The sequence below is a fragment of the Sparus aurata genome, chromosome 3 (genome assembly GCF_900880675.1).
Source record: "Sparus aurata chromosome 3, fSpaAur1.1, whole genome shotgun sequence".
NCBI classification, from domain to species: domain Eukaryota; kingdom Metazoa; phylum Chordata; class Actinopteri; order Spariformes; family Sparidae; genus Sparus; species Sparus aurata.
Genome location: NC_044189.1, coordinates 5,319,306 through 5,390,859, shown reverse-complemented (window position 1 = coordinate 5,390,859; position 71,554 = coordinate 5,319,306). Strand labels below are relative to the sequence as shown.

At 40.9% G+C, this 71,554-nt stretch overlaps 4 protein-coding genes across 4 annotated transcripts; 1 reads left to right on the top strand and 3 right to left on the bottom strand.

Annotated features, from left to right (window-relative positions):
• Positions 1–17,528: 17,528 nt before the first annotated feature.
• LOC115578993 (chitin synthase chs-1-like) lies at positions 17,529–29,146 on the bottom strand. Its single transcript, XM_030412426.1, has 22 exons — positions 29,130–29,146; positions 27,514–27,649; positions 27,074–27,262; positions 26,115–26,994; positions 25,513–25,696; positions 25,267–25,362; positions 24,595–24,756; positions 23,939–24,113; positions 23,703–23,804; positions 23,405–23,546; positions 23,080–23,280; positions 22,489–22,604; positions 21,760–21,928; positions 21,401–21,580; positions 21,033–21,311; positions 20,775–20,955; positions 20,648–20,682; positions 20,499–20,563; positions 19,373–19,483; positions 19,069–19,283; positions 18,876–18,969; positions 17,529–18,352 (listed from the first exon to the last, which is right to left on the bottom strand). Exons 2-22 carry the CDS (start codon positions 27,586–27,588, stop codon positions 18,233–18,235), a joined length of 3,771 nt encoding a protein of 1,256 aa, XP_030268286.1. The 5' UTR covers positions 27,589–27,649; positions 29,130–29,146; the 3' UTR covers positions 17,529–18,232.
• Positions 29,147–41,642: 12,496 nt separating this feature from the next.
• slc39a7 (solute carrier family 39 member 7) lies at positions 41,643–48,454 on the bottom strand. Its single transcript, XM_030411736.1, has 8 exons — positions 48,140–48,454; positions 46,270–46,703; positions 45,459–45,627; positions 44,909–44,986; positions 44,652–44,780; positions 44,402–44,509; positions 43,117–43,313; positions 41,643–42,651 (listed from the first exon to the last, which is right to left on the bottom strand). The coding sequence occupies exons 2-8, from the start codon at positions 46,693–46,695 to the stop codon at positions 42,397–42,399; spliced, it is 1,362 nt and encodes a 453-aa protein (XP_030267596.1). The 5' UTR covers positions 46,696–46,703; positions 48,140–48,454; the 3' UTR covers positions 41,643–42,396.
• Positions 48,455–49,359: 905 nt separating this feature from the next.
• Positions 49,360–53,346, top strand: LOC115578671 (major histocompatibility complex class I-related gene protein-like). Its single transcript, XM_030411748.1, has 7 exons — positions 49,360–49,461; positions 50,003–50,269; positions 50,356–50,634; positions 51,137–51,445; positions 52,258–52,359; positions 52,479–52,493; positions 52,581–53,346. The coding sequence occupies exons 1-6, from the start codon at positions 49,413–49,415 to the stop codon at positions 52,484–52,486; spliced, it is 1,014 nt and encodes a 337-aa protein (XP_030267608.1). The 5' UTR covers positions 49,360–49,412; the 3' UTR covers positions 52,487–52,493; positions 52,581–53,346.
• Positions 53,347–54,953: 1,607 nt separating this feature from the next.
• On the bottom strand, positions 54,954–68,298 carry LOC115578672 (major histocompatibility complex class I-related gene protein-like; the record flags this gene model as incomplete). The annotated part of the gene is made up of 7 exons (XM_030411749.1): positions 67,745–68,298; positions 65,981–66,250; positions 64,752–65,030; positions 55,601–55,903; positions 55,412–55,513; positions 55,157–55,174; positions 54,954–54,991 (listed from the first exon to the last, which is right to left on the bottom strand). Coding segments are annotated over exons 1-7 (1,083 nt in total), but the record flags the coding sequence as incomplete, so codon positions are not given.
• Between the last annotated feature and the right edge of the window lie 3,256 nt (positions 68,299–71,554).

Below are 71,554 nucleotides of genomic sequence, written 5' to 3'. Positions count from 1 at the left end.
ATTCATCAAAATCGATCCACCAGGAGTTGAAATGTGGCCACTTTTGGTTTAAACTGCCTTTTTCTGAATATGAAAATGTCAGAAATGGATTCAGCATCCTTAGTAGCACCCTATACCAATCCCATATTGTCCAAGTCGGCACAGCAGTAAGCTGAAATATTGCCCAAGTAGGAGATTAATGCTAATTAATGCTAATAATGGAAATTATGCAAATTGCCCAACATATGCAAGTCAGCATCCAGCAGTTTCTTAATGCTGGGGACCCGTACTGTACATTTCTATCATAAAACTTTGGTGTACTCAACATTTCTGGGTTCACATTCCTGGCAAGTAGACTATAATGGAAAGCCAGGAAAGAGATGAAAGAGTGTCAAGCAGGGTGCTGTTGCGTAACATATCAACACAAGTAATTAAGGCTGTACGGTATTTCACTAATTGTAGACCATTAATGGGCCATTCATCAGACTTAACATAATGTGCTGTGACTCAGGACATCGAATTACCTCTGATGGAGTCAAATGTTCTGAGGAGCATGACTTTGTAACCAGGGCACAGTCACGTGGCATTACATCCTAATATTTCTTGTCCAGGAGTGGACGTTTGTCCTCATAGTGGCACTGGAAGAGAGTTAAAAAGCTCCAAAGCATGCAAGGAATCATCCTCTTGGGAGCATGAATATCCACAGCAAATATAACAAAAGTCCAGGTTAGTTCCTGTCATGCCATACGTGTTGGTCAAGAGGACATTTTGAGCTTTCAGTGGTGATGCATGATGAAAAAAGCATGAATGTCTGTCCATAAGAAATGTAATCGAAATCTGGTTTTCTTGTTGTTCATTTTCAAGGTGGAAATGATTGAAATTAGAAGAAAATGAGACGAAGAGTGTAAACGAAGCAGACTAAAAACAATGTATGATGTATATAAAGCATCTGTCTTAAACGTCCGCTGGAGAGACAGAGAATTTAGGCAGATGCAAACATTAGATTTCCAGTGCATAGTGTTTCATGTGACACAAACAAGGGATTTGACTCAAGACACAATAAATCCAGACCAGGATCCCTTTGTAGTCCACAACCAAACATATAGTTTTGACTTCCATCATGTAAAAGTTTCTAAAAAAAATCTCTTTTGCAGATTAGTCTTTGTCAAAACTGTGTTGTTGTGGCTACAGCACAAGAAGGTACAGGTCTAATGTAGCGCAGAGTCCTGCCTAACATAATTTGGACGTTAATAAATAAGACTTAATTAGAGGAGATGGAAACTGCTTTCTCAATCAAACCTGAAAGTTGTTTGGTATTTGTATCCAACATCGACCATGAGGCATGTTGTGCTCTGTACAAACACCAGGTTCTTGAAGTCGAGGGTAATTTGATGTAGATATTTGTATTAAACGGATTATTAAACGGCACTGACTTGTGATCGGAGATGAGTAATCCACTGTGATGCAGGAAACAGATGATGCTGGTCAGATAAATTCTCTGCTGCCAGGAATTAACTTCCTTTTGCCAGTTTCCTTCATCAGCAAGAGAAAAAAATTCCCCTGTAAGTGGCATACCTGTAAATCTATCTTCAGGCCCACAGAGGCTCAGAGACAGAGTTCTGTGGGCGTGATTTGGAGAATTACCAGAGAAACCATACACAGATTCTGACTCAGTGAGATGTTATCAAAATAGATCAAAGATTCTGAGCCATTACATATCTGTATTAATGGCATGTTTTGGCCAGAAGTCTTCAGACACCTGAGCTACAAAGCAGTTTCATTGATCCACTGGTTCACTGAGACCTGTTTTGACCAATGTTACATCTCAAGTTGAATCCTGCAGTAACAAGTATCGAGGGGGAATAAGAAAACAGTTACGTTTGTAGTTTCTGGGCTGTCTTCATCAAAGGTGTCGGCGTGTAGTATGTTGATAAATGAATTCTGCAGAGGCAAGGCTGGGTGTAATGATAGAGCAATCTTTATTGAAACAGATCTCAAGCCAGCGTCCGAATCAGAGGCGGCCGCTCTCTGGTGTTCTCAAATCTACGGCAAAGGAATGCCAAACGCTTTGCCTCTGCCCTATCAGAAATCTTATCGAGCCTTCGATCTTAGGAAATCTACCAATTACCACCCACCTTTCTCTGGTGTGCGGGCCTTTTTAGAGTCTATTTTCCATACCCGCCTACTTCTTCTAATTGGTCACTTTGGTGGATAAAGGTTCATCTATCCAATGGGAGAAAAGAAGGATGGTCTGCCTCACACCCCCTATGAAGTAACTCTTATGTGTGTTACTTAACTTTGCTGATGTCAGCTTAAGTGGACAGGATGGTCTCTCTATACTTAGATGACAATGTATACGTTAAGTCAGCTCCGAACCTCTGGTGTGAGCCTCTTCCTGTAGCTTATCACTAACAAACACCCCGATGAGCTGATTGGCGGTTCCTGGACATGAAGCCCTTTGCAATGTGGTGTTCCCACACTTGTCTACAGGGGAGCATCGGGTCCTGTCCCTTCCTGTCTTCTCACTATTCACTATTGTCTTAGAGCTCAGGATGTGTAAGAAACACACAGACACTACACGTTCACGATGGAGATGCTTATGTGTCTTTTTCACTTGGCTCCATACTTTGTTCGTTGAGAACTGTTCAGCAAAGGTCTTCTGCAGGAACACACTCTGACTCTGATAATGAGACTGAGTGGGCCCGATGGACTCAGGTTTTTCTACAGGGTTGGATTCTAACATCCTGTCCTCTCTGGAAATTGTAAGATGACGGGCCTTGGTGGTCGTGGTGGAGATAAAAAAGGTTCATTATTCTTTTATTAATGTCTACGCCCCAAATTCAGGACCAGACACAGTGCTTTTCTTTGAGCAGCTAAGAGATGAACTGCTCCCTCATTATGGGTTGAGACTGGAACTGCACACTACAGTTCAACATGGACAGAATGAACAAAGAACCTCATCCATAGTCTGCCATTGCATTGAGCAGTCTGGTGGGTCATCTGGATCTCTGCGACACCTGGAGATTAAAACATCAAGGTGTTGCGCATCTCACAACCAACACTCAGTGACAGCTCCATAACACAACTAAGTTTTACAGATCACCACCTCATCACAGCAATGTTCATCTCCTCTCACACAGAAAGAACCGCGTCAATTTGGCATTTTAACAATAAAATCCTGCCAACGCTTGTCTTTCTTCTGGGAGAACTGGAGAGGAAAGAAGGCTGCTTTTGAGTCTAGGCAAGTGGTGGGAGATCGATAAAGCTCAAATCAGGGTATTTTGTCAGGAATACACTTCTCATTCCACGGCCAAAGCTGAAGCAGCCATACAAAAACTAGAAAGAGAAATAAGGCAGTGGGAAGAACACATTGATGTCCCTTTAAATAGGGAAATAATAAAAGAAAAGACACTGGAGTCCATTCTTATAGGAGAGTGAAGGGGGCGCTGGTGAGATCCTGCTTAATTTCTCTGAAGGACATGGATGCTCCCACTGCCTTCTTTTTCAACCTGAAAAAGAAGGAGGTAAGAAACTCAATGCCTGTCTGCGTCTCCCAGACAGAAGGATGACATCAGATCCAGGCCAGTTGAGACAACATGCTGTGGAGTTTTATTCCTTTTCTGTTTAGGGCTGAGGACTGTGACCAGTGCTGTACTGCAGAGCTTCTGCAGGGGCTTCCTCGGCTAAGTGAAGGAGAGAGGGTGGAATAAGGCAGGGCTGTCCCCTGTCTATAGCCTGGGTATTGAACCTTTTTTGTGTCACATAAGGAACAAACTCTGGGGATTTCCTCTGGCCAACAGCTCTCTTAGCATGCCTCTGACAATAGCTGCTTATGCTGGTGATGTGAACATTTTTATCTGTGAACAAGCTGATGTGAGTGTTTTACAGTTTTTCTCAATTGTTTACACACATTTTCTGAAAGCATGCCTCATGCTCTCAGAACTCTACACACAAATCAAAAATCCCACACACAATGGGCAAAACCCCTCAATTCTCCTGCAAAATGAAACTTTACATTCAAAACAATGTCATTTCTTCTCAAGATGGTATTTTGTTTTCAAATGACACACACAAACCATCATATGAATAGACATTTATAAGAACCAGTTGAACACTGATGTGCTCAATGTAAAACACTATGATGAATGGAAAACACTTCTTCTTCATTCATCATAATGACTTAGGCCTTTTTTGTTCAGTTACACTTACTACAGTCAGTACATACATAAGTGTGTTGTAAAATATTTGAGAATATTGTTTTTATACTCAGAACACACAAATACATGGTAACAGATCATTTTATTTTTCCCACAAAAACAATGTACACAGTGTACATCCCAACCAACACAAAGTTGCATATACAACAATATACGGTCTACATACACAACAACAGAAGAATTTACTGTACAGTTACAGTTGTGGATTTGTGGATTTCGGTCATACACTTTACAAAAAATTCTCAATAGGATTGAGGAATGGAGAATATGGAGGGAGATAAACAACTATAAAGCGTGGGTGGGCAGTGAACCAGTTACGAACCAGAGCAGCCCAGTGGAAACTTACGTTGTCCGAAATGACAACGTACCTGAGCTGATTTGGTGGAATGAGTGTGTTGTGTAGGATCTCTAGGTGTTTGCCCATGTGATGAGTCAGTGTGCATAGAAGGACAATTAACTTTAGAATTTTGAATGACAGAGTGTTCCTTGTGAAAGCAAAATATTTTCCTCATGAAAATTGTGCCAAATGCAGAGAACTATGTGTAGTGTTTGGAAAAACAGTGTGTTTTAGAACTGCAATTTGAGTGTAAAGCAGGAATTGTGCTTCTAGCAGAATTGGTTCAGGGGGTTGGTGCATGAGTTACATGTTGTGGTCATTGTGTCTCAAGTACCAGTTTTTGTGTGTAAACAATTGAGAAAAACTGTAAGAGAAAGTATTCACTTGTATGGAAGAGCTTCATCTGCCAAGGTCACCTGAGCAAAATGTGAGGCTCTGTACTGTGGCAAGGGGAACAGCTGGATGCCCACTCTTCCATCGGGGCTCCAGTGGCAAAGAAACGGGATGCTTGGGGTGCATCTGGAAGATCTGCTTTTTGAACAGAAAAACTGGGAGGTTGTAGTGCCATAGGTGTGCGCGGTTGTCTAAATGGCATTGGCTGCTGCCTCAACTGTCATACGGGAGATGAGTCCTGGTCATTACAGTTTTTGCCTAATGCTTAAACACTAAAAGTGGTTGCTATGCCCAAAGCATCACAACCCTGCACCAACCCTGAAAAACACAATATATGCTTTGCACTGTTTGAAATTCTCCAACACACTTCTTGCAAAACGCTACACGCTGTTTTTTTACATAAGACACATTGTTCAAAAAGGAAGACTCATGCAATCATTGAGAAAACACATCTATTTAAAATACAAAACACAACTAAAATTGGAATAGCACACAGACTCACACACATGAAAACATTTAAAATCTAATTGTAGACCAGTCAGTCTAAGCCATAGCACTACAAATACACCTGATGTGAGCTCAGCTCCTTTGTGCCAACTTTGGAAATGTGAAGGCAGAAAGAGGAAGAGGGAGAGTAAGAGCAGCAGTAGGATGAGGAATAGGACGAAGAAGGAGAGCAGGCAACAGTGACACTGCATCACCACTCCATCCTCACTCCCTACAACACAGCCCTCATTATTCGCTTTCTGGACACACATGATGAGACAGTAGTCCAGGACGGGCCAGAGCAGCCCCAGTTTGTTGTCTTCTGGGATAATGCCAGTTTCCATCGGGCTGCTCTGGTCCGGGACTGGTTCATCAACCATAACAGATTTATTGCACTCAACTTGCCATCGTTTAAAATATTTTTTTGAGGGATAGACACCTTTATTTGACAGTGGATAGACAGGAAAGGGGAGAGAGAGGGGGTGTGACATGCAGTAAAGGTCCTCTGGCTGGATTCAAACCAGGGTCCACTGCATACATGGCATGCATTCAAACCACTTCACTACCTGCGCAGCCCATGCACCTTATTTTTGAATCCAATTGTGGAGTTCTCTTCAGCATGGCGCTGGAAATTTTATGACCTTCAGCTATACGCCTGCATGCCTCTTCTACAAGCCATGGAAGAGGCATGCAGCGACATTGAGGTGAGGTCCATACAGGGTTGGATACAACATACAAGGCAATGTTTCCCCCGTTGCTTGGCAAGGGAGGACATTGCCTGTGATGTGGATGAGGTGATGTAGCCAAATGGAAACAGGAGACAGGATCCACAGCCTAAACGTTCTCCAATCATTCCCTTACAACACTATGTTTTGTAGAACATGTACCATGTCTTTGTGTTTTTTTTTACTTTTGCAAAAACCTGAAAAAAAAAAAAAAAAAACCCTGAAGTGTCTCCATTTTGTTTTCATGTGTCTAGATCAACTGTAGTGGATCAATCTTTCACAAAAAAAAAATCTGTATGAGACTTTTAAAGTCAAAAACCATCCAAAGTACTGAATCCAGCTGTGTTTTGCATAAAGCACATCTGTGTGTTGTTGCTGCTAGGAAAGAGTGCAAACAAAGGTGCATGTGTTTAATGTTTTGATGCTAAAAACAGTTTTGAAATGGGATTGTTAGGGTTTGTTTCAAGAGTTTCATTTTGCCGTGTTAAGTTAGGAGTTTACAGTTTTTGCCTAATGCTTAAACACTAAAAGTGGTTGCTATGCCCAAAGCATCACAACCTCTAACTTTGGTGACCATGCCCTAAACAAAAGCACCAACCCTGTGAACACAATATATGCTTTGCACTGTGTTTGAAATTCTCCAACACACTTCTTGCAAAACGCTACACACTGTTTTTTTTACATAAGACACATTGTTCAAAAAGGAAGACTCATGCAATCTTTGGGAAAACACATCTATTTAAAATACAAAACACAACTAAAATTGGAATAGCACACAGACTCACACACATGAAAACATTTAAAATCTAATTGAAGACCAATCAGTCTCAGCCAGAGCACTACAAATACACCTGATGTGAGCTCAGCTCCTTTGTGCCAACTTTGGAATAGTGGAGGCAGAAAGAGGAAGAGGGAGAGTAAGAGCAGCAGCAGGACGAGGAAGAGGACGAAGAAGGAGAGCAGGCAACAGTGACACTGCATCACCACTCCATCCTCAGTCCCTACAACACAGCCCTCATTATTCGCTTTCTGGACACATTTCATGACACAGTAGTTCAGGACGGGCCAGAGCAGCCCCAGTTTGTTGTCTTCTGTGATAATGTCAGTTTCCATCGGGCTGCTCTGGTCCGGGACTGGTTCATCAACCATAACAGATTTATTGCACTCAACTTGCCACTATACACCCCATTTAAAAAAAAAGATAAAAATTTGAGGCATAGACACCTTTATTTGACAGTGGAGAGAGAGAGGGAATGTGACATGCAGTAAAGGTCCTCTGGCTGGACTCGAACAAGTGTTTACTGCATACGTGGCATGCGCTCGAAACCACTTGACTACCTGTGCAGGCCATACACCTCATTTTTGAATCCAATTGAGGAGTTCTTTTCAGCATGATGCTGGATATTTTATGACCATCAGCCATATGCCCGCATGCCTCTTCTATAAACCACGGAAAAGGCATGCGGCGACATTGAGGTGAGGTCCATACAGGGTTCGATACGGCATGCAAGGCGATGTTTCCCCAGTTGATGGGCAAGGGAGGATATTGGCTGTGATGTGGATCAGGTGTTGTGGCCAAATGCCAACAGGATCCACAGCCTAAATGTCTTCCAATAGTTCCTTTACACTATGTTTTGTAGAACATTCTAGTTGTACCACGTCTTTGTGTTTTTTTTCTTTTTTTTTTTTTTTTTTACTTTTGCAAAAACCTGAAAAAAAAAAAAAAAAAAAAAAAAAAAACCTGTAGTGTCTTCATTTTGTTTTCATGTGTCTAGATCAACTGTAGTGGATCAATCTTTCACAAAAAACCATCCAAAGTACTGAATACAGCTGTGTTTTGCATAAAGCACATCTGTGTGTTGTTGCTACTAGGAAAGAGTGCAAACAAAGGTGCATGTGTTTAATGTTTTGATGCTAAAAACAGTTTTGAAATGGGATTGTCATTTTGACGTATAAGTTAGGAGTTTATCTACATGTGCTTTGTCTTACTTGGCCTGTGTGTTAAGTTATGACACAGTGAGCCAAAGTCTGCAACATGTGTGTAAGCATTCAACAAAAACTGTAATAACTTGGTCGCTTCGACAGTGTGGCACAGGCTGAAAGTCTTATCACCACCAGATAGCCTGATCGACAACATCAAGAATTACCTTGTGTACTTCTTCCAGACTGGAAAGCACTGGTTTAGGGCGGCAGCTATTTATCTACTAGTGGAGGAAGGAGGACAGGGACTGGTGGGCATAACATCTAAAATGACGTCCTTCAGACTGCAGACTGTCCAGAGGCTGCTTTATCAGCTTGGTCTGCGATGGTAGGAGGCCACAGAGCAGCTTCTGCAGAGGGTAAGCCAACTGGGATATAATAAACAGCTGTTCCTGGTCCAGTTGAATGAAGTGGACCTTACCAGCCTGTCATCTTTCTACACATCTGTCCTGAAAGCATGGAAGTGTTTGAAACACACCAGGGACTCTGCTGCCTCACCTGTCAGGTGGCTCCTCGAGGAACCTCTGCTGCATAAGACCCTCATAACATCTCAGACACTGTCCTCCTCCAGTCTGTGTTGTGCTCTGCAGTGAGCTGGCTGTGTCAAACTGGGACATCCTCTTTTTCTTCTTCTTCTTCTTTTTCTTCTTCTTCTCTTCCTTATTTTTTCTCCTCTTCTTCATCTTTGTCTTTGTCTTCTTCTTCTTCTTCTCCTGTATGGGGAACCATGGGCACATCCAATCATAATGTGTGACCGCATCATCTGTTGCAGTGTTAGGTTGCCAAGATGGAGACAGCCCGCATTGCCAACTTTGAGCTTCATTCCGGCCATACAGAAGTCTTCAGGCGACGTCAGGCCCACCATGTTATACAATATTATTTATCTATATTAAATTGAACTTATAATAAAGTTATGTTTTGTAATTGAAAATGTTGTTTGGTGCACAGTGTGTGTACCTTGCTGCAGAGAGCCAATCAAAACACAGTCACCGTGACGACACACAGAGTGATGAACTTTAGAAGTTTGATCATTTTCCACGGCGTCTGTTCATCCTCAACGGCGTGGACCTCTCGGCAGGTGTCCCATGGCCTCCTGGTTTAAAACAAAATGTTTTATTCATCTGCTAATTAGAAATCTCCTTTTATTGATCAACGTGTTTAAAAGAAACAAATCTGAATAGCTTAAACATAAATATATTCTTTTAAGAAAAGCTTTCCTTCAATATTAGCAATCTCTTTATGAAAATATTTTTTTTTCCGTACACATCTTTGAACTCATCCACTCACTGAACAACAAGACATATTTTCTAATGTGTGTCATAGAAGTACAATTCTAATTAAAGAAATTAAACAGCTCAACAGTTTAACACATTTTACGCCACAAACATCACAAAAATCCTCACCTTATTCCTTATTCCTTATTCCAACTTTATTCATTCATATCAGCAGAGACTTCTGTATAACATGATGAATCCATTTTTAAATTAAAAACTGTTTCTACTCACTTGGGAACGCTCCAGTCTTCATCCATGTTTCCGACTGATGTGAACACTTCGCCTGATTGTTACGTTCTGACCAGTAAAGGTTCCTGTCGACTTCAGAAGCAATCATCATGACAGGTGACTCATAGCTACACTAAACCTGTCAATAAGCAGCAACACCCAGAGTGTGTGTGTGTGTGTGTGTGTGTGTGTGTGTGTGTGTGTGTGTGTGTGTGTGCTCCTGCAGGTGAACTTGGGGGAGGTGATGTTAGACCAGAGCACTCACTCACATAATTTACTTTATAGATTCATTCTTGATATTAAAAAAAGACACTTTTCATTGCTTCCATTCAGGTAATGTCATCATCACCCAGTCGCCTCAATAAATGTTAGCTGAGTACATTTCTGCAAAACTAGAGATGAGTTCAAGCTGTTTGTTTCTTCAAGTTTAATCATGAACAATTTGGTTTTGGGCCTCGCCTGTCATGAGTACATATACTGATACAGATCAATTGGTTCTCAATCGGACTCTTCATACTCCACCTATCCACTCTTTGCGTGTTTGTGTGTCATTTTAAACCAGTGCGCTTTAAATTGTTTGCTGGGGTCTTTTGATATGGGGTTTTATGAGATACTTATCCACTAGTAATGTTATTACCTTTAGTAAATGACTGTAATTTGGCCACTGATGTGGAGAAGCAGCTCGCAGGCAGCAGGGCTTTGTACTGCCTAAACCGCACCAGCAGCAAAATTTAATTAAGCCACCTAAAATACAAAAAAAAAAAAAAACTAAATAAAAAAATGTAAATATTATATATATATATATATATATATATATATATATATATATATATATATATATATATATATAGATATATATTACACATTATATGTACACTATGTTTTTAACGTCTTTTTTGTTTGCCACTATGTTCCACCTGTGCACAGGAATAAAATGAAGGTACTGTTGAAGGAAAAAGACTGTTTGAAGGCAAAATAAAGCAGCAAAAAATGTTACAAAAAACAGTGTACCTTTCGTGTAGATGGTTTGTTACCTTTTCAGGTGTGACTAGTAAAGATTAGAGTTTTTTGAGGGTAATTTATTGGCGCAAAGAGACAAAACGCAGCAAACAAAGTTGAAGATAGACTTGATTGCTAGCATTTTTTTATTAATGCTATATATATATTTGCATAATATCGTTATTGTGAATTTGCTTGTCCTTGATAGTTGTGTAGTGAAATCTGACACCATGACGGCCCTTATGTCCTTTTTAACAGCTACTAATGTTGCTATGTGCGAGCAAAAATAGGCTCGCAAAGAAAAAGGGAACACCCCGGAATATGTAAACTTTTAATTATCATGTAAACAGGTGCTGATTTGCTGGCAGGCCCTGTACTGAAGGCTGTGATTATCACACTCACACTATGTTCAAGTGACATCTTTGGAGGATTTTAATTAAACTACCTTTCTAAGGCAAGTTTGATGAATCTGCACTAAGCTCTCGTTGAACTGCTCCGAGTACAGACACAGTTTTAGACTCTTTTGAAAGGTGGCAGTTGATCTATGGGAGTTTGAAAACATGTGAAGTATTTATTATTTTTTCTTACCTAAAATTTTTTATGCGAAAATAAGCCGGCAGATGACTTGTGAGTGTCCCATTAGCTGGAAAACACAAAGCTTTACACATCTTATAGTATTTCATAGTCCAAGTTCAAATTCAATAACAATATCAGTGACAATGAACACTTAAAACATGTTTTTCTAAGGAAAAGAAAATACCCCTCCCTGAGAGTGGAAAAAAACCATAGCGAACACTTAAACAGAGGTGGCTTGAATATGTCTTGCTGGTACCAGCAGTACAAAGCCCTTCTTCCTGCCAGCACTGCACTGCTTCTCCACTGCAGTGGAGAGCTGAGGGTCATATACTGCAGCAAACACACTGACGAGGGATTAATACCTAATACGATAGACCAGAAACTATCCCTTTAACTATTTTTTCAACTGCGTGTTAGTAGGCTTTCTCGCATATCCTGCATTCGCTTGGAGTGATGGTTGTGCCGGTCCTCAGAAATCAATGCAATGAGTCTGCAAGACAAAACAGGCGCGAGGATGGTAGGAACCATGTCGGGCCAGAATGAGGAGGTGACAGGTGACAGGTTTATAGATTTATACAACAACTAGGTTATAGATGCAAAGATGGTGGACATTCAAACCAATGGGAATTGATCGCATAGTGCATTCGCCAAAAAGCTTTTCTGGCTCTCTTGTTTACTTCCTGGTTGTGCGGCCTATTGAATGTACAAGTTCCCATTGGCCCATAGACTTTACATTGTCAGACTTTTACATGGATTATTACATTAAACCTCCACCGGGCCAGACTGGAAGTGAGGCTGAGCGGCACCTTCTGAGTCATGCATAGATAAGTAGGTCAGAAACAGCAGGGACAATGGTGGGGCAAAGAGGCAAACTTGCGCCATCTAGTGGTTTGTCCCAGTAACACATGCAGTATAGAGGCATATGTGAACAACTTTGTCACAATGCAGTCGGTTATTATGCCTGCTTAAACCAACCATTATCTATAATTGCTTAACCTTTGGAGGATGCCAAGTAACTTTATTAGATGACTTCGGAATGTTTAAGAAACCCAGAGCACCCTAAAGAAATACTGTTAGTCATATCAGATAATTAGCTTAACCTACAAGCATGAATTTATGAGTTACACGTGACCTGAAGACCTACTTTGAGACAAAACAACGACATGAGACACAAGAAGTCCCTCCTCGCAGATCACATGAGGCGATGCACATTCTAACTCCATGATTCACTCATTTCACTATAAAGAACAGCTTCACATTATAGATTAGAGATGCACATCTGTTACCAGAACTGACGTGTCACAGCACATCGCCACTATTAGCTCGAAAACACAAAGGTTTTCCAAATCATATAGTCTGACGTGGTCCAAGTTCAAATTCAATAACAATATCACTGAAAATGAACAATTAACACATGTTTTTCTAAAGAAATATCCAGTTTGTGACATCACAGTTCCCCTGCCTAAAAGAGAGACAGCAGCCTTATAACTCATTAAAGCTTTTTATTTCCTTATTGAAACTAACTTTGTGCATGGAAAAAAGTCAAAAACAAGATGCAGGGTGACGACTAAAGATGTTTTCAAGTAAGTAAACTCAACACACGTCAGTATCTAACATTAGCTGAGGTAAAATACTAAAAGAGCATGATATTAAAAAAAAGTTATCTAAATAAACAATAATAATAAAAGTTACCACCAGTGTGTTTGCTTCAACATTATGCTGCCATCACAACGCCCATATATGCACATCGTGCAAAACTGGGACAGTTGGAGAACGTACACAACACAGAACAGGGTCAAATCAGAAGTTTGTTGCCTTGAGGTGACAGTAGTAATGCCTGCTGTCCTCTCAGGTGCAGTGGCTCTTTTATGTTGGTGGCGGATGGAAATGCCACATACCGAGTTTAGAGCAGTAATTTAAAGAGGATTATAAGTTGTTTGACGTCATTGTTGTTCACACAGGTCGTTCAGTAAACATTACACGAGTTACAGGTGACAATTTCAATGACCTAATTAGATAAAGAACACAAACAAAATAATTGTGAGGGTAAGTTTTTATTTATTTAATCAGTAACTTACCTTTCAAAAGTTTACTATGACATCAGAATGAGAAATAGGCCATGTTACAGTTGTTTGATCCAAGAATAGAAATGTTACATCAGGAGAGATTATTGGAAAAAAAACATGGATACAGAATTTATAATTAATCCTCATATTCGAGTCTGATATGCAAAAGCCTTGCTGCATTTTCTCCAAATTGGCTGACTTACTAAGTTATTTGTTTAAATGTTTTAAATCAACTTGAATGTGACCGACACGTCCATGAATGTACAGTGACATTTAGACTTAGATGGCCACAAATTTAAAAAAAGGAACAATAAAAAAAGAAATTTGATGTCACACCTTTAAAAACAGAGTTTACAAAGTGCTTTCACAAACAAGCAAATTCAGGAAGCTCAGGAAGTTAATGTTACGGACTAAACAGTCAATAGTCGAGACAAACACAAAGAAGTCTCGTCTGCGGTGAGTTAACACAAGAAGACAGAACGGCAAATGTAGAAACACAGAAAGATGTCACATCAGAGGGATCAAGAACTGATAATCATTCTAAATTAAACGCTCGTGTAAATAATATATGAGATTCCGTCTGAATAACATTGAAGATGTTGTGATGTTGTGTGTGTTTATTTGCTGCTACTGACAACAAAGATGCTACACACTGCCTTATAATAATACACTGACCTACATTCATCATTCATCATTAAAAAAGGTAAAAGCAATCAAAGAAAATAGGGAGAACACACCCGAATATGTTCTCCCTTCCCTTGTAATTATTATGAACGGGTGTTAGATGTTCTAGACTGAAGGCTGTGGTTATCACACTATGTTCAGGTGACACCCTCGGAGGATGTTAATTAATCTATATTTCTTTGGCACGTGTGATGAATCTGCACTAAGCTTTCGTCGAACTACTCGAAGTACAGATGCGGTTTTAGACTTGTTTGAACGGTGGCAGTTGATCTATAGGAATTTGAAAACACCACAATATTATAACTTTTTCTCACCTGAATTTCTTTAATGCAAAGGTTCAGGACTGACAGGAGGACCAAAACAAAAAAAAACAAGGAAACAGAAAACAAGGATTTTAAACGAGGTGCAGGTGGAGAGACACTGATAATGAGGCTGATGTGTCATTACGTCACCAAATCTTGCTTTGGGGCCAAACTGTGACTGAAGTCTGAAGTCAATGAGAGAAACGCTTCAAAACCCAACGCTTCAAAACCCAACATATCTACGTCGTCTGAGGCCACATTTACACATAGCCGGGTATTTAGAGAAACGAATATTCCCCCCCTCCGTTTTCAATAATAACTTTGTGCACACAACATCGTTTTCAAAAAAGTTGTCATTTACATCAACCCGCATATATACGCCATCGAGCGCCATTATAACCATGCCAAACCTTTGGGCGGCAGTGTAGGGAGAAAGATAAAGCCATTCAAGCCAATCAGAATCCTCAGAATCAACAACTAATAACACGAGCGACTTTCTGTTCCTTTCAAACAAACTGCAAACATAGAGCGCTCACATGACATTAAGCATTTTCTGGCGCATAATGTGACGTTTGAGAACCTTAAACCCAGTTTTTCCCAGTTGACACGGCAACACATAACCGATGTTATCAGAAATCTCCACTTCGGCCAGAGTTTTTAGAAATAATCGTTTTCTGTCATAAAAACTGGGTTTTCGTCTAAATTAGAGGCCAAACCGCAGGGAAATATCTGCGTCTTCCCTTGGTGTAAAGTTCTGTTCTGATGAAGAAATGCCTCCAGAAAATTAAAGAACTTCAGCCAATGATTTGTTTCCCACAAATGATAGAGAGGGCCGATACTACAGTGACCAAACGGGGGAACTCCAACTGTTTCGCTAATGAAACTGCAATTACACTGCGAACAGGAGCCTTTCCTCCACAAATTACCAGAAGGAACAATCTGTCCATAAAATAAAGTTGGCCAGAGAGTCAAAAATAAAAGATAAAACAACTGTTGGCTTCCGTGTTTGTCACCTTCCTGATCGGTACTGTCCATGTGAAACTCTCAAGGTTAGCAAGAGACGAGATGTCTCGCTCCGTAGCAACTTCAGTTATCAACTGTGGAAAAAAAAACAAACAATGTGTCTAATTTAAAATGTATTGACACATTTGTGATGACAAACATGACACGCAAGGAAAAAAGAAACAGAGAGGAAATCTCTCCTGGCAAGATGAAAGGAACCTGCATGTAATGATGGTGTAAGAGTGGTATTCAGGAAGTCAGGAACACAAGTCGCAACAGAAGAAATCAGCCGATCAATCTAACTAAGTGCTTTTTATTTAATCTGACCTTTTATCACAAATGCCAGCATGTTGTGAGATGTTTCGGGAAGTAGGTCAGACTCTAGATTACCAAACCAAATCATCACAATTTTCTCTTCACTGAACAATAGGTCATCTGCTTATCAATCAAGCCTGATCCAACATCAAATAAAACATACTTTGATAAGGATTTTTCTTTTTAGATTTGATCAAACGGTTCTCAGTCAGCCTCCTTAAAAAAAAAAATGCTGCTTAAGATAACAAAAGTTTAAAAAGAAAACAAACATAAAAACGACAGACTCATGCTCCAACAACGTTTCATGGGAATCTGTTCACAGTAACTCTGTTGACAAATGATCAAACTGACATGGTGAAATAAATTGTTGAGATACAGACGTTTTTGCTGGATTTAATCACTTCTATGATTAAAAACATTAAGAGAGCTCATATGCTCTGTGATGCACTTTTTAATCTTACCATAGTCATTCTCTAAATGGGCTTTTTTTTTTTTAAACATACTGTAACTTGTATTTCTATTTTCAATCCCGACCAATTCCAGACCAATAGCAAGCCTCCCAGTTGTGCATGTAAAGCATCATCGACTGGGTTTGTCTTTTCCCCACACAACTTCCGTGATTGTCGCTTATCTGGCTGTTTTTAACATGTTTTTCAGATGTTTCTGGAAGTTGTAGGCCGAAAGGTTTCACTTCGTTGCATATTAGGCAATCTGCTTAGAAAAAAGAACACTAGTTATGTAAACCTGCAAGGAAAGGGATGCCCGGCGCAAGAACACAGGGAAATTCCCTTAAGAAAAAATAGAATGCCACATCCCACCAAGTACAACACCATAACATTTAATATGACCTTTTGTCACAAATACAGAACATGTTATCTGCTGTTTCTGAAAGCGAGACTTGGGTTACATAACCAAGTCCAAGAAGTCACAGTTATTACTTCGCTGAGCAAAACCCCTGATTGTTGAGCAAAGATCAAGAATATAGCTGTAAAAGCTTGTGTTGTTTTTGAGTCTGTAGTGGAGCTTTCTGAAGGATTCAACATGCAAGATTTTAGGGATTAAAAAGTGGATTTATCTTCACTCCTGTTTATTAACTTGACTGCAGCAGTGATCCGCAGAGCTGATCTCCATTTTCTAATGTTCAGTGATGTTGATTGCTGAATGGAGCTGGAGATGAAATGTACTTTACTTCACAAACATAACACTACAGAGAGGAGAGGGGGAAAAAGAAGAGAGAGAAGTCGAGTCTCTGGTGAGTGGACTGAGAATATACAACCCTGATGTTTGCCATTGGTCACTAACTTTAGTTTACGGCTAGTGTGCAGTAAATTAAGCTCTTTTAGGGCAGATAAACACAAATGTGCCTGCTGTAACATACAGTTAAACAAACATCACTGCTAATGAACATCTATATAGACTTATGATTTTAAAGGTAGAATCAGTAGGATTTGTCCCAGCTATTCCTAAACGCACCACAACGACAGTTGATTGTTGAGTTTCATTCCCAGGACGTCAAATCACCACAGTTTGGGTTGGTAATGCGTCCTGAGCAGCAACAAAGTCAGAAAATAAAATAATCCAAGCAGACGGCTTCTCCCCATTCCAGTCTTTTGTGTACTTTCTTTTTTGCTACACCTTGTTCATGATATGATGATGTTGGAAAGGCGGCATGCAATGATGCAAACAAAAAATAATCGATAATTCCCCTCAATTGCATTCAAACTAAAATATAAAGCCTGTCTTGAAAAATGCAAGGAAGAGAAAGTTCACATATTTGTGTTCAAATGTGGTCAGAAAAATAATTATATTCAAGTACAGATACCTAAAAAAATGATGAGGTATTTGTACTCTACTTCCCACATTTAATCCACAGCACACCATTTGATAACAGCAAGAAAAACAAATATTTACATCAGTTAAATTTTATTTTCCTTCATTCACAAATAAATACAAACAGAAATCAGGTTCTTGTTACAGTTTAGTGACTGACGTGCCTCCTCTGATGCACATCATGTCCCCAGTAGCTTATTTATTACCCCTCAGAAAAACACAAGTGCAAAATAAATATACCAACATTTGTTTGCTTGTCATTTAATGACAGTCTAGAAAAAACATTGTAAGTAAGCACTGGATTTGTAAATGTTTTAAACACGGCGCAGATGTAAATATACTTGATAAGGATGACTAGTGATATTGCACTTCATCATTTCCCTGATTTAAGACTTCACCTGATGTCTTTCCCGACTTACAACCAGATATTCCTGATTTTTTTTTTTTCAACATTCAACGGACGTCCTTAGTGCAAACACTGTTATTTCTCTTCACATTATTCCTAATGCTTCATTCAATCCACTTCACATTAAACACAGACGCAGCAAACTAAATAAATATTTACAGCATGCAGATCCTTCATAGATTGAACAGACAGTGGTAAATGTACTGATGATGTCCAGGTCCTTCATTTGCACAACACAACATATCACTGACTCACTTGTTCTGTCAATATTCATCACAATACATCCAGTTTGTCACTCTGCAACTGTTTCACTGCAAGATGAATATAAATAACTTATCTAAAATCTAAAAATAAATAATACAGTTCGGATCAAAATCTCACATACAGTGGATATTTTATAAGTGCTAAAATGTGTTAGTTGGGCAGACAGTGTTCACACACTTGTCCCCCCATCGTATCCTCTTGTGTACAGCACTTCATCAAAATCACTGTCTTCAGCTTCAGACTCTTCCTGGTAGGTGGAGTTGGTGTTAGCTTGAGACGCAGAGTCGACCTGGGAGGAGATTGAAGGATCATCAGTGCACATGAAAACCACCACACCTGGAGCAAAAGGTGACTGAACTGATTCTTCTCGTCTAACCACAGCGGCATGAGGGCGTGTCTCGACTCACGGCTGTAAATTCAGCCTCTGTGTGTTTCGGTAATTAAAGGAAGTATGTGCAGGGCAATTAAATAGTTATTTTTTTCTGTTAGCCGCCTACACGAAGCATAGTTAAATAATTGGAGCGAGATGGATCGTACTTGTGTGGAGAATGCTGTTGGATCGAGGTTACTACTACGAATGTCATCGCAGCAAGTCTCAACATTAATTTGTGACTCATGGTACACTGAATCTTAGTAAACTGAATGGTATAGAAAATTAAGTTTTGGGTTATTTAGTACTTTGCACAAATTATCAGTAGTTCTTGGGTCATTGCAAGTTGTTAAAATAGTAATTTATGGACTAGCAGACACAGTAGGTGCAATAAAAGAAGCGACAGCGATAGTAGAAACATGTAGCAGCAAAGTGTAAATACCTTTTTTCCCGCCTCGTATAGTTCTTCTCTTTCAGGTTTTTGCTCTTTGGGCTCCGTGTCCAGGAAGGCAACATAATGTATCAGAGTTAAGACTCTAGGTGAAGACAGAACAAGAGAGTTGGATCGTTTTAGAAAGGCTGACAGATACGTGAACATCATTCAAATCAAGAAGTAATTTGATGTGAGTGGTCACCTGTGGTACAGCATGCCAAAGAACTGAAGCAGCACCGACAAAGCAAACCCCAGAATGAACATGAAGCCGATGGGATCGATCTCTACGTCTCGTCCGGTGTCCTCGAGCTCGAGGTCCAAAACGGGGATCGTGATGGAGACGGTGGCCTTGAGGAACTGGAGGGTGAATGTTGCCACCAGCCACAGCGCGTTCATGATGAAGAAAGCGAAGTTTATCTACGCGTGATGAGAAAGACAAGATTAATAAAATGAACTGTGCCGTTGTTTTTTGTTAGATGTGAGCGATAGTTGAGCTCCGCACACACCTTGTTTCTCAGCTCCCGCAGGTCATCAGCCATCTTCTTTTGTTTCTCTTTGTCGTCGTCCAGTGGCTTCAGGTACTTCTCCTGAAGTTCTTTCCAGAAGTCCTCCTCTGTCTACAGAAGAACACAGAGACCCTTTCAATTAATTATATTATGAATGCACTATATGTTGAAGCTGTTCAAAGGAGCAATATGTAAGATGTGACCAGAATTTGAGTTAAAACATCAGGTCAAAGATGTCTCTGTGCTGTTTATACTGAAGTTAGCGTGCTAAATATCTGTCTGTTTCCTAATTCAACTTTGTATCTCAAGAGGACATAGGACGATTGTTGTCGTAGTTTCAGCTGGTAAATGTATGCGAGCATTGAGTTCACTAGTCCAATAAGTAAACAAAATAAACTCATTAATTGTCAGGAAACAAGATATTTTACACCTATGTTTCCTTCCTGAATGAACTTTTCTGTCTTTCACAGAAGTAAGATGAGTTACTTGCCTCGTTATGTCATCGTAAAACACGCGTCATTGAAACTTGACATGAACAAAATTAAACCAGTCAGAACATTCTTGGTTTTCAGTCTTCAGTCGCTTCTGGTTTGGTAAAAACAAACAAACTGTGATGTGAAAATTATTTTGCATCAACGCCTGACTCTCTCACTCTCTCTCTCACTCATTTCCCTCTCTGTAAATCACCTCTGTACTTTGTCCCCTGTCTCCAAACTGTCATCAGTCAGTCTCAGACGCTGTGTTCAGTCCCAGGTCGTTGTCCAGCTGTGTTAATCTGGAGGTTGCCGAGCCCTGTGGCCCGCCGTGACTTACGTTGTGGCCTGAGGTCTTGGTCAAGGCAGACAGCAGGCTGACTTGGCTCGACAACTAACTGAGCTACATGCTAACAGCGACAAGATAGCTACAGCAAAGAGATCAGTGCCTCAATGTCATATCAAAGGGTGACTCAACCAACTTGGGGAGTACTACAGCATATTTGTGGCATTCAATGGCTACGTTGCATTGTGGGTAGGCAGGTTTTGAAAACAAAGATGACTGCGTGAAGGAAAAAAAGGGCAGCGTCTTTGTTCCTGCTGTATTGATCGTTGGATAATAATGCCAACCTGATAATTAGAGACATACACACCTTGTCGAGTGACTCTTCCTGTAGCTGCATATCATTGGACACATTCTTGAGTTGTGTGACCCAACCTGGGAAAAGGAGCAAGACATGAGGGTGTTAGATAACATCAAATTAGCAAGTGTGACATTTTTTTCCAAATTGTTTGGACTTACATTGGACAGGGTGGTTGAAGTCAGGCTCCACTTGTCTGAAACACAATCAGATACATTTTAAGTATCATGTCACACTTTGTATTACTGACACTTTCTATTCAGTGGGTGTTCCACCGTCAGATCTTACCTCTGTGCTTCCTCCTGTATCTGTATGTCCTCCACAATAGTGTTTTGGGGCAGGAGTTCAGGCTGTGCGGACTCTGGGTCCATGTCCTCTTGGCTGACAATGACCTGTCTTTCTCTAGATTCGCGGCTGGATTTCTTGCAACACTTGACCCATGAGAAGAGCCGGTTGAAGGTGCTTTTAGCTGCGAAGGTGGAGATCAGATTTAGTTAAGTCGTCACAAACGATAATTAGTAATAATTACATTCAACTGGTATCTACCTTTCTGGGCGGTTGTTTTTGGCTCGGTGGCTTCAGACTTGCTGGCTCCGGCAGCAGGTTTCGTCTCCCGGGTGCCCCAGGACACGTTGTTCATGTTCACCATGGAGTAGATGGTGAGCAGGAGGTAGGCGCTGGGGATGCAGAGGATGTAGAGAAAGCCATGGAACACCAGCTGGATTTCCTGAGGATGCAATAATGCAGTTATGATGTAAATGATGGCCATGATGACGACGAAAAGGCTGCTGGGCGTCAGGATAGTTTTGTCCTTCACCATCGAACCTGAAGAAATATGGAAATATTGAGAATTTTTAGAATTTATAGCAACTTGAAGGTCTGCAATAAGTTGTACTTGTTTGAATATAACTTACCGATAATGGACATGGTCACCACCAACATGAGGAATGCGTATATTATACTCATGATAGCTGCAATTTGGATCTGAGTGTCTGCCTTGAGTTTGAAAGAAAGACCCAAGTAGATGGCAGGGGGAATCACAGCCAGGACCAGGGCAACGGTGCCGTCAATACTGACGATGAAGGTAAAACTACCTGGAGAGCACAGTAGAGGAGGCACAAACAGACAGGAGTTAATGTTCGTCTTCCTTTTATATTTTTGCATTTATATACATAGAAATGAAACAATGGTGAGACGATCATGTCTGGTTCAAGTCAAGTTGATCTCAAAAGTTCCCAAAAGGTTGTACATCCCTCAAACACATAATACCAACCTGCAATCAGAAGGCAGATGGTGGCGGGGGCAAGGATGGCTGAAGTGATGTTAAACAGCTGGTAGAACATGAAGGGTTTGGACATGGACGGGTTCTTCCTAGAAATTACGTTTGCGGAGCCTAGCAGATCCACCACGTTGGCCATTGTGGACGGCCCCCATCGTCGACGCTGGAGATGTGAAATAATCTTTGTGAATCTGACAACTTGTAAGCAATTAGATCCGCATTCATAGACACTGATATGCAGATACTGAATTTTGGAAGCAAATTTTAGAGGTGCGCCGATCTGCTTTTCTTCAGTTCTGATCTGATTCCAATACCTGAAGAGGATGTTTGCTGAAAGTTATAACAAAAGGCCACCAAATTAAACATCCCTTGAGTAATTTACAGGTACAACTTTTTTTTTTACAACTTTTCTGGGTTTGAACATTGTCGGGGAACATTTCGGATAATCCAAGTATACAAATCAGCAAAATATAAACCATAGCTTCAGCCATTTCTAGGCATAAGAATGCAGAAATGTTGTATATCATATCTCTAAAATGTACATTTTTATGATTCATATAAATAGACAATGGAATCTGAATTTGGAGAGTCTGATATCAGATGAGTGAATTACGTAGGCATCATCCACGTATAACGATATTGGATCACATCGGTCCCAACTCACAGAAATATATCAGCTAGTCAAATCTTTGCGGGAACGTTCTGATCAGCTGCAACACTCACCTGGTTGTAGAGTTCCTTGAAGTCCTCGGGTGCGTTGGTGTAAGCATCAGATGCTGCGTTGTACTCCACCCTCCAGCCTTGCTTCATCAGCAGAGTGCAAAGCCAGCGATCCTCACCTGCAGAGAACGGAAGATGGATAGACTGATTGTGAAAGCTATCACCATGACTGAGTGAGAAACAAGGAACTTGATAACGACGGAACGGTCATTACATCACAGAATTTAGCTTTGGGACCAGATGGTCGGGCCAGTTGTATTGAAGTCAATGGGAGAAACACACTAAAACCCAACATATCTATGTCCTATGATTTCTGTTGAAGAAATGCCTCCAGTAAGTCCGAACAGAAGAAATCAGCCTTACCAAGTGCCATGCCTTTCACGTAATCTTACCTTTTATCACAAATACCAGCATGTTGTGAGATGTTGAAGCCATATCACCATATCGCCATGTTTATGTTGGGTTCATGTTTGTTTTTCTGCCATTGACTTCAAAGCAGCTTCCACCACAATCTGGCACCAAAGCAAGATTCGCAAAAGTAATGACCCTTCTTTTTTAGAGAAAGAGGAGGTCCCATCGAACAGCATCTGTTACCTTGGTCGTACTGGATGTAGTGGCTTGCCTCTGTGGCCTTGGTTGAGTATCTCTTCATCACGTTGTCGTCCATCAGCGCCTCTGCTCTGAACAGACTGAAGCAGCCGGGGCTGCACAGCACGCAGCCAAACACGTGCTCTGCTGTCTTCTGCAGCCAGTGACTGACAGCATACTCAAACTTCTGGAACCACACTGCAGGACCTGTAGAGCAAACCACAACACAGAAATATTGTAAACCTAAACACAATTATAGGCCTAATGCTACTCACTCTAAAAGTAGATGTAAATGTAATTGTTGGATTTCCAGCTTGTACAATGCGCCCACCTGATCCAGTGGGGTGAATCCTGCCACACGCTGCCCCAACGCGAGGGTACATTCTCAGACGATCGATGAGCAGCATCACAGCAGCCGGCTGGAAATCTGTGTCTCCGTCTAAAGCCAGCAGGTAGGTGTTGCGCTTCTCTCTCTGAAGGAACAGGCACGGTTTCCATTGTTTAACATCAAAGGAACAGTTCACAAAATGTGCAAAAATTCAGTCACGGTCATATCGTTGGAAAGTCAGAAAACTTTTCAAAACTCAAAAAATAGAAATCACCAGTGTTGCATGTTAATTTTATCTCACCTGGACCTCTTCTCTCAGCTGCTGCTCATCTTCTTTGTTCTGCCAGCGTTGGTAATATTTGGTCATGAGTTTCCAGCCAAGAAGATAGTAGAGGTACATGATCTGGAAAATAAAAAATAACAATGAAGTAAAGCTAGTAGTTCTCATGATTCAAGGGTTGTTGAGTTTGAAACGATTTCTAATTATGAAGTAAACTCTAAATGTGTTCTCTGGGCTCTAATGTATAATTTTCCTACCTGAGACCATCTCTTCTTGTGGCGGATGAGCTCTTTGTCCTTGAAGTGAACCACAATATTGTTCCCGTGAGGCATGGTGATCACAAGACGACCTCCGTAAGGTGTCCTCACCACCGTCTGATCTGGGATCTGCTGGTGCTTTTTGAAGAACTTCTCGTCGATGTTTTTGAAGATGCTGATGAGAGAACACTTTTGATTATAATCTAAACTTTCTTAAAAACTGTTTTCCTCTTCTGTCCAGTCAGAACTAACTAACTAACTGAAACTCACTTTATATTGATGGAATTTAAAGACTATAAATCTTAAAGGTAGAATCGATAAGATTTGTTGAGATTCATTGCCAGGACTTCAAATATGAACCTTTTTAGGTTGGTGAGAAAAGGTAGGGGGCACTAACGCGCCTTTTCTACCCATTCCAGTCTTCCTCTCTGTCTGTTTCCTTCTTGTTACATCTTTTATCATGTTTCGTCTTGCTACATCTGGTTGAAATCAATCTTGAGATGTTGGCAAGATGCTTTGCAATGACGCAAAATTGAAATTATCCATAATTCCCCTCAAATGCATTCAAACTAAAGTAGAAAGTTCAGAAATGTGTGTCCAAATGTAGGAAGGAAAACTAAAGTTAAGTAATTAACCTTGACCTTCGGTAAACTTACCCATAAACTTCCGTGAAGACTTCCACCAGGTTCTCTGCATATTTGTTGAGTTGACGCCCCTGACTTCCCTCAACATCTTGGAATGCGTCGTCGAAGAAGATGTGGGCTTCGAAGGTCATATCGTTGAACTTTGGGTCTATCTTTGGTCTGTACTTGTCCAATCTGCAGTGTTCAGAGAAACGTAAGATTCACTTGAATAAATAACATTTTGTGGTAGTCAAGAGTCCATTGTGAAACCCTTTGTTTCAGCTGAAGTCCAGGTCAAAATGGGAGAAAACCATTTCACTTTGGTCTTGCAGCATCCAATACTGTATTACAAACACCGCAACAACTACCTCAACAACAGTGTCAAGGACAATTCTGTCTTGAGATGGTCTGGCAGCTGGGATACGATGAAGATGGTAATGAAGCTACTATTCACTTGGTTATGCTAAATGTTGGTCAAGCGAAGAGTTTTTGGTGAACTTAATGGGCCTCATTCACAAAGCATAAATGACCAAATCTGATTGTGAAGTCTATTAACATTTCCGCAAACTGGGGTTATGGGGACAAAAATGGAATATGGCACATAGGATAATATATTGCATGCCAATTTCCTTTTGGTTGATGATGCATTGAAGTGAACAGAGAGTTAGAGGAATGAAATATCATAAAAGATTCCATGTGACTCACCTGAATATCGAGATGATGATGTTCAACATCTCATCGTAGGTCTCGTGCCACATGGTCGCGCACAGATACAGCATCGTCTTGTCATCTTGCCTAAAACTTGACATGACAAGATTTTACAAATTTAAGAAAACTTTGTTAAAACAGTTTTGTTTGGAAAAGAGAAAGTGTCACTCTAACAGCCTTGAGATTTAAGTCCAAGCACAAGAATGGCTTTAAATTCTTCTTTCGAGGACAGATAACACTTACTTCCTTGTCTTGTGTTTCGTCTGGATGTCGAAGCGGGTGTTGAGTAGCAGAGACTGCTCGATAAAGGCTCCTTCATAGAGCCTCCTGATGAACAGGTCTTGGGTTCTCTGGATACGATACAAATTGAGGTACCACAGATGGAGGGTGGCCAACACAAGGCCAAGCCACCAAGACACTGCCGAACCTGAGGGAAGATCAACAAACATGTTAGATGATGATTCTGACTCTGGATACTGCAAGGTGCACCATTTACTGTATCTGTTTAACCTACTACAAAAGTGGGAGGTACCTTCACAGAAAATGGGCGGGACTAACTGGTGGTTGTTAATTTAAGCCTGAGACTGATACGGGTTGATCAAAAGTTGCTATAATTATTATTTATTAGAAACTATTTACAGAAACAACTTAAAATTGAGCTTCAGGAGTACAAATATTGAGACATTTTACTCAGATGATACTGATACTGATACTAACAAATTAAGTTATCTGTACTGGATCCTCGACTGAAACAAGTATTCTAAATAAAAAAATCTACCAAGAAAGGTGAACTGCTTATAGTAGTAATAGTGTGGAGCATGTTTAGAGTGTTGGTGCTTTATTACCTGTCAGAAGGCCAATGTCTGTTATCTTGGACATGTCCAGGAAGCACAGAGTGTGTGTCACATCCAGAACCAGATGTGGGAACACGCTGCCGTTCAAGCTGAGGTTTCTTCCATCCACAACTACATCGCAGTAGTCTGTGAAGCTGATGCTTTGAGTGCCGTTCAGACTCGTTCTGTAGTCCTGATAGTAAACGATAACGGGGACGACGAGCAGAACCATGACGGCCAGAGAGGCCAGGTACAGAGGCAGGATGAAGCATCGCCTCAGTGCGTGCATCTTACAGGCTGCCAATGCAAACCAGTGGCAGAGAGCAGAGGAGATGAGCTGGACCCCGATGATGATGGCAATAATTCTTGTCTGGCGTGTTGGGATGGACCTCACTATGTCCCAGTCCATTTGGCCAAGAGGGACATAGGCTCCGAGGACACAGGCGGTCACGGCGATCCTGAGCAGGCTGGAGAGGATGTGCAGGATGTTCTGGCACTTTGTCATGTCTCTGCACAGGTTCTTGAGGAAGATGGAGCTGCTGTTTGTGCCAATCAGTCTGAAGTAGCTCTCCCACCAGTTGAAAGACACCAGGAAGGACCCACCAACAGCCAGACCCACCCAAATGGCCATCTTGTTATCAAACGGATCTTTCATAATGTATAAGACGAGGAACAGGACGTAACCGAGCACAAGGAGGATGAAGGCGGTGATGGACGGCAGCAGGAAGCGGTTCCTTTCTTTGGCGGTGCACTGAGCGACCACCTGTAGGAGCGCGGAGAAGATGGCTATGCTGTTCAGTATCGTCACGTTGGTCACGATGTCCAAGTGCGGCATTGCTACGATGGTGAGAATCGCTGCACCCAGAGACACCAGGAACTCAAAGAACAGAACCTGGAGAGGAGAAGCAGGAGGGAATTCAACTAGACAGTCAAAGATGAGATGAACTAAGAAGTGTTGTCTCTTGTCTTACCATTGCAGCTGTCGTTTTTCTTGGCAGCTTTGATGTTTTGTAACACGCCTTCCATACGCTTTTGAGTAAAATGAGGACGCTGGAAGTGATGAGAGAGCAGCCTATACACAGCAGTACAACAGGTTTCTGCTCATCTGGGATTGTCTTTGTGCCTTCATTAGACAAGGTGATGAGGAGGAGGAAAGAAGTCTGAAAACAGTAAAAAGTGACTGTATGTCAGGTAACTTCATGTAGTCCTGTGTTGAGCAATAACACCAAAGCAAATTAGACTTTAGGAGTGATAACAGGTATGAACCATGATATATCTGGGTGCAAGAATCTCCTCAACAAAGAAAGTCACCCATTCCTGTCCATGAAGCACACACTTTGAAAAGAAATCACAAATATCAAGGGTCAGTTCTCTAATATTTCTAGCTGTAGAAAAATAGAAAATAGCAAACCTTGCTGCAGAGGGCCAATCCAAATACAATCACACCGACGGCACACAGAGTGATGATCTTTAGAAGTTTGATCATTTTCCATGGCGTCTGTTCATCTTCAATGATCGGGACCTCCCGGCAGGTGTCCCACGGCCTCCTTCATAAATACATTGACAGATGATGATAAATGACGTGACAGGTAGATACTCTGGATACATGATGTTGATTCTTACAGCCTACACTGATAACTGAAGACTACCTGCTTCTCATGGCACATTTTTTATAAGCTATTCATTCCTACTCTGTATTTAATGCACACCCGAGGGTCAGAGACGCTGAGATGGGTGAAGCGTTATATATCTATACACTACTCAGAACGAGTCAGCGATGTTGGGATATGGATGCATATCCGATGTGCGTGGATATCCAATAAAGGCCAATGAAATGTTTTGCGTTATTTCACAAAACACAGAATAAAAAAAAAGATAAAAACAGAATAAACAGTCAAGTGAAACACTAAAATATCCCAATATCCATCACTAAATCTGAGCAGTGTTTATGCGTAATATGTTTTCAGGTTTCATACTATTTTTAAGCGTTTTTGATAAATAATCTTCAGTAATGTGGATTTAAGGACTAAGTGGGTAAAGACAAGTATTAGGACAAGTCTGGTAGGATCATTAATGCTGGATTAATTATAAATGTCACAACAATAAGAGTGGAGAATAATTTACAGCAACATCAGACGCTGATAATCTGTTGGTACTTTTATAAAGATCCGTTTCAGATGCATGAGTCTGACCGGCTTGAGGATGATATGAAGCAAAGCGTCCTGACGCAGAGACCATTACACACAGGTGACTGTATGTTCTGCCATTTCAAACATGTTCTCTGAAGCTAAACTGCAGGAGCGTACAAGATTAAAAGATATTTTTTATAACAGATCCCTGCTACAGTGTCCGGTTTAAAACAGCTGGAACAACATCTGCTGTTTCGCCTCATGAGCACAACAGTAAAAACAACAGGACGTGTTTAAGAATTGACCTGATCAGAATATCTTTAACAGATTCAGAGAAAGAAAAGAAAACACACGAAAGGATGCTCTTTCTTTACACATAAATCTCCAGTAAGTTATTAATTATTAACAGCGCTCTAAAATACACAAGATCCATTAACACTAATCTTCTGGACAAACAGGACTGCTGCTCTGAACAACACAACACAACAAGGTGTCGTCCTTTCTGCCATCAATCACGCCTGGTGTCAGCTCAGCTAAATGCAAATTCACACCACAAGTCTGCGTACAGCAAGACACGCAGTTTTAGATAAATTGAATATGTCTTAATTTAAACAGAGAATCTGGAGAAAAAACATCTGTTTAGGTAAACATTTCCTCTCATGCTGTGATATTAATGTGTTTTATTTTAAACACAGTTATAAGCAGAAGAATTTCCACAGTTATGAAGTATTATTTCAACTTCATCTACAGGTGCATAAGTAATTACTCTTGTTTACTTGAGACTGCAGAAAAATATCAAATTACCAAATAAAAATTACAAATGTTTAAACATTTTGTTTTGACACCAGCTGTAAATTAACTTCTGTGAAAAATGAAAATATGTTCGGTGTCTACTCACTTGGGCAGGTCTCTACTCTCCTCCATGGTTGTCGCTGCTAATGAGTGGATGTCCTCTGGGTCAACAGATGTTTTAAAAGCACACCTGCATGAGTTACACCTTCGCACACTCGTTCCCGCCCCCACTGCTCAGAACATGTGACTGTTCCAGCCCATGAATGTCATTCAGGTCAAATTTTCAGTACATAACTGTTATGATAGGCAACAAGAAAATAAAGTTTTAACCAAGAAATTAAAACATCTTACAATTATCAGTTATTTGATAAAAGTAGAAGTACTGATTCAACTTCATTACTCAAGTAAAAGTAATAGAGTACAGACTCAGAAATGTACTCAGAGTATCACAGTAAAAAGTCTCCCTCTGACAACATTTGTGGTCGAAGCTAACTGAAGCTCACTTCATATTGATATAATTCAGAGACTATTTAATTTAAAGGAGTCATCACCTGGTTTTTCACATATCCAGTCCCTCTTGGATCGCTTTGGATCAATTCTTAAAACTTATTAGAAAAAAAAAAAAAAAAAAATCAAACATAGAGCTTGTTCTGACCCTTTTTTCATGCCGCGACTTTCTCACGCGAGGTTTTGACCGGTCCGGACGTGCATTGTATTAATATGTAATGAGGCACGTGTTGATTGGCCGCAGGAAGGACAGAGCCGGAATGGGGGGCGAGCCTGCATGCACACAGACTCCAAAACATAAACAGCCCGCTGTCATGGCGCACACACTAAATGACGAACCTGACGGAATTCAGGCATTTATGTACGAGCCGGAGTCGGAACCCGAACGGGAGAGTGAAGAGGCAGAGACGGTGGAAGAGACACGTTTACAGCAGGACGTCTCTGAATGGTAAATTCTTTTTTTTCATACTCGTGTTTTACATGTAAGACCTGAGTTTTAATGCTGGTGGTCACGATGTATGGCGTGAAAATGACAGAGAAATAGGCAGATCTGGCGTGCTCACTCAAAGTCTGGCTGAGGACGGCTGTGAGCCGATGCTTAATATGCAAGTAGCCTCCTGTGGTAACGTCACCACAGGAGCAGAGTCAAAATCTCGTGCTTTAGGAATGCGCACTACTGTGCGCTATTCCTGTTCAGAAAAAGAGCCAAAGCAAAAAAAATGAGCCACTTTCAAACTCCAGCTTTTCAGGCAAGTTTCAACAGAGGTCCAACACCAATATGCAGGATTTAACGAGAGAAATTGCGATTTGCGAAATTGCAAAGAGTGTCAGGCAGGGAGTTGTTACGTAATATGCCAACACAAGTAATTCAGGCTGGACGGTATTCCACTAATTATAGATTATGAACGCACCATTCCTCAGTATGAATATAATGTGCTGTGACTCAGAACATGACATTTGTTCTGATGGTGTCGCCAAATATTCTGGGGAGCATGACTTTGTAGCCAGGACACAGTCACGTGGCATTACATTGTAACATTTGAAGTCCAGGAGTGGACGTTTGTCCTCATAGTGGTGCTGGAAGAAAGTTAAAAAGCTCCCAAAAATGCAAGGAATCATCCTCTGTGGAGCATGAATATCCACAGCAAATATAACAAGAGTCCGGGTTAGTTCTTGTCATGCCACACGTGTTGGTCAAGAGGACATTTTGAACATTCAGTGGTGATGCATGATGAAAAAATGCGGAGCAGGAAACAGATTCATTAGGGATCACCCTCTGAGGAGCATGAATGTCCGTAAGAAATTTAATCAAAATCTGGTTTCCTTGTTGTATATTTCCAAGGTGGAAATTATTGAAATTAGAAAAAAATGCGACCGTGTGTAAAAGAAGTAGAGTTAAAAAAACACGTTATGACATATGATATGATATATATAAACTGTCTGTCTTAAACATCCGCTGGAGAGACAGAAAATTGAGGCAGGAGCAAACATTAGATTTTCTTGTGCAAGATTTTCTGGACATTGATTAAATTTGGACATTACAGGTTCACCTGCAAATCAGTTTCGGAGATGAGTATTCCACTGTGATGCAGGCATGCAGGAGTTCTCTGATGCTGGTCAGGTAAATTCTCTGCTGCCGGGAATTTATTTCCTTTTGCCAGTTTCCTTCATCAGGGAGAGAAAATTTTTTCCCCTGAGAAGTGGCACACCTGTAAATCTATCTTAAGACACAGACTCTGATATGTTATCAAAATAGGCCAAAAATTCTGAGCCATTATGTGACCGTGTTGATGGTGTGTTTTGGCCAGAAGTCAGCAGACACCTGAGCTACAAAGCAGTTTCATTGATCCACCAGTTCACTGAGACCTGCAATGACCAGAGTCACATCTCAACATCTCCTGCAGTAACAAGCATGCAGGGAGAATACGAACAGTTACATTCACGATGCAGACGCTTATGTGTCTTTTTAACTCGGCTCTATACTTGATCTTTATGTGTTCGTTTCCCTTTCAGTTTTGTCAAAAACATAGTTTCGGTGCACCCACTCCTCTGTCCAGCTCAGCGCTGCATCCTGGCAGCTGACACACTTACGTAGACAGCAGGTTTCATAAACCTTTGTGGTTCATGTGGTGAGTTTGCTTGGTATCTTTTATTTATTTTCCTTCTTCCCCCTGGCAGCAGCAGCAGCAGCAGCAGCAGCAGCATCTGTGTCACTGTCAGCTGCCTGGTTCATTTCCTTGTGTCCGTTCCCTTCATTAGCGAGAGGAAAACCTTTTCCGGAGAAGTGGCACACCTGTAATTCTATCTTCAGAGCTCTGTGGTAGTGATTTGGAGAATTACCAGAGAACAACATATCGGAAAGTATTGATGGCGTGTTTTATCCAGGAGTCACCAGACACCTGAGCTACAAAACAGTTTAATTGATCCATCGCTTCACTGAGACCTGCGATGACCAGAGTCACATCTCAACATCTCCTGCAGTGACAAGCATGGAGGGAGAATAAGAGAACAGTTTACGATGCAGACATTCATGTGTCTTTTGAACTATACTTTGTCTTTATGTGTTCATTTCTCTTTCAGTTTTGTCAATAAACATATTTCTGCTGCAGCCACTCCTCTGTCCAGCTCAGCGCTGCATCCAGTCAGCTGACACACTCACACAGACATCAGGTCTGAATGGAAGTGAAAGGAAAGTTCGATGAAGACATTTTCTGATGAATTAGGTGTGTTCTTTGTTGCTGATGATGAGTAACAGTCTGTTTACATGTGTGTTTATGTGGGGATTTTGATCGTTATCTTTTGTTTCAGTTCCTTCCTCCTCCTGGCAGCAGCAGCAGCAGCAGCAGCAGCAGCAGCAGGTGAATATTTCAAAACCAATGACTGAAAGCTTGTGAGATTGTGTAACTGCTGCTGCTGTTTCAGCTGATTTTTTTCTCATCCACAAAGTGCCTCCAGTCACCACTAATAATAATCAGGAAGACAAGTGGTAACACTTTCTATGAAGCCCATTCTTATAACGCATTATGATGCGATCATAATACGGTTATAATGAGGTTATAATGATTTATAATTGGTGTTATAATTACTTATACATGTTCATGATGTGTTATAATAACAATTATAAACAGATTATAATTTTTTTATAATGTTTTATAAGGGTTCAACCATCATAATGTATCATAAAGTATTATATTGATTGATTGATTATAATTTATTAAAAGTGTTATGTCAAATAATGGCCGTATGAGAGTGTATAATGCTTAAACAGTGGTTATAAACCATTATAAGCGGTCATTGGATGCCACCAGAGTGTCCTCACTTTACTTAAAGCATCCAATGACCTCTTATAATGGTTTATAACCACTGTTTAAGCATTATACACTCTCATACGGCCATTATTTGACATAACACTTATAATAAATTATAATCACGTTATAAAGTATAATAATAGTGATTATAATGCGATCATGAGAGATTAGTTATAATACTTTATGATACATTATGATGGTTGAACCCTTATAAAACATTATAAAAAAATTATAATCTGTTTATAATTGTTATTATAACACATCATGAACATGTAAAAGTAATTATAACACCAATTATAAATCATTATAACCTCATTATAACCGTATTATGATCGCATCATAACGCGTTATAAGAATGGGCTTCATAGAAAGTGTTACCGACAAGTGTTGGTTTATCTTCAGCTGTAGACTCTGCTTCTGTCGGACTTTCTCTTTAAGTAGAAGTTTTTAAAAAAAAGTCTCTTTTGCAGATTAGTCTTTGTCAGAACTGTGTTGTCGTGGCTACAGCACAAGAAGCTACAGATCTTATGTAACACAGAGTCCTGCATAACATGATTATGGCATTAATAAATAGGACTTAATTAGATGAGATGGAAACTGTTTTCTCAGTCAAAGCTGACAGTTGTTTGGTATTTGTATCAAACATCGGCTGTGAGGTACGCTGTGCTCTGTACAAACACCAGGTTCTTGCAGTCGAGGGAGATTTGATGTAGATAAATGTGATAATCAGATTATTAAAGGGCACTGACACTTGGACAGAGATGAGTAATCCGCTGAGATGCAGGCATGCAGGAGACTTGAAACAGATGAAGCTGATCAGATAAGAGAAAAACCTTCCCCTGAAAATTGGCACACCTGTTACTCTATCTTCAGAGCTCTGTGGATATTTGTAGAATTACCCGAGAAGAACATTCAGATTCTGACTCAGGAAGGAAGTATCCAAATAGGTTTAAGATTCTGAGCCGTTGTGGAAAGTATCAATGGCGTGTTTTGTCCAGGAGTCATCAGGCGCTCGAGCTACAAAGCAGTTTCAGTCAGTACGTTTACATGCACAGCTCAGATGGTTTACAGCCATAGTTCGACTATGCTACTCAACCAGACAACTGCAATTATCCGAGTATACATGCCGGTGAGAAAATGGGATTATTAGCCGGAGCATGTCATACCCCGGTACGATAGGTAGCGCTGTACCCATTTCAACTAGTGGTAACAGAAACACCTCCGGCTGACCTCTTTACGTCACCAGCTGCCTCGGCATTCAAGAAAGATGGCGTACGAAGAGCGAGACGAAGCTGCATCTTTGTACACTTCGTATATGGTGTACATGATAATTACACAAACTAGATGCACAATGGCGCCTCTTTCTTTCTCCGCGGTCCGTCTACTTCCGGCTCACGGCTCAGGGGAAAAAAATCTCGCGCCTGGGCAGAACGCAAAATCGGATCCGATCTGATAGAACAGATACATGCAGGAGTAATGCGACTATCAATCGAATAATCTGGGTGATGTAATTCGACTATGAGGAATCCGATCCGGTCCGATTTTTGTCAGACAAAGGTGTATACATGCATCTTAAAGATAGGTTCATCAAATCAAATCAAATCAAATCAAATCAACTTTATTTATATAGCACCTTTCATACATGTAAAAATGCAACCCAAAGTGCTTTACATTAAAAGAAAAGAAAATGAAACAAACCCCCTTAACATCCCCACTCCCCGCACCCTCATTCATGTAACCCCCAATCCCCAACTGTCGAGGCCCGGACAGCCCCCAGGACGGCACCCCCGCAGGCAGGCCAGACGGAGCTCCCGGAGTGGAGGGCCCCCATGAGGAGAACACTGGAGCTGGAAACTAAGAAGCAATAACTAAAATAAGCACTGAAAGAAATGAAAAACCTCCTAAGACAACATAAATGAATGTTAATATAAATTACTAAGAGCAAAACATAACTTTTAAGCACTAAACCCGTAAAAGCAGCATTGAAAATAAATAAATGAATAAATAAATAAGTGAACAATAAAACCTTTAAGAGAAAATGAAAGGACAAAGAAAAATGACAGGACAGTATAAATGAGTGGAACTAGATGAGTGAAAGGGAACTCAGTTCGGCTTTGAACATTTTCTGTGTGATCTGCTTCTGGTGTGATTTTTAGCTTTCTTCAGGGGCCACCAGCGTGACTGCTGGTTACCGTAACTGCCTCGCTCGAAGGGTATTTCAGCAGAAAATGTTTTATAACCTGCACAAGGAACTTGATGGGAATTAGCAGGAGGGGAAAATCTGACTTCTGTCTCGAGCATCAGGCCACTTCTTCATATTTGAGTTCTAACATCATATTGGAATTCACTTCCTTCATTTTTTTCTTTTCTTCGTCGACGTTGTTCCCGCTGGGTTTACTGAAGACAAAATCTCCATCCTCTGTACACATGTACGCATCATTGGATTCTGAAGTCATCAGGTTGTCTTTTCAAGAGAAACTGAGTCTAACTGTTCTTTTTCTGAGACACTAAATCTTTTACAATTTGTTCTACGCTCGTAAATAAATGTAACGTGGCATTACCTGATGTTCTGCAGTGTATCATAATCATAATTTTAAAACAACATATACTAAATGAGGAGCAATCTAACTCTAACAGGCAGAATCTACCAGAACACTGCAGACGTCCTGTGACAGAACATGGGTCTATAAATGAGTGATGTGCTTTAGTGACGTATGCAACTTTTAATCACGTGCACGGAGAAATAGAATAAAATATGTGTTTGACACAACTGTTCACAAATGCTTCCATGAGTTATGCACGCCGGGCTCGATGCTTGGTGGCACGCGTACGTACGTACACACACCGGTTATTATCAGCCTTCTTTCTTTTTTTGTTGGGGTTTTGGAGCCGATCTGCTCATCGATCGCTGAGATAGCATCGACTCAGAGTGAAGCTGGTCAGCGTAAAAAGAGGAATGACGTTAATGTGACAACTGCTGAACACGTTGCTGTAAGTTAGCCTGCTACATTTAGCTTCGGCAGCTTCTGGCAGCACTTTTCGGGAAGCATACACAAACCTGGTTCCACACCCAACAATTTGCTAGGACATAAGCGTTATTACATCTGACAGACTGACAGGCACTTTGTAGCAGGAACTACCTTTTCTCTGAGTGTGTGAACATGTGTGTGTGCGAACACGTGTGTTGCATACAAAGAAGAACCCCTCCTAAACATGCAGTGGATCAGTGTGTCTCCTACATGCGCTGGGCACTGAGTTCATTCAGTAAAACTTGACATGCACAAACAGAACACGACCTTTACATCACCGCACTTTTACTTCACACTGAGATTCCTGTGAAATGAGAAATTGCGATTGTTTGGATTTTGACAACTTGATGAGACGGACAGCTGGTTTCGAAAATGTTTTTTTAAGAGTTAATCGTTATAAATGGGAGTGTTTCGAAAAGTTAAATGACAAAAAGTGAACTGATTTGTTATTTTCACCATTAGACGCACATTCCTGGTTATTATGAACAGCACTTAAGACAATCATATAGGAAGAATATGGATGATAACAGGCGATTAATAGCACACCACTTTTAGGAACATTTCAAATGTCAGGTTAAGCATATAATTGCACGTAATGTTTCTGCGTTTTATAATACATTTTCTATAATAAATGTTCTCCGTCTGGTTGGATTTCAGCACCTCAACAAGTTAACTTACAGATGTTATGTAAGTTGAAACAAGCCGGCGTTGCCTCTTGGTTTGGTCGGGGACGAGAACATCGGCCTCCCGGGTGGAAAACTTTTGTTTGTTTAACTTTTTTCCCCTCGGAGGCTCAAAACTGAAAAACAGTCACCGTTAGATTTCACGAGTCAAATGCAAACGCCAGCTGTATCACACTGTTGAAGATGTATCCCAGTATAACTACACACAGCGCACTCCAATTATACAAAATAATGATTAGGGAACCTGCACATTTAATTGGAACATCCATATATTTATTATTATCCATGTGTAGAATGTATTTTTTTGTACGTTTTTACTTTAATGGGCTGCCCTTTCCTTCCATCCACCGCCAGAACCTGCCTGCACTGACTTTGTTGCACTTGGAAGTCGAGCTGAAACTGAAGGCAGAGTGACTTTTACTTCTGCATATTTACCGTCTTACATCAGCTGCTAGCTGTTAGCAGCTACTTTAGCAACAAGTAAAGCCATCTGTTTGTCTCGAGGGCCAGAAAACACCGTCTCTGTAAGATGTGATCCAATTTCACCCAAATCAGTGAATAAAATTATAAATTTTCAGCTGATCGGTGGTGGATGGCATGACATCATTGGCTGAAACTGGCAGGTACAAGCTGATGTAAATGCACATGATTGTGATTTTGAGTTTTGCAGGAAGAAATCGTGACAGATTTTGTTATAAAAACACAAAGAAATCATTTTTCAAAATACATTCTGTTAACCAGGAGCACGATGTGACTTCAGATGTGATCTGAAATGTTTAATGACACACGGGTGACTGTGTACTTGGGGGGAAAACAAGGCTGTAAAAAAAAAAAAAAAAATGTAAAGAATTTTTTGTGTTGTGTCTCCTGAAATATGTATGAGCGGGGCGTTGGAGTCGTGCTTGGGGACTTTGTACTCAGCAGTATTTGTAACATCCTGCTTTCTACCCTGTTATCTTCCATCTGAAGTTCAAACAAATCAGCATGTGCAGGAAGAAAGTTAAAATAATTGATGTCAGACGAGATATAGATTGTAATAATTAACATTGCAGGTCTAAATTCACGGGTCAGTAATCCAACACAATTTGTACTCTGCTACTTCTACACAGTTTTCAGTGTTTTGTATATCAGAAATACAAGATGCATGCTTTATTCCCTGAGGAACATTTTCGAAAAACACCTTATCTCACAATGTTAATCAAAAAATACATCCTGGGATCCGTCCCTTTTTTCCAGATCCACTCCAAAAGTTAACGGGGTATATTCTGGGCTGAGACGCGTCCTCCCTTCAAGTTTCGAGGAAATCCGTTCGAAACTTTCTGTGGAATCCTGCTGACAAACCAGGAAATGAACACAAAACGTCCTCGTGTTATTGTGTTGTGACATTCAATTACTCCTCGGTTTTTATGGTTCATTTAATTCCTCGTGGTTGTCATACAGGGAAGTGTTTGAGGTGAGCGACACAAGGAATGGAGTGCCGATTTACAAATTTCCATGCAAAGCTTCTGTTAAACACGTTACACTTCCTTGTTTTGTGAACCCACAATTTTAGCTTATCCTGTCATGCATTTTTGATTCAGTTGAGTAGGGGAACCATGTGAGTTTTAGGGTCGTCGGGGCCTCTCGTGAGTGTCTGACGAGTTCATCAGTCTCCTCTGGAAATGATGTTCTTGTGTGAAACCTGCAACATTTCAGTGTTTCCTTGTGTCTTCTCTATCTGCAGTCCTTTCCTTGTGTTTATTTATTTGCACTACTTGTGATCCTGTGATATCTTGAAGATATAAGTTATTCATGGTCGCTCCTGTCGCCACCGTGGCTCCACCTACACATTCCTGCGCGCCACACAATTAGTTTAATTGTCTGTCTTTGTCGTCGCGTTAACACCAACAGCTGTCACAGCTGGCTGACTGTAACAACAGCATGAAGGTATTCAGCTTTGTGTCCACAGTCGTTTCTTTTCATGCCACTTTCTACCCGTTTCACTACATTTTAGATTTGCTGCCTTTATTTCTTTTAAGTTTATAAAATATGATGTTGTTATGAATTTAACTGTCCAACAGAATATACAAATAAAGCTGAAGGATTTCTTTTATTAGTCCATTTATTTTTGACAATAATCATTAGTTACAGTTCTGAACAAAATAGCTCAAACCCAGCAAACGACTGAGTAACATTAATGTAATGATGTGCTTTTATGTTCAATACTTTAAGTGTATTTTCCTGATTATACTTACATACTTTAAGTTAAATAGGGAAGTGACATCTTCCCACCCTCTCCCTCCCGTGTTGAGAAGTCGAGAGTAATGCACTGTTAACCCTGTTTCATTCAACTTAAACAAAGTATTTGAAACAGCTCGCACTAACATGGCGGTTGGTGCTGAACACCTGACGCACAATTAGTGTGTCACATGACTCGTCTCCTGTCAACGTGTCCATTGTTTGTGTGTTTTCTAGGTTTTTGTGGAGTTCTTTTCTCCCTCCTGTGTTCTTCAGCGGCCTCCACACCTGTCTTGTATCTCATTGATTAGCTCAGTCCTGTCACCTGATCTCGTCCCAGCATGGTTTCTCTCCACCTCCACCTCCACCTCCACCTGCATTTCATCTCATCCTCCTCTCCTCCCGGTGTTTGTCCAGTCTGTCAGCTCCTTCCCTGTTTGTGGTGTTTTCCCACTCATTACTCTCACATGTGTTTCTCCACTTCACTCCACCTCTCCTCATTAGATTAGTTTGTATTCTAAGTCCAGTCTTTTGTTCAGTCCTTTCTGAGTCATCTGCAGTTTCCCTGTTGAGCTAAGATAAACTCAATCTCTTTCAAACCATTTTTTTTAAATATTGAGCATTTAATTCCTTGTCATATTAACAGGAGATGAATTTTTAAATAAAATGGAGAAAATATACAGTTAGACATTATTTTAAGATGTAGCCTTAAAATGACACGTTAAGCTTTCTATCAGTGCTGGTGGATGAACTCCAGCTTAGTGACTGTTTGGGTTCAAAATTAGTTTAAAAACAAAAAAAGGTGAAGCATTACTTGGTGGCCTTTACTGAACTTCTGAAAGCTTCCGCTCCTCTTCACTTTCTCTACACATCCATTAAAGTCACATGAAGTAAAAGCGCGACATGTTGCAGCTCAACAACGTCAAACTGCATGTTTTCTTTTTAGAATAAGGAACTGAAATGGCTTTAATCAGGTTGAGATGTGCAGTATGCACCCTGCTGGACAGCATTCAAGTAAAACACGTCATGGGTGTTGCCTAAATCACGCACATATCATTTTATCAGAGGAGTGACCAGAGGAGTGTCGCATTGCATGACTGTTTATCTATTAATCATCAAAGAATACGCCTACACACATACACCCTCACATTTAATTATTGTTTTGGAGTTTGGGATTTTCTCGAGGAAACAGACAAAGAGAAGAGAAGCTCCACCTTTCATTTATTACATATCAAATACCATCATCACCACACATTGTTTCACGCTCTGGTGTCTGATCGTATCTTCACCTCTTGGATGCAGGCGGGTGGTGGAGGGACAAACCACAGTGTGTCCTCTCTGCACAAACAGAAATAAATCACATTAACGCTCAGGGTGGGAAACTCAAACGCTGGCACCATGTCTCCCTGCTGTGTTCCAGGATGCATGACGTCCCCGATGAAGAGCTGCAGGCCAAACCGTGTAATGACATCATCAGGTGATGCGCCGGGGCCCAAAAAGACGATTTCCCCTAAGATTACATCCTGAAAGAAGCGTCTGTAAAACAGTGTATACATTTTGTTTGAGCGTCACAACCCCCCACAAAATATCATGTTTCATTATCATTAATTGAGCAATTCAGTCCAGGCGGATACATGAGAACGTCTTTGTTTTATGTTGCAGGGATATCGACTGTAGTTAGCATGCTAGCACACTTATTCAAACCTCTAAAAAATCCCTTAAATTAAAACCGTCTGAGAAGGTTTGATTGCACCGCTCACACTTTATAAAACATGCAACATGTGACAAGTGGACGCTAGAGAATTACTAAAGAATATAATATGGATATACGTTCTGCTGCACAAAAAAATGGCGACATTTTGCTTATTCCTTTTGTAAAACTGCCTCTGAAAAATATTATCATCTCAGAGAGGAAATCTGACCAACAAAATTAAGTTTGCAACCAATCCTCTATATACAGCTCTAGTTCAGTATTAAACATCATGAAAACCTTCAGGGTCCAGCTGCACAAACCTCCCTCAAAAATACCTTCACCTCTTTAGATTTCAATGCCAACTAATGTAAACACAACCACTCAGACATCTGAAGCATGTCTCAACAAGACTAGAACTACCACCTTGTGGTCTGATGCCTCCATAGGACTCATGTTGCTATTCCTGAGCTGATGATGCCCTGAACTTGTTTTGCAGAACATCAAGTTGTCGCAGTGAAGTTGGCCTTTAATCACTTAATCCAATAGGACGTTTGTGTGAAATGTTGCCGTAATTATCGTATGCATTGTTGAGTTACAGACAAAAGTGTGTGTTCTGTGCCTGACCTTTGACCTGCAAAATGTAAATAGTTTATCTTCAAGTCCAAGTGGATGTTTGAGCCAAACATGAAGAAATCCTGTTCCAGTGTCCTGAAGCACAAAAACTGGATGGACGGACGGATGTTCTGAAAACACGACGCCTCGGGCCTCCGGCCTCCGGCCGCTGTCAGAACAGGTTCATCCTGTTCACAAGCATGAAGCGACTGTTACACTGTAAGGACTGTTTAATGCGTCATGTTTGATGATCTTAACTAACGCCTCACACAGCAGTGTTTAACATCTGTATTTATTTTTGCAGTATGAAATGTATTACTGTGTCTGCAGGTGTTAATGTCTGATGTTAGATTCACGGCTTCAGGTGCGCTGCACGGTCTCTATTTCAATGTTTACACTTTCCAACTAGAGCGTGAGATGTTTTCCTTCTTCTGTGTCGGTTGTGCAATCAGTCAGTCACAGGACGGGTTTCAGGAAATCACCAGCTGACGGAGTGTTTGCTCCCTCTTGTGGTCAAATCTGTTAATAGCATTTTAAAAAAGGATTTGGCAACTTGAAGGAGAAGAATCGCAGATTGTGAAGAGCAGAACTCTTCCATTCAGAGATTTTAATGATTCAATAGTAAACAAGTGAACATCTGTAGAAGCAACAACATTTTCTTTTATTCTGTGGAATGTAAAAATATTAACATTCAATATCTCTAAAGGAAACGGACATTAAAACACATACAGTACAACTGAGCAGCTCACTGTACAGAGAAACTGAGCCAGACCGTCTCGTTCTCTGCTCGTTCAACGACCCGGCTCTGAAATGTAGTTTCGAGAATCAGCCTTCAGAAAATCTGCTGTTATGGCTCAAAGATTAATCTATTCAAAGTCACTTTTGCAGGTGACCGTCCGTCAGTTTAAGCTGCAGCACATCTGTAGCTGAGTGATCCACGTAGTGAGAGAGGTGAAGAGAACTCTTGGGGCCGTGTTGTGATCGAGGCTCTCAGTGAACATCGCACAAAAAAAAAACTTTACCACCGCGCTGTTTCCTTCCAGCTCTCAGTCTCTCCGGCTGAACAGTTTTTAAGAAGCCGAAAAAGAAACAGTGACACAAAATCAGGGCTGTGACTATGAACCGTTAAAAAAACAAACACAAAACAAAAATCATCCGTTCGCCATCAGTGGGTGGTGTTTGTCCCAAAAAGACACAATTAATAAAAAAAGAAGAAAACACACCCCTGACAAATAATAATCCACTTGAACTCTACTTAAAACCGCCTTTTTTTCCAACCTTTTTTGACCTTTTCCCTCTCTGCTTCCGTCCGCTCTGCTGCGTTTCACTCGTACTCGGCGATCAGAACCATCATGCCGACTCCAAACAGCAGGGCCAGGATCTCCATCAGGGACTGGCCAAAACTGGAGCGGCCCGCCAGAAGTTCTGGGAGCACCGTCACCGTGGCGATGTAAACGAACCCGCCGGCGGTGAACGGCAGGATCCAGGCGGTCGCCGCAGCGCCCACGCCCTCGGCGAATAGGGAGCAAGCCGTGCCAGCCAGAGCTCCCAGCGCCGTCAGCAGCTGTAGACACATGGCCTGATGGGAAAGAGGACGAGGATTACTACAGTCGTAATGTTTCTCCAGACATTCATTTATTCAGAACCAACAAGTCCATTTTCCGTGTCTTTGGTGTGAAGTCATAGCTTCTTCTTGCTGACTGCGCTGACACCAGGGGGCATCACGCTGACATAAAGACGTGATGTGAATGTTGAACAGGTATCTGATTGCAAAAATGCGTTACAGTCCTGAACTACGAGTTGTTTTGTCGAGTTGTTTGTCCCAAATCTAGGATCATGTCCTGCATGTTCCAAAAATTAGTTGTAATAGACAATAAGAAGAAGCAAAAACTAGAGCTGTCTGTATGCTGCCAGACTTTAATGCTGCTGAGAGCTGATTAAATGTGTCCTGTGTTTATGTAGCAAACATTTTATTGTTGAGCTGACGAGGCAAAATAAACAATGTTGTTTCTGTCCACGTGTCATCGCTCGAGGAGTCGGCTACCTTTTTCTTGGTGCAGCCAGACTGGACGAGGATGGCAAAGTCTCCGATCTCGTGTGGGACCTCGTGCAGCAGGATGGTGAGGGTGGTGACGGCGCCGACTGCTGGACCCACCAGGAACGACGCTCCTATCGCCAGGCCGTCAGTAAAGTTGTGCGTGAAGTCAGCTGCCAGGTTCAGGTAGCCGGACACCTTGATGTCTGAAAATGGAGCATAACAGGCATTAGTTAAGTCCTTACGGCTCTTAATTGTGATTAGGGATCAGCTGGTTGTTAGATGGAGGTCTGAATGTTCCGATTATGCTGAAAATGTCTTGAATCTGCAGATTACTATCTCAATGAATCGATCCTTTAAATATAAAATGTCAAAAAATTGTGAAGAAGAAAAAAAATCACAATTTCCCAATAGTAATACAAACTGGAGTCCTCCTCTTACTGGCTTCCGCTACATGGTCCACAGTCTGGAGCCAAGATATGTTATTCCATCCCGGAGCTTTTTCACACTTAAATCGATTCCAAATCTTTACAAGGAGACAAACCTTTCCGTGCAAGAGTCCCTCAACTCTGCTCACAGGGTAGCAATAACCTGCGATGCCTGGACATCCAGAGCTACAGTCTCATATGTGACCGTTACAGCTCATTATGTCAGCAGTTAATGGAAGCTAATGTCCTACGTACTTCAGACGAAAGCTATGGATGATAGCCACACAGGCGCAAATATGTGTGAGTTTCTCAAAGCAATGGCAGACAAGTGGGGAACAGAGAAACACGCCCTGGTTCTCGTCACCGACAATGCTTCTAACATGAGTCCGGCTGCTGAGCTTGGCAGCTTTCTTTTAACAGTGAAACACTACATTTAAAACAAAGTAAAAAATAATCATTTTGATATTACAGTTACACTATACAATATTGAAGGTGCTGTGAGGTGTTACTCAAAAGAGAAGTAAAATAATTCAGCAGCTGACAGATGTTAAATGGAAGATCAATAATCGTTAATAATTGAAAATCGAATCGATAATCGTTAATAATCGGAAATCGATTTGTAATCGAATCGAGACTTCAATAATCGGAATCGGAATCGGGAAATTGGGCCGATTAACCACCCCTACTGTCCACACAGCAGGACTTCTACTTAACAGATTTCTACACTCAAAGGTTCAGTCTGTAGGATTTGGTGGCTTATATTCCCCTGGTGCGAGCTACAACCAGTCACAGCAGACGAGCAGTGGAGCTGATCTTTTTTGCTTCCAATCGTCCTCCACATCTACACAAACAAATGCATTGCTCACCTGCGCTCTTCTCCTCTTTCTTTGGCGCCTTCTCATCTTTGCTTCCTTTCTCTGCTTTCTTCTTTTCCTTTTCTTCTTCTCCATCACTGTCCTTTTCCTTGGGAGCATCTGAAAATGTCACATAAAAAACCGCCCCAGACCTCAGATCAGATCAGTAACTGAGATTATGAGGAGAGATTACAGAGGCCAGCTGCTCAAACACTGAAAATATTCTGACAATGAAACAGCAGATGAGTTTTCAGCAGCGTACCGTGCGAGTGTCCGTGTGAGTGTCCGTGGCCTCCCTTCACCAGACGCACAAACTTTTCTACAACCAGGAAGGCGATGATCCCACCGAGGACCCACATACCCACTGACATCATGTGACCGTGGGCGGCTCCTGTGCAGGTAGAAGATCGAGAGTAGATACGTTAACAGAGTTTGATAGATAAAATAGTTTTTGGTTGATTTCTGCACTTATAGAAAGAACTGCTGTCAGTAACAAGAGTGAAGGCAGTGACTGCGTACCGTGGGAGTGACCGTGGTCATGTGACTCTTCGCTTTCGTGCGAGTGTCCGTGATCGTCTCCGTGGTGAGAATGAGGCTCTGTGCAGGACACATACGACACAAAGGGAAACACACATGAAACTCAAAAAGACAAACTTCTATCCTGCTGCTGTTATTCATCAGTGTCAGCTGCCAACTGAAAATATAGTTTGTATCTGTATCAAAGCGATGGAGTTATTCATGTTGCCTTGCATAAGATCCTTGGAAACTGATGAGCCAATTATTCAGTATATTTTACATTACAAATATATAAAGAAAGTACAAAATTAACTTTTTTGTCAATGACTAGATGACCATTGTTTGCTTGGTTTTTTGGCTGGTGAGTGAAGTAAACTTACTAGCCACTTGTATACTGAACCAGTATTTGGCTGGTGCATGAAAATAATTTTGAGCCCTGCACCTGTTTGCTAAGTGAAGTTAGCAAACATTTTAGATCTGTCTTAAGCAGAGAGAGAAACAACAACCACACAGATAAGGTGAAAAAACAGACTACTATGGATTGAAGACCTACCCAAAGCGTGCGGTATGAGGTGGAGGAAGGCGTCACCCAGCAGTCCGCCTGAGGCGAAGCTGAGCAGCACCTTGAGCAGGTTCTGGTGCTGGTCGCTGTTGGACTGAACTGGGATCAGAAACAGGATGAGGAAAGGAGCCGCACTGATCAGCAGCGTCGCTCCGATGGCCTGGAGAGAAACGGGATGGAGGGAAGTTTACTTTTCTTTAGAGAATGTCATCAAACGGTTCTCCAGTAAACTGTTGGTTTTACTACTGTGGACAAAGCCTGATTTACTTCTGATGATGACAGCTGATCAAACAATACATTTGAGCAGAATTCAACTCAATTACATTGTTCTATAAGCAAAACAGGTGAGAACACTTACAAAAGACTGCACACAACACAACAAAGTGTTTTTTGAATGTCAGCTTCACTTGCAAAGCCCTTAAAGGCAGTTCAATACTGAAACAAAGCTTATTGCTGTGAGAGAGACGAGAAGATCTATACCACTCTTATATTCGCCTGTTAAACATGAAGCTGGATGAGATCTTCTACCAACACCTTTAACCTGACTACTTAACATGTTATATCTCAGAGTCTTTCTTGGCTGTAACATCCTGAAGTCTTTTCAAGGTTCTCAACAGACTTTTTTTTTTTCACATTCCTCAATTCCTGTACACGAACTGTGTAACTGATTGAAACAGGTATTAATACAGTCAAACCTGAGCGATGCCTTCTTGAGTCTTATCCTGCATCACTCTGAGTAACACCATGGCTAAAATACTGTCTAAAGACGAGTGCAGTTATTCATGGACACATCTGTCCTCACCTGCATCCAGAGCTCCACCAAGTCCCTCTTCTCTGCCTCCCTCTTCACCCTCTCTCCTCCATGTGTGTGCCCATGGCCACTCTCCTCTTTGTGGACCCGAACAACCTCCTCCTCATGAGCGTGTCCGTGATCATGAGCGTGTCCGTGATCATGAGCGTGTGCGTGTCCGTGATCATGAGAGTGAGCGTGTCCATGATGCTCCTCCTCTTCTACAGGGAGGTTGGCCTCGGCGCTCCACTTGCTCGCTCCGTGGAACATCTTCACCTCAGCTTGATCGTCTTCTCCGTGAGAGTGGCCATGGTGATGGTGGCCGTGGCCGTGGCCATGGTCGCCATGGGAATGACTATGAGCGGCAGCTGAATGGAAGGCTAACAGGAGTATTGCATATATGGCCGCCGCCAGTGTCAGCAGACGTACACAACCCATAATATCACCTGTGACAAAGAGAAAAGTGAGAAAGACAGAGTAAATTAAAAATGAGGATTAAAGAATATTCACCACAGCTGAGAGTGTGATTTCATACAGAGGGATGCTCTGTTGTAAAGGGATAGTACGCAGAAATCACTTTAAAAAAGGTGCAACATGTAAGAAAATGGGGGGCACCATATGACCAGAACAACTAACAGCTGTTAACTGTAGCCACCATTAGCGAGTTAGCCCAGCTAGCCATGCAGCTAGTAGTCCAGGGTAAACACCTGGAGTACCAGGGGAGTGTCAGGCTGCATCCAGATGTTCCAGACTTCACTGCACTTGCAAACACACAGACTTTGTCCACAAAGACCCTCAAGCCACAAATCATTGCAATGCACATTGGACCAGGGCTAGCTGGTTAGCATGCTAACTTCAACAGATATCTCTACAACACAATATATAAATGTCTTTTACGTTTTTTTTTTTTTTTTTCATCTTCAACTAAAATTCTTACAGATTGCACCTTGAAGAAATGTTTCTTCCTGCGAGATTAATGCAATCCAGCATCAGTGTTTTTCTTTATCCAGGAGGAACAAACCATCTCTGCAGAACATCCATTCATTCATAAATAAACTCTGGGAATTGCCTCTGATGTAAATGTTGGGAAACTTTGGCCAGAGCTAAAGAGAAAGCAAATGTCACACAGCTAAGATGGGTTTTTGTATTGATTGGTGTCTCACCTTGTATAAAGGAAGACCTTACCAGTGAATGAATGAATGAATGTAGTGCTAGTCTCCCATGACAATGCTGAGTCAAAGATACATTTGCATTCACACTTTAAGTTTAGTCTAATATATTTCAGATTAAAACCAAATGTGTCTCAGACTCTCAGACAACAGAGCTGTCCTGTCTTCATCAGGTGTTCATGATGTACCAGAAACTTTAGCAGTGACTCTGAATGGTTTTGATTCTCTGTAAGAGGAGCTGCTGAGCTGCATTAGCATTACGCTATGCTAGTTATATTCACTGTCTGATGTAAAGCTGTTGTAACACTGCTGACATCACACACTCAACGATGCCAGTTTGTGTGTGCACACAGATTAAACGACGCACTCATTGTTAGCTCAGTTACCTTCAAACGCTCCTTGTTAGCTAACTTCAGTCAGCCATTTGTTTTGATTCAGCTTTGTTGTGTGATTGTGTTTATTTGCTGGCGGCTTCACACATGTGGATGTAAAGCGGATTAAGTCGCTGGCTTTGTAAAGTGTTAACTTTAATCTTACAACAAACAGTAAAAGGCACCAGGCAGTGACCATTAACTTAGCCGCCGGTCTCCCGTTGAAGAGTGAAGAAAAGCCCGCTAGCTGGCTAGCTAGCTAACTAACCGCTAACGTGTTGCTGCAGCAGGAGCAACAAAACTCGGCGGAAACACACCGAGAAACAAACTGTCAGCTCTTACCGGGTTGTGTCAGATATCACTGCCTGTCGGGCCGCTGGTTGACTCTCAGTCCTGGTGTTATATGTTTGCTAAACTGCTGATATTTCAGTCTACGCTGATGCTGCTGGTAAGACGTGGCATTGGCTCAAGTAAACTCAGCGAAATCTCGCGGGAGCGCATTCCAATTCCAACCGTTCCTCCTTCCGTGCTCCCTCGTCGCCTCTCCTCACGTGTAAAAACGTGTTTGATTCTTCACGAGATGGTTATAATGGTGTCTGGACGTGTTGTACTATATTTCTGAAAACTTTCCCGCGTATAAATGCTGGTAATTCTTTGATTTGTTGATATGTAAAGAAGACACAGGAGGGATGATGAGGTCTTATTTGGAAGATATCGCGAGATGACGCTGGTGTTCTGACTCATCAGTTGAGTGACAGGCAGGAGCATCCTGGAGGAGGAGGATGTCCGACTGCCACATGGAGACTCACACTGCAAACAAATACAGACAAGTTATATGGTTACAGTTATATCTGGGGAAACAACTTCATCTCAAAAATCTATTATATTCTGTATTAATATATTAGATAGATTACCATCACCCAGTTTGAACATTATTTCTGTTGTGAGCTCATATAAAATATTCATATTTAAAGTTTTTATTACATAGATCAAGAGCATTATTATTATTATTATTATTATTATTATTATTATTATTATTACTACTGCTATTAATAGTAATAGTAGTTGTAGTCATAGTTGTAGTAGTTGGTCACACCCCCTTGGTCATATATGTAAGTAAAAGACAAATACTGTATATAGTTTTACATTTGTTTGTGTCTATAACTTGGTCACTGTTGTTTTGTTCCCTCAGTATGTGACTCCTAAGTGGTTGTAACATGTGAATTACCCCGCTGAGGGATTAATAAAGTCTTATTTTATCTTATTGTTATTATTATTGTAGCCTAATTAGTACAAGTATTAATAGTTGTGGTGGTAACAGTGGAAGTTTTTGTTTATCATTATTGCTTTATTGAATATATAATTACAGACAACAAGACACATCAACCATGGTATTTACAAAACACACAAAACAAAAGAGAGATACAAAACAAAATAATTACATAAATAAATAAATAAACAATAAATAAAATAAATACTTTACATTGCTGCTTCAGTCCTCATTAAAACCCTGATGGCCACACCCTCCAGTCTGCAGGTCCAGCAGCCAATCAAAGACAAGTGTCACATCTGCTGTCTCTAACTCGTCTGTTCGAGTCCCACCTGTCAAAACAAGATGAGGAATTTATTAATATTGCTCATTTTCTGCCAGGGTGCACATGCAGGTAAGATCACATGCTAACGCTGACTGTTCTGTCCTGTGACTCATGGTGCTGTCAGTGTTGTTTTATTTGGCAGCGATCCTGCGTAGAACGTTTTACTTTCACTTTTGTTTAAGCCAGGCGACAGTAATGTCCTTAAATGTGTTTATTTAACACTGACGGAACATGATTTGATGTACAAACATTCGTTATGCTCGACTGAGGCAACTTAAAGACTTGTACCCCCCTAAGTTTTGACTGGGGTTGAGGTCAGATGACTGTGGATCTAAAGTCCATGACAGTCTGGACTTCTTGGTGTTCTTTGGTCTTTGAAATGTGTTGTTGCTCATTATCCTGCTGCAGAATTCTTGCTTTATTAAGCTAAATCTGTATCCGCGCTGAAGATCCTTCTCTGTCTCTCTGGGAATGAATCCTGACTATCTGTAAAGCGTTTTAGAGTTGCACTGTGATCTGACTCAACCTCATACTGCAGCAGGATTATGTACATGTAGCTTTTCTTTTATAAGACCACGGTAACTGAAAAGCAAAATTCTTCGTCTGACAGTGAAACACTCCCTGAAATATTTCCTTACTGCAACTTCTGGAGTGCCAAACTTCCCCGAGTTTGTGGGCGCTGCGATGGTGAATGAAGTCCAAGTGGGTTACTGTGACAGCAACATCAAGACAGCAGAACCTAAACAGGACTGGATGAGAAAATTAATCAAAGATGAGCCACAGCACCAGGAGTGGTACGCGTCAAAGTGTTTTGGTAATCGGCAGGTCTTCAGAGCCAACATTGACAGCTTGAAGCAACGCTTAAACCAAACTGGAGGTACTGTATTTTAACTTTTACAGCTTTCAACATCTGTACCTCTGTTCCTTCACCTGCAGTCTCTCTCTCTCTCTTCTCTCTCTCAGGTGTCCACATCTTACAGAGGATGAACGGCTGTGAGTGGGATGATGAGACCGGAGAGGTTGTTGGTTTTAACCAGTATGGTTATGATGGAGAAGACTTCATAGTGTTGGACCTGAAGACACTGACATGGATCGCTCCACAACGCCAGGCTGTCGTCACCAAACTGAGATGGGATGCCGAGAAAGCGAGATTAGAACACAACAAGAACTACTACATCCACATTTGCCCTGAGTGGCTGAAGAAGTACGTGCACTATGGGAGGAGCTTTCTGCAGAGAACAGGTAGAATCACATGACCTGACGTACTGTTGTCATTGAACGTAGCATTCATGTGTTTTGTTCTGTTTCTAATGCACAATAATGTTCCAATGGAAATGATGTTGGTGACACACACCGATCAGCCACACTATTTAAACCACCTGCCTAATAATGTGCAGGTTTCCATTGTGCTACCAAAACAGCTCTGACCTGTCCAGGCCCGGTTGTATAAACTCTGGCACCAGGATGTTTGTAGAGGATCCGTTGGGTCCTGTACTTTTTGGGGGCGGGGTCTGATTGGGATCTCGGGACTTTGGATGCCTGACAAACACCTTGAGCTCTTTGTCCCGTCCCTCAAGCCGTTCCTGAGCAGATTCTGCTGTGTCAGGGCTCATTGTCCTGTCCCGTGCTTAATTCTTATTGACAGTCATGGTACATAAAACAGAATATCTCTCTCTCTGTAAGCTTGTCTATTCTTATATTGATACATATAAATACAACCCTTCCCCGTCTCTTTCCTCTCCAGAGCTTCCCTCAGTGTCTCTCCTCCAGAAGACTCCCTCCTCTCCAGTCAGCTGCCTCGCTACAGGTTTCTACCCTCACAGAGCCTCACTCGTCTGGAGGAAAGATGGAGAGGAGCTTCATGAGGAGGTGGACCACGGAGAGATCCTCCCCAACCACGATGGAACCTTCCAGATGAGTGTTGACCTGAAACTTTCATCAGTCACATCTGAAGACTGGACGAGGTACGACTGTGTGTTTCAGCTCTATGGTGTGAAGGAGGAAATCGTCACCAAACTGGAGAAAGATCGGATCAGAACCAACAAAGGGAAGGGTGAGATCAGAGGTCAAGGATATGTTGTGTGTTACAAATATTGCACTTTATGAAATTTGGTGGGAAACTAATCCGATGCTAAGTCTCATGACATCAGGAGTATTTCTAATTCCAGTATTTTTTTTGGAGTTGGCATTTTTTGTACAGTTTCTCAATTAGAGAAAGTACTGAGACGACAGGAAGTGAGAAAGAGATGCAAAAAAAAAAAATGTCCCTGTCACATTCAAACTGGAGACGTTGTGGCTTGTGGTTGTCATCTTAGCCCATGAGCTGCTGCTGCACTTCCTGATTTGTGAGACGTCGAACTATTCGTCTACAGGATGAATGACTGTGACATTTCTAAAAACCTTGTGCAACCACAACCACATTTAGAGGGCAGAGGCCCATGCATTAAGAACAAGAAATAAGGAGTGTGGGGCAGCTGGTACAACCATGGTGCCTTTTATAATTACTTTGTTTTCTTTGATATCCTGAGCTCTGAGAAGCAGTGGCCGAAATCTTTTCCTCCTGGATTTCTTGGTTTAAGATGACAAATGTTCTTTGTATTCCATTTTCACTTGACTGATTTCTACCGGTCAATAAATGTACTCACAAACACTGATGAGATTGAAAAATTACAACACATTTGTTTCAACGATCGACAGCACTGATAACACTGTTTGAATGTTCATAAAAGTTGAAATGTAAGAAGGATCAGAGAGGATTATCCAAAAGCCCGTGAAAACTCTTCCAGAACCAACAGCATGGCTCCATAAATTGCACCAATGTGAAAGGACCCAAAGCGTGAATGTATTGTTTTGTTTTTTTCCCAGAACCTCCCATAGGATTGTCTGCAATTATTGGAGGCATTGTAGCACTGATCTTCCTGTTGAGTTGCATTGTGTCATTCTGCATCTGGAGAAGAAACAATTATGGTGAGGAACAAAGATACTTTTACTCCCCCAAACGCCACCCTGATAGTCTTTTCTATCCTTTTTTACATTCTGAAATGTTAATTATTTTCTAACATTGTTTTCTCTCATCTGTATTTCAGGGTGCTGACTTAACAGTAAGTATTTTGGACAAGCAACTAATAACTAATAACTGATACGAAAAGATGTCATTTTCACTTTATGTTTACTGCCTGTCTTAACAGGGTTAGATCGGACCGGAAAGCTGAACTCACAACATTTCCCAGACTCTGAGAGAAAAACATCTGGAATGTACTGATGTTGCTGAACAGGGTGTAACACTGGTGCCCAGTCAGACGAGGTCAGGCAGTTTAACACTAACACAAACAGCTGATGTGGGACTGACAGAGGTCGTCATCTGATCTGTGCAAAAGGTTAAACGACCCACCGTGTTGATGGCGGGTTCCCCCGGACAGCTCCAGGATCAGCACACTGGACCGCAGTCATGAGAGTCCGCCATGTTCAATTACCGCAGCTGTCTTTTAGAAGAAGCAAGTGTGGCACAACTCAAAGCACTGTTACTATGTTTGAAGAGGGAGAAATACAGACAGTCTAATAAAAATTGTGTTTATTTATGACATGTGACACAGGTTTGTGTACTTTTACTTCTATTATTTTTGGGACTGAGCTGGTATTTTTACCTGTAACCATCAATGGAGATTACGCATTTAATTTGTATGGACATTTTCTATACAGACTTTCTATAGAATTTTAATACAATTTCCTTGTAGATGTTAGTGAAGGATGAGCACCAAACAGTCAGGAATCACACAGAAATAGATGATATTGATTATTTAGAGTATTATTTATTAACATTTAATCATTTTCTCTCAGGGTTCCTCTGTGTTTAAGTTATTTATATTATTGTTGTATGTTTCTTGTATATTTAATTTGGGTTAACCTTCAGCTCAGATCACTACTGTTAATAAACATGTTTCAACATGTATCTCACTCTCTCAGTCTCAGTTTGTTTCTCTTTCTTTCTAAACGTATCTTATGACCTCCTCACAGGTGAAGCGTTACAGGACATCAGTCAGTCAGCTGTTTAGTTGTCAGAAGGCTCCTTTAACAGAGATACTGTCTCCCTGTTTAATCTCTAACTTCAGTGTTCATGCTAAGCTAAGCTAACCTTGTCTGGGAGCTAACTCTGCTCAGAGTTCACATTGATATCAATCTCCTCATTCAAATCCTCTGTGAGAATACTGAATGTTCAGGTAATATATTGAAGTGTCGTCACAAATGAACATGTGGACCAAACTTGTTAAAATGTTAAGATTTTATTGAAAAGACAAACATCAGCACAAAAACAAAGAATACATTTGAGTTTAACATTCATTCATGTTCATCAGTGTAAAGGAATTTACATGTTTAGACTCATAAATTCATAGTTGTAAATTTATCAATATACATCTCCCACTCTGCTCACTGCTCATACGAGAGACACACTGGCTCCATGACAGACCAAACTCCATATTCTCCATCTATAGAGTGGTGCAGTTATAAACTATTTTTGGAGGCGAACCCTGAAGTTAGCATCGCCCTGGTTCCCTCCACAAGAAGTCTATGGGATTTTTTAAAGTGGATTTTGGATTACAAAAATAATCTTCACAGATTATGCCTCATGCCAAATTACTGTAGAAACCAGAGGAACCAACAATATTCCTCACATCGCGGTAGACGGAGTTACCAGGTGCAACATTTTGCCTGCTCTACCAACTGAGCTAAACAGCGCCCCAGTAACATTATTTCTCTAAATAAATTCAACCACTTCACAGCGTCCTGAACACAAACTAACGTTATGCCTGCCCGGTCACTTGAAAGACACTTTTGCTAACCTGTAGCCATAAAGACAAAGCCAAACACCGGAGTTAGCACACAAGCTAACAAGCTACATTTACCTACAAGCTACGTAGCTCGACTGCAACATCGTACAGCAATATGCGAGTATTACTGTAACGACAACCACCGTAGCCTTGTGGTTAAAACATAGAATATAACATATATCAAGCAGGCGTCCTTACTTGTCCAGCAGAAAAGTCCTTACAAATCCCGAAGCTCCTCCACCTCTGAAATGATGTTCCGATATTAATCCTTGTTTTCTCTCTGGCTAGGCCCAATTCTTTGTGTTTACACTGCTTACACTACTTCTTTGCCAGTCTTCTTATTTCTTATCTTTGACGTGGGCAGTGGTGGGGCATTTTTCGGCTCTATTGTTGTTGTCTGCTGTTGTTAACGGTTTGAGCATGAACGTATCTGACTAGGTGAGAGCAGACACTGCACCTGTGCAAGGGAAGGGGGGTGACAGCAGCATATGCAGGAGAGTGACTGACACTTCTCAGACACTCCCCTTGGCTCTGATTGGTCGTATTGACCAGGGAGCGGTGGATTTTTGTTTCGAGTATGAATTGGACAGAAACAACAATCAATCAAACAACCAATCAGAATTTTTAGATAACATTACTTATAGTGCAAGAAGCATTACTGTCTTTTATTTCTGCAAAGCTAAATAAAGTGTCACCAGGAGAGTCACTGAGTGTGTTTGTCATTCAGGTCTCTGGATTCAGCTGCTCAGAGAGCTCTGTGTTGTTGTCAGGAGCTGCAGGTCAGAAACAAACATCCTGGATTGAACTTTTATAAACAATAAATACAGGAAACAGTGTTGAAAAGGTTAATCTGCACAATAATGTGAAACATGTTTTAATGTAAAACATGAAGTGTGAGTCAGATCAGCTGAAATAGAACCAAAGTAAGTTTTACTTACAAGATGGAGGGCTGATGGCTGAAATCAGAACAAGACAAATAATTTCAGTCACAGTTGTAAATGCCAGATTATCTTTAGTCACTTTATTCCTCTCTTCTACTCACTCAGACTGAGTATCTGTTTATACTCAGTCTGTTTAGTGCTGACTGTATTTACTTTCTCTGATACTTGTTTTCATTTTGCAACCTGAATAAGAGAAATTAACTCAAAGACTGAAATCAAAGTAGTGAAATCTTTCCTTTTTCTCTCTCTCACCTTTCTTCTTTTTGTAAACGATGAATCCAGCAGCACCGATGAGAATGAGAGCAAGAACAACCACTGCAGCAGTGACGAGGACGGTCATGTTACTGGGCTTCACTGTTGAATACAATAATAGTTTATTACTACTGTTTTTGTTGTTGTTCCCATGCACTCCCCTTCAGCACCCTCTGATCTCACTCTTACCTTCGTTGGTTCTGATCCGATCTTTCTCCAGTTTGGTGACGATGTCCTCCTTCACACCAGAGAGCTGAAACACACAGTCGTACCTCGTCCAGTCTTCAGGTGTGACTGATGAAAGGTTCAGGTCAACACTCATCTGGAAGGTTCCATCGTGGTTGGGGAGGATCTCTCCGTGGTCCACCTCCTCATGAAGCTCCTCTCCATCTTTCCTCCAGACGAGTGAGGCTCTGTGAGGGTAGAAACCTGTAGCGAGGCAGCTGACTGGAGAGGAGGGAGTCTTCTGGAGGAGAGACACTGAGGGAAGCTCTGGAGAATAAAGAGAGAGATATTAAAGAGGAGAGAGAGGAAAAGAAACAAGGTAAAAGACAGATGAATAAAATACATCTGGAATCAATAACAGAAGGTGTGAAAGTGCTTTCATGCAAATGTTGAACAAATGTATTGAACGCATTTTGTTCCTCATAAACTACATCAGGTCAGGTGACTCTACCTGTTCTCAGCAGAGAGCTCCTCCCATTCTTCACATACGTCTTCAGGTGCTCAGGAAAAGTCTGAGTCAAAACAGTCTTAATTTTTATTCCTAATTCTTTATTGCCATCCAATAATAGTTTGGCAGTGAAAGCCTCAGGTCTTAGAGCGATCCATGTAGATGTATTCAGATTAAATTCCTTAAAGTCTTCTCCATCATAACCAAACTGAACAAAACCTTTGACCTCTTCAGTCTCATCATCCCACTCACAGCCTCCCACAACCTGTACAACATGCACACCTGAGACAGAGACAGAGACTGTAATTAACACTGATTCACAGATGAAACATGCAGTGGAAAGATGATCTTAAAAACATTGTACATTGTGTGACGACAAGTCTAACTAGAACTGCAAGCAGTTATGAAGGGGGCCAAGCCCCCCTGCGCGACTCGGATCCTGCATACCGCAGAGCCCGAGGAAGTTGGCCCCAAAGGATGACGGGCTCGGGGCAATAGTGAGGACACAGGCCAACGTCTGAGCCGTGGTATTCGCTGTGATGGGAAGTGCACTGGAAGTCACTATCTCCTCATATCTATATTTCTGTTAATCTTGATGCCTCTCTCTGTCTATGAGTAATTATCTTGTGTGGCCTGCCCTCTTCCAGGTCAGCATGGTGGACAGGAGGTCGTCTGGCTCGGGCTCCACTTGGTGATGCCTCGTCCTGCTCGGTCGTCTCCTGGATCCACTCACTTTACATAACTTGTATCAGATTTTCTGTTGATGTAACTTGTAAACTTCGAATTGTTGCTCTTTTCTGTACACGCAACATCTATTGCATGTCTGTCCGTCCTGGAAGAGGGATCCCTCCTCTGTGGCTCTTCCTGAGGTTTCTTCCATTGTTTTTTTTTTTTCCCTGTTAAAAGGTTTTTTTTTTTCCATCAACATGTGAAGTTTTTCCTCACTCGAATCGAGGGCCTAAGGACAAAGGATGTTGTTCACTGTACAGATTGTAAAGCCCATCGAGTCAATGTGATTGTGATTTTGGGCTATATAAATAAAATTGATTTGATTTGATTTGATTTGAAGTGCAAAAGGCTGAATGTGTGCTGATTTGGATTTGTTTCACTAAGCCACGCCCACATTGACCAGTCATGACCACCTTCAAGATATGGCCTCAGGATTGGCCCTACATCATACCGAGATATCACACAGTTTACATTTTTATACCGAGCTACAGAAATTTGTTCGTGAATAATTTGCGAATTTTTTGACCGAGCAAAATTCTTTTGATAACTTTACATCAGGTCTAGCTGAAGAGTGTACGTGCCAAGTTTCACGCAGATCGGACAAAATCCCAAGGAGGAGTTCGAAAAAAGTAAGTTTTCCAGTTTTTGCAATTTTGCCAAAAAACTTTCTGGCGCAAGTGGGCATGGCCAATCGCCCTGAAGTGATTCAGCTCCATTCAGGGAATCTGGTGATGCAAGGTTTTTGAATGTACGACATACGGTTTGGGAGTTATAGGCAAAAACGTATTGGCCTAGGTTATAGCGCCCCCTGCAGGAAGATATATGTACTTTTTTGTGTCTGAGATATTCGCAGGAGTCTGGACCAACCCTCCAAATTGCACCGCCCTCCCTTGCACGGTTTAGCCTGCAGCACCACTTTTAGCCGGAGAAAAATAAAAATAAAAATCTTCACAATTACAATAGGGTTCCTAGCACCGCTGGTCCTAGGGCGGCTTGGCCCCCTAACTAGCAGCTGATTAATGCTGACATGATGAATGACAGGTAATGGCTGGACCACTGAAGACAAACTGATATGATGGTTTACTTTACATGAATCTCTATTTCAGGTTATGTGTAAAATGATGTTAGAGTTTGAACTGATTGGTATCTTGAGGCCCTGGGTCACTTTACAACTAAGATGCAGAACAGTAAAAAGTTAAACAGGCTATAACATGTTACATACTGTACCTTCAGTTTGGTGCAAAAGATGCATCAAAATGTTTGTGTAGGCTTTGAGGGAGTTTGTCAAAAAGTGGAAACACATTTGTTTGTACCACTCCAACCGCTCAGGATTCTCTCTGCAGAACGATTTAGCAATGTCCAGTTTTAGATCCAGCCTTTTGTTGCTGTCACAGTACCCCAACAGAAGTTCATCAACTTCTGCTGTGACCACAACCTCTGTGATGTTTGGGATTCCAGTTGATGAAGTTATGAAAAACTTCATGGAGTGTAGCACTGCAGGACAAACAAAGGAGCTTATAAATAACACTAATCATGCTCAGAGAAAATATTAATATGATATGAAGTGTGTGTTTGCTGCGAAGGATCAAAATGCAAAAGTTTTAAATGTAATGTGCAGAACAAACAGCCTCCATTCAGTATGAACACACACTCATCATCACCACTCAGAAATATGATGAAATCAGTATGAGTCAGTTAAAACGGTCTGATCAAGTTGAAACAGGCACGTAGTCAGTAACGGGCCACATTTAGTTAAAATGTATTTTATCACAGAAAATACAAAAATTAATGTAAGAGATTAAGAAAAAATAAAAGAAATAAATATAAACCTATTTTTTTTTGTTGATTTTGTTTGTTTAATCTGTTGAAACAAGTTGAAGGAGCCTTCGATCTGGACTGGTTGGTTGCTATGATTCTGACAGGCCTCTTTGAGCTGCATTCAGCCAGCTAGCTAGCTGGATTTCAGTCGATGTTATGTTTCTGCCACAACACTGGTTAAACAAAGGTCCAGTTAATGAGTTATTTTGGCTGTTTGCTGTTTGCTCCCCTGAGCCACAGCCTGATGCAGGTTTACCTGCCGATTTATCTGCAATTGATGAAACACCTTCACAGCCAAATTTGGAGGCATTTCCCGCACTGTCAAGAATGGAAAATCAAGGTGACCCGACCCATCTCTGTGTGTTGGCTTTAGTTTTGATGGCGCCTCCGTTATGTCAGGTAACAAGAGAGGTGTGCATGTGACTCTGAAACAACATGTAATAGTTTAATGAGAGGCAGCAGCAGACATGCAGGTTTGTGGAAGTGCAAAAAGAGCTCCATCCACGACACTGTGCTCGGAACTGAGCTCTTTTAGTTGTATCATGATTTATAGGGAATGTTTTGCTATTATTGTCTTTGTGATGCAGAATGTTGCAAAGTTAAATTCTTGCAGTTTGTCGTTTTTGCTACTTCTAAGTTTTTATAAGTCCTTTTTTGTTCTGGGAAAAGATGACCCACCTAATTTTGCACTGACCCACACAAAGTACAGTTTCTGCTACGCCACTGGAAGTGAAGCTAAACTCAGAGGAAAGAGTCGAGTGGACTGTGAAGTTTAAAGTGTTTAAAGGTTTAAAATGTGATCTTACCTGGTGATGAAACGTGACAGAAGAGGAGCAACAACAATAACGTTCTCATCTTGATTTGATGAAGACGAGTTAGTGAAGGACCGAGCTGGATCAGCTGTTTCCTGTTATTTCACCCTCGCAGAGGGAGGAGAGAGAGTTTCTGTCCTGAGAAAAATCCACCTACAAGTGATCCAGTCCTCACCAACACCCCTCACATTAAGCGAAGTGTTAACATTGTCATCACCTTTTCCACTGAACTCCCTAACTTCCTTCTTTTTTCACATTACTATCGTCATTTAAAACAAAATGATCAAAACAGCTTCGAGTCAGAGATTGGGTCAGACTTAAGATTTTTTTTTCTGAGCCTGTCTTTTAGTTCAAGTGAGTCACACTTCAATGTGAGACTTGCATTCATGCTGGTATCTTGATGAACCATACATCAATAACTGTCTAATTTTACACATTAACCATGATGATAAAGATACAGAAAAACATACTGTCAATATTTTAGAGACTCCTCAGTTTCACACTAATCATGTTTAAGAGAAGCTTGTGTCAAGTAAACCTCCTCCACAGGACACACCTGGGTTTTGTGGTTAAACTGTGTGATGGTAGAATCAGCTGAATTGGTGTTGTTTGAGGACATTGTCAATGCACAATTTAGGTGAGAGTTCTTTCCAGGGACCGTACTGATGTTCTGGTCCATGATGATGATGATGATGACGGTTCATCAGGTAGAGGGAGAGTGGGGATCCACGTGCACAGAGATGCACCTCTTGGCCTCTCGCTTGAAATCAGACCGCTTTTTCCACTCTTCCAAAGTCTGCGGCTCTGAACTCACAGCGCTTAAAGCTTCTGTCACTTTCTGCCATTCCAGTTCATTCATTTTGTTGCTCAAGCAAAAAAAAAAAATTATTGGGGGAGGGTACATATAACAATATTAGTAATGCTGGATGGTCTCGCTTTCTTATCACATTAAACGGTAGATTCACCCCCCTCCCCACCACAATACATTCTGTACTGTCTCATTCAGTGAGTCTGAACTAGAGAGAGGTGGATGAAGCCTTATGGAGCTTTTGGGCTTCAACGCTGCAGCATATTGACATCTGGTGGCTTGTAAAGATACAGCAGCCCTTCATGACTGGAGTCATGACACTCTGTGATCTGAACAGTTTGTGTGTTATCATCAAATCTGTCATACTGTTGCATTACATGTAGATAGTATTGTGCAATATGTTACAATATTGAATAAATGTCCAAGAAGCCTGTGAAAAATTGCTGACATGAAATTTGAATGAGTCTTATTGGTGTAGTTGAGCCTGTTGTCACTGTTGGCTCATCATGTGTTCCAGCTCCGTCTTGAGTGACCAGCGCTCATTACAACAAACATGTTTTTTACACAAAGAAAGAAATATAATCATGTATAACATTTGCCAAATTAACAAGTAGGCTCAAATATCAAAGAATGTGTTGTATACAGCATTTCAATAAATGTATAGTTTCTCCCAATGCATCATGTTTCAAAACTGAGTCCAGTGATTTTCTCTGCTTCTGTCGCCAAGAAGTGACAGGCTTTTACAGCAATGGTGACACTTTTTACAAGAAAAAAAAACATCTTAATGTTTTGTTCTTCACATCTAGAAGAAGGCACCAAAGACTTAAAATTAGCAGCAGCCGTTTCACAGAGTTTGTTAGGTCTCTCCTCATGATGCAACAACTCTTCGAATCATTCAATATGTAAGGGAGTCTGTCTCTGAGTCTCTCAGTCTCAGGTTGTTTCTCTTTCTGAACGCATCTTGTTGGTTAAGTGTTACAGGTGTGAAGATTTGCTTTGACATTCTCAAAGCTTTTGACATTATTGGGTTGACATTGTTGTTTGTTTCCTTTTCACGTAATTCAGTCAGCTTTCTAGTTGTCAGAAGACTCCTTTAACAGTGATACTGACTCGCTGTTTAATCTCCAACTTCCCAGAGGAAACGAAAACTGTAAAAGAGATCTCAGTAGCGTCTCATTCATTTCTCCTAGACAACTATGAGATCTATGTGAGACCAAAGTGAGGCTGTGGCTGATTTCTCCTGTTTCTCAATTGTTTCTCCTGAGAAACAGGTGCTGAAAATCTCAACTTGGGCTCCCTGTAAGTTTCAAAGGAGATCTCATCAAGCTCTCAATGAAGTTTCAGAATGTCTCCCCAGTGCTGGAAAGGAGCAAGGTTTAAGCGGTAAAGTCTCAAGTCTCACCTATTGCTCCTAAGGAATTTTAGGAGAAACAAATGAGAAATGTTTGAGACCAAAAAAGACTACAACGAGACTGAAATGAGAACTCTCACTGAGCTCCTTTACAGCTCCATAGCCATAAAGGAGCAAGCTTTCAGCAGTAAAATGTTCCTCTGGGTTCCTGCGTTTATGCTAAGCTAAGCTAACCCTGTCTGGGAGCTAACTCTGTTCAGAGTTCACACTGATATCAATCACCTCATTCAAATCCTCTGTGAGAATACTGAATGTTCAGGTAATATATTGAAGTGTCGTCACAAATGAGCATGTGGACCAAACTTGTTAAAATGTGAGGATTTTATTGAAAAGACATCAGCACAAAAAGAAAGAACAACACATTTGAGTTTAACATTCATTCATGTTCATCAGTGTAAAGGAATTTACATGTTTAGTCTCATAAGTTCATAGTTCTAAATGTGTCGATATACATCTCCCACTCTGCTCACCGCTCATACGAGAGACACACTGGCTCCATGACAGACCAAACTCCATATTCTCCATCTATAGAGCGGTGCAGTGATAACATGTTTCTGGAAGCTAATCCTGATTTTTGAATTGGATTTTGGTATATCGCAGAAAGTCAGAATCGCATGTAAAGTTAGCCAGTAAAGACGGACTTGTGAGTAGATGAGTCTGTGACATTTAATGTCCCCGACAGCCTCTGTAGTCTCATTTAGACACTTGTTAGCAACCACTGTCATGCAAGCAGGGCCGTAACTATTCCTGAGGTCACACATGCCCTCAGCATTTTTTTTTATTTTTATTTAAGAGCGTTATCATTAAATTGTGGAACATTTAATGATGTATTTCATGTTGTAGAACAAAACGGGGAAATATGTTGAGCCTGTTGTAACCACACCTGATTTTAGACATTTAACTGAAAACCAATTTAAAAACCTCAGACATTGACACGAGGGAACCGGATGTTCGAAAAAACTGATTTCCAATTTTTAGGACTACATGCTACACCACTCTATTACAATGTGATTTAGGTAAACACATTTCCAGAGTATTTTGCAGCAGTAGTTAGCGGTTATTCTGGTCGTAACCTGATTGTTTTGAATATGGATCCGCTAGAAAAATCCATAAAACAACCAATCAGAGCCATAGAACATAGAACAGCCCACCTTTTCAATCAGTTATTTTTCTATTACTTCATTCTTGTCACAGTCCGTCATGTTTCTGTGTTGAATTTGTGTTTTTGGTGTTTTGTTTTTTGTGATTGTTGTGTTTGCAGAGTTGCACTGAGAGGCTGGGACAGCTTTCCCTTCACAAGGAGCTGCTGAGACACACATCTGATTGGCAATTGGTATCTGCTGAAAAGCCCTGGTCTTCATGCTGCCAGATGATCTCGTCAGCACTACGTTGTGTATGGCTCCTGCTAGTGCAAACCGCTTTAAGAATTTTCTCTCGTTTTTTTGTGCCTGTCTCAAAGAGATCTAACTTTGCTTTGTTTTTTGCCTTCAGTGATCCACCTTGTTTCCAACTACCAGTGGCTCTGTTTCCAGTGACCCAGCCCTCAGCACCTCTGCAGCCAAAGCCCTGAGCTCTTCTGAACCCCACACTCCACATAATCCACCGGCTCCATCGTGAGCTACCTCTACTCCTCCTCAAACTCTCCGACAGAATCAGTCTCAAGCCAGAGCCTCTCATCACTCTCTGCTGTGAAGTGTCAATAAATTCCTTTCAACTCAAGCCCTTGCCTTGTTGTCCGCTTATAGGTCCTACTACAATCTATGCATTGTAACAATCTTTATTGTAAGAAGCTGTTTTTTTCCCTCTTACTGTCTTTTAGCTGTTCAAAGCTAAATAAAGTGTCACCAGGAGAGTCAATGAGTGTGTTTGTCATTCAGGTCTCTGGATTCAGCTGCTCAGAGAGCTCTGTGCTGTTGTCAGGAGCTGCAGGTCAGAAACAAACATCCTGGATTGAACTTTTATAAACAATAAATACAGGAAACAGTGTTGAAAAGGTTCATCTGCACAATAATGTGAAACATGTTTTATCTAGAATATGAAGTGTGAGTCAGATCAGCTGAAATAGAACCAAAGTAAGTTTTACTTACAAGATGGAGGGCTGATGGCTGAAATCAGAACAAGACAAATAATTTCAGTCACAGTTGTAAATGCCAGATTATCTTTAGTCAATTTATTCCTCTCTTCTACTCACTCAGACTGAGTATCTGTTTATACTCAGTCTGTTTAGTGCTGACTGTATTTACTTTCTCATCACTTCTTTAATTTGTAATGAAATCTTTCCTTTTTCTCTCTCACCTTTCTTCTTTTTGTAAACGATCAATCCAGCAGCACCGATGAGAATGAGAGCAAGAACAACCACTGCAGAAGTGACGAGGACGGTCATGTTACTGGGCTTCACTGTTGAGTACAATAGTTAATTATTACTGTGTTTGGTTTTGTTTCCATGCACTCCCCTTCAGCACCCTCTGATCTCACTCTTACCTTCGTTGGTTCTGATACGAACTTTCTCCAGTCTGGTGATGATTTCCTCCTTCACACCAGAGAGCTGAAACACACAGTCGTACCTCGTCCAGTCTTCAGGTGTGACTGATGAAAGGTTCAGGTCAACACTCATCTGGAAGGTTCCATCGTGGTTGGGGAGGATCTCTCCGTGGTCCACCTCCTCATGAAGCTCCTCTCCATCTTTCCTCCAGACGAGTGAGGCTCTGTGAGGGTAGAAACCTGTAGCGAGGCAGCTGACTGGAGAGGAGGGAGTCTTCTGGAGGAGAGACACTGAGGGAAGCTCTGGAGAGAGATCAGTGAAACTATTTGTATTTTGAAACACTGAGACAGCAAACTTAATTAACTAATGCTAAGTGTACTCTGACTATCACAGTCTGAGCATCAATGGAAAGAAATTTAAGAACAGCCAAAATGTCAGTGTCTACTAATTGGTTAGGACAACATTGAGTCTTACAGCTGTAGAATATAAACAGAGAAAAAATGTAATGTCAGACTGACTGGAGTGAAAACACAACAGCAGTTCAGTCTGAACAGACTGTATGAACATAATTGTGTCCATTAAACTACATCAGGTCAGGTGATTCTACCTGTTCTCAGCAGAGAGCTCCTCCCATAGTCCAAATACATCTTCAGCCACTCTGGGTAAATCACTGTGAGGAAATTCTGATTGTACTTCATTCTAGCTTTGTTAGTATCCCATCTCAGTTTGGTGATGACAGCCTGTTGTTTTGGAGCGATCCATGTTTCTGTCTTCAGGTCGATTGATATGAAGTCTTCTCCATCATAACCATACTGATTAAAACCAATAATCTCTCCGGTCTCATCATCCCACTCACAGCCAGTCACCCTCTGTAAAATGTGAACACCTGAGAGAGAGACAGAGAAAGAAACACCTCACCTCATCACTTTAAGGTTCAACATGCCAAAAATGAACAGTGATGCAGCGTCGCTGGTTTGAGTCCAAACTATTACAGCGGGGACTAACACAAAAACAGTTTTCTCTAGTTTTGTACTATAATAGTTATATTCTGTGTTGTCAAGTCGAGTGTTTATACTCAGTCTGGTTAGGGGAGGCCTCTTCCTGGTGGAACAAAAGGCGGGGCTAAAAGTGGGGCAGTCTTAAATCTTGGGCCAAGCTCGTCAGGCTGGACCACTTCCTGCTGTGCCATGGGGGGATTTGGGTTTGGTTAGCTTGCTTTGTATTTAGTTGTAGTTTGTGTCCACTTTTTTTTCCCCTTGTGTATTATTTGTTTAAGACAAGCCACTATATATGTGCTCCCTTATGCCATTTCATGAGGTCTGTCCTGTTCATTTAACATCTCAGTTCGTTGTTGTTATATTGAGTATAGTTATTTTTTTTGTTGACCTCTTTTATAGGCTTATAAGTTTGCCTTGTTTTTTTGTAAAAGATTCCATTGTGGGTAAATAAAACCCTATTTTTTTAATTGATATTCCTGTCTCCCCGTTTCCCTATTGCTTGATCCCTGACATACAGAAATCATCCATCCTGTAATTCATCCATCCATCTGATTGAGCATTCCCAACTCAATAAAGGATTTAAACATTTTTGAATCCTCGTGTTTAAATGTGCACACCAGTCAGATGTTCTGTGGTCCAGTCATCACCTGAAGCAGTATTAGTTAATAAAGTATTCAGTCTTTTTCACTGTGTATGATGGAAACTTTCTTTCAGCCCAGGGAGGCTGATAAAATCAATACCAAATAGTTCTAATACAAATCTTACTAAATTATTTTCCTAATTATAAAGAACAGCTCATGAAGTAAAAAGGTGAAATATAACACATTAAATACTGTACCTCGACTTTGGTTGAAGCGCTGTTTCAAACTATTGATTGTGGCTTTGAAATAAGTTGGGTCCCACTCAAAACATGCACTATTGTACAGCTCCAAGTGTTGAGGATCATCTTCCAATACTTTTTTCACCCATTCGTGTTTTGGTTCAATTATCTTTTCGTTGCCGTCACAGTAAACCAAGAGATTATCATCAACCACTGCAGCTGCAACAAACTCCGGGAAGTCTGGGAGTCCAGAAGATGCAGTGGTGATATACTTCAGGGAGTGTTTCACTGCAGGACAGAAGAGGTTCATACATTCAGCATAAATACACATAATCATCATCGTCACACTCATCATAAATTTAATGTCATGGTAACATTTTAGGTTATGGCCTGCCATCTACAGCAGGAATATTCTTTTGGATATTGTTATATCATGATATCAGTGTCGTATTTTCCTGGTTTTACAGGCAACATTACTTGATGTCATTTTATGAACTTACCAGAATGATCTAAACTTCAATATTGTGATACTTCCATTTGTTATCCAGTCCTCGCATTAATGTGCTTTTGAGGACATTTTTTGTAATATCAAAATATACATTTTATGTGGTAAAACAGCCTACGTACATCGTGGCATTATTTTAAGGTCATATCACCCAGCACTACCATCCTTGAGAGACACACAGAGGTCACAAACCAGAGTCCACCACCAACATGTGTTGGTGAAGTGAAGTCAGTTTACTGAAGAAGACACACACTGAGTCTGAAAGTTATAAAATGAACTGTAGTTTGTCTTTTCATTCTGTATGTTTGCTATTGTGCAACAACTTTCAATAAAGTCCCTCAATGACTGTTGTTTTTCAGTCCTCTACGGTTTATGACAGTTGTTCTGATCCTGTGACAGAGAATTAAAGTTGATCTTCTATAACTGCCTCATCATGAGGAAGCTTTTCTTCATCTCGTACTCAATAAAAGACAAAGAACTCTGTGTAACAACAACGTCAGTCCACATCTACCTGAACCACCTAACAGGCTGGACACACTGGATGCCTGTGTACTGCGTGGCAGCTGTGTTGCTTCTGCCTGCCCCGTCTGTTTACAAGGAGATTGGCTTTCTAGATAATTACAGAAACTCATGATGACTTCATTTTTTTTTACCCCGCCAAATCAGCCAGGAAGCCGCGAGGGAGCGACAGAGAAATTGAAAGCAAAAGAAACAGAGTGCACTGGAAGGAAACAGACCATGTGTGTATTCTCTTAGTGTATGTGACATATTCTCCATATACAGATGTTAAAACTGTAGTAAAATGCTGGTATGATGTCTGAAATCCCCTGTCTCATCTTCTATAACTGTCTCATCATAAAGAAACTTTTATTCTTCTTGTACTCACTAAAAGACAACTCTGTGTAACAACAATGTCAGTCCACATCTACCTGAACCACCTCAGACTCCTGAAGTCCTCTGTCTCCTATGTTTCACCCCACACTTACAACATACAGCCTCCAGTAACACAGCACAGTAATACAGGCTTTATGACTACAGTATGTTCCTGACATAGACTTGGCTCTTGTTCCAAAGTTAAACATCAATCAAAGTTATTAAGAAACTATAGAGGAACATCCTAATTCATTTTCATATTATCTGAAACCTGAGCTGGACAGACTGGTTGATCTGAAATATAAAGACAGGCAGCCTCCATCTTCAGGTCACTAGTTTACTGGTGAACTGTTCTGTGTTTCATAAACTGCTTTCAGGAAGTAATTCAAGGAACATTATCTTACCTGAGATTGCAAAGTGGCTCAGGAGAAGCAGGGGAATGAAGATCTTCATGTTTTGATGAGAAGTAAGTTTCATCCACGTAACAGCTGAGTTGAGTCAGTGGAGTTGAGTCTTCATGATGTGAATGAAGGAAGGAGACGTTTTCTGTTTGGATAAGAGGCCTTCTTCCTTCCATCACTGTGTCTTTAGCTCCCTCCAGTGGGGATGAGAGGTTTAGACAGGAGTAAAAGTTCTTCAACAGGTTTTCCTGTGGTCTTTGATAAACTCAAAATAAACTGAAGTTCTTGTACTCAAAGTATTTTCAGATATAGAGGTGTACATATAGATAGAGGTGTTTAACATTATTTGATGGCAATTCAACTTCATGAAGGACAACTTAACACATTTAATGTACGTGTGTGTCTGATCTTTGTCTTTATTACGCCACCCTTCAGTTGTAGCATGAGATCGACTGAATTCACTGAGTGAGCTCAGAATGGAAATTGGCAGGTAGAAAAAAGGAAAAAATCTTTAACTCCTTAAGGAACACCTTCCCAACATAGGAACACCCTTGTTTTTGGACGGAAACCAAAACCTGTCTTCCAACCTCTGTAACTCTGTGTCAGTATGTCATAGAATTACACTTACACTTCTAGTAAAACCAAGCACATCCCTGACTCTCTGTCATGCTTTTAATTTCGGTATGTCATTTTGGAAAAAGAACCTTAAAATGGGGGCGTTCATTAAGAGATTAAAATGTAAAATAAATAATGTTTTGTCTTAATTTTTTTAATTAGCTGACATTTTGTTACCTGTGTGCATTCAAAATCTGCCTCACTCCACAGTGAACGGTCCCATGTTTCACTTTATACTGACAGTTTCATAACATCAAACAGCCGAACAGTGAAACAGAGAAGCATCAGTGCCGGTTTGGACTGGCCCGGCTTTTTTCTTTGACAGGTACAGGATCAAAACACAATGTATATCTGTTTCAGTGGCTGAGGAGGACTTTAACACTGAACCAGTGTCAAACTGTAAAAACTGTTTTTCACTTTAAAGTCCAGACAAACTTTACATATTACATATCAACTTATATTCTAACACAGGTGGACTTCACTTTGATAAACTCACCTGAACATATTTTAAGACAGCTCTTGTCTTATAGCATCACACACCTACAGCGACTCACTGCCTTTGTTTGAACTGATGTAACATTCTTTAATCTTTTAGTATTGTGTTTAGGAAGCGTTTCATAAAGAGGAGCGGTCTCAGAGAGTCTAAACAAACCTGAGATGATTATCTTTTCTAAAAATGCGTTCAAAAAGTTTTTCTCTCTTTTGGTGCAACACATTCATTAGAGCTGGGCGATATTATGATATATATCGTCGTGCGAAATAAAAATGTCTACCGTATAACCCTCTGTTGTTTATATTGTAATTTCAAGTGTAGGCTACTTGTTTAGCACTGTTGCTACACTAACGTTAACGTAAATTATGGTTGTGATTTAATACGCTGTGTAATGTATAACTCAACGCCAGAATGACCGTTGGATATCCAAATTTTGAGTTCAAAACAAGTTCATTGTATGAAGGCGAATGTAACTACAGCAACGCTACTGCTTTGTGGTAGCATTTTTACGTCACCTGCAAGGACTCGTTTACGTCACTGCTCGCTCAGGAGTAAACAGAGGCAAAGCAGCATGGCAGAAATTGAGGAGAGCGCAATGGAAGACGAAAATAACGTTACAAGTAATGTTACATCAGACACGGATACAGAAGCAGAACCCCAAGGGATATATATCGTTATCAGGATGCAAAATCAGCTATATCAAGATATTACATTTTGTCCATATTGTCCACAGCACTTCATTTAATCCTATAAAGAACGATGATTATCTTTTCTAAAAATGTTAAAAATCTAAAACGTTTTTATCCCTTTTGGTACAACACATTTAATCATATGAAGAACTACATTTCTATACTGAATAAAGTCATTTTCTATTGTAGCCCTCTCACTTAACTCTGATTTATGATTTTCATGAAAACCTCTTTTATGTATCAGACTGCATGGGAGAAAATTAGTGAGAGCTACTAAAATGTATCATTTGAGATGTTTTACAAGAATTAACACACATTGAAAATGACTCTGGCTGAATTGCAGAGAGGCCTGGTTAGTTTATTAATTGCAATTATACTGTTATCAAGCATTAATTTTCCCATGCAGTTTACCTTAACTGTAACTTTAGCTCTTATTCAATATAAACATCATCAGCATGAAAAACACCTTCAAACAAGGATTTAGCAATAATAAACTGTTTTAATGTCTAAACCTTGTGGCTCATATCTTTCTCCTTTGTTTTGAATCACCTCATAACAGAAATACACACACATTAGAAACCTTCACAATAGTAATACTCAGGGTTTTTGTACTGGTAAGTTGGTACCAGTGATGGTGCGCATGCGTGAGCTCATGTAGAAATAACTGTTGAACCCGCAGGTTAGGATACTCACCTGAACCATGGAGAAGCGATCAAGGAATTTCGTCCAACACCTCTTCCCAGAGGCAGCGACGTGACCAGAGACCCGTCCCGACACTCGGTTCTGTCCTGAGGCTCGGTCCATCACCGACGACTCCGTCCTGCAGCAGCCTGTCAACGTCCAACCTCTCCTGATTAGCAGTTAACGATGCTAACCGCTAGCAACAGTCCCATCTTGTCTTCATTTAGCGCCAGTAACGAGCCCTCACTTCTAAAACACGCTCGGTTACACTTTTAACAAAATAAGCAAACACTCGCACAAACTCCTGGTTGATAATGGTAAATAATACTTTTCCATAAACTTACTTAAAAGTTTGCTCGGACTTAACGTCTTTCCGCTTCTCTTTGCAGCTCTTTCTCTCCTTATTTCCCGCTTTCCCTCTAGTCCCGCCCCTCTAACAATCCGACAGGTTAATCCCCAAAAACACAGAGCGTATTCAAAGGCCTTTCAAAACATTGGACATTTTGGCATCATTCGTCACATTAACCATACAAATACACTGCCTGGCCAAAACAAAAAAAGTCGCCACCTGGATTTAACTAAGCAAACAGATAAGAGCAGCCTATTAGATAATTAATACATGGGTGATTATCTTTCAGCTAGCAACAAGTTATGAACTGAACAGCTGTGTAGCCTTAAGAAAACCACTAATCAGTGAGGTTAATCAAAAAAAAAAAAAGGCATTCAATTTGCAAGGGAGCATAAAGATTGGACTCTGGAGCGATGGAAGAAGGCCATGTGGTCTGATGAGTCCAGATTTACCCTGATCCAGACTGATGGGTGCATCAGGGTAAGAAGAGAGGCAGATGAAGTGATGCACCCATCATGCCTAGTGTCTACTGTACCAGCCTGTTGGGGCAGTGCTATGATCTGGGGTTGCTGCATTTGGTCAGGTCGAGGTTCAAAAACATTATGTGCCCAAAGAATGAAGTCAGCTGACTACCTGAATATACTGAATGACCAGGTTATTCCATCAAATGATTTTTTCTTCCCTGATGGCACAGGCATATTCCAAGATGACAATGACAGAATTCATCGGGCTCAAATTGTGAAAGAGTGGTTCAGGGAGCGTGAGAGATCATTTTCACACATGGATTGGCCACCACAGAGTCCAGACCTTAACCCCACTGAGAATCTTTGGGATGTGCTGGAGAAGGCTTTGCACAGTGGTCCTACTCTCCCATCATCAATACAAGATCTTGGTGAAAAATTAATGCAGCACTGGACGGAAATAAATCTTGTGACACTGCAGAAGTTTAGAGAAACAATGCCACAGCGTCTGCATGCCATTATCAA

What these genes read in the sequence shown, in the direction of transcription:
- LOC115578993 (XM_030412426.1), bottom strand. Translation starts at nt 27,588, where the DNA reads ATGATCAAACTTCTAAAGATCATCACTCTGTGTGCCGTCGGTGTGATT. An exon ending in GAAAAACGACAGCTGCAATG is followed by an intron (nt 26,995 to 27,073) that starts GTAAGACAAGAG and finishes TCTCCTCTCCAG; the next exon opens with GTTCTGTTCTTTGAGTTCCT. An exon ending in ATCATCATCTCGATATTCAG is followed by an intron (nt 24,757 to 25,266) that starts GTGAGTCACATG and finishes TGAACACTGCAG; the next exon opens with ATTGGACAAGTACAGACCAA.
- slc39a7 (XM_030411736.1), bottom strand. Translation starts at nt 46,695, where the DNA reads ATGGGTTGTGTACGTCTGCTGACACTGGCGGCGGCCATATATGCAATA. An exon ending in TGACCACGGTCACTCCCACG is followed by an intron (nt 44,781 to 44,908) that starts GTACGCAGTCAC and finishes CTACCTGCACAG; the next exon opens with GAGCCGCCCACGGTCACATG. An exon ending in CTCACACGGACACTCGCACG is followed by an intron (nt 44,510 to 44,651) that starts GTACGCTGCTGA and finishes TGACATTTTCAG; the next exon opens with ATGCTCCCAAGGAAAAGGAC.
- LOC115578671 (XM_030411748.1), top strand. Translation starts at nt 49,413, where the DNA reads ATGAGGAATTTATTAATATTGCTCATTTTCTGCCAGGGTGCACATGCA. An exon ending in GAGCTTTCTGCAGAGAACAG is followed by an intron (nt 50,635 to 51,136) that starts GTAGAATCACAT and finishes TTTCCTCTCCAG; the next exon opens with AGCTTCCCTCAGTGTCTCTC. An exon ending in CAGAACCAACAAAGGGAAGG is followed by an intron (nt 51,446 to 52,257) that starts GTGAGATCAGAG and finishes TTTTTTTCCCAG; the next exon opens with AACCTCCCATAGGATTGTCT.